At 45.5% G+C, this 72,089-nt stretch overlaps 1 protein-coding gene across 4 annotated transcripts; it reads right to left on the bottom strand.

Annotated features, from left to right (window-relative positions):
- Positions 1 to 47,208: 47,208 nt before the first annotated feature.
- On the bottom strand, positions 47,209 to 64,235 carry THNSL2 (threonine synthase like 2). 4 transcript variants are annotated; one of them, XM_084872665.1, is made up of 9 exons: positions 64,149 to 64,235; positions 60,928 to 61,162; positions 59,611 to 59,805; positions 58,855 to 59,005; positions 55,884 to 56,116; positions 52,099 to 52,247; positions 51,872 to 51,997; positions 49,258 to 49,409; positions 47,209 to 48,845 (listed from the first exon to the last, which is right to left on the bottom strand). In XM_084872665.1, exons 2-9 carry the CDS (start codon positions 61,148 to 61,150, stop codon positions 48,635 to 48,637), a joined length of 1,440 nt encoding a protein of 479 aa, XP_084728791.1. In that variant the 5' UTR covers positions 61,151 to 61,162; positions 64,149 to 64,235; the 3' UTR covers positions 47,209 to 48,634. The 4 variants fall into 4 exon arrangements, with proteins under 4 accessions (XP_084728791.1, XP_084728792.1, XP_084728790.1 ...); XM_084872666.1 differs by lacking the exon at positions 64,149 to 64,235 and adding an exon at positions 62,905 to 64,142; XM_084872664.1 differs by lacking the exon at positions 64,149 to 64,235 and having other exon boundaries at positions 60,928 to 62,853.
- Between the last annotated feature and the right edge of the window lie 7,854 nt (positions 64,236 to 72,089).

The following is a 72,089-nucleotide window of genomic DNA, read 5'->3' as shown; positions in this document are numbered from 1 at the left end:
GGCATACCTGTGTAGGGCACTTACCATGAAAGTAGCTTGCAGGAGTGGCAGTTGCTCTGGGTGAGTCAGTGAGTGAATGGTGAGTGAGTGTGACAGCCTAGGACATACAGCCTAGGACATAATGGTGAGTGAGTGTGACAGTCTAAATTCCTGTAGACTTTATAAACACTGTACATCAGCATCACCACAAACATGTGTGCTGTACAATGTCAGAGAGGCTACATCACTAGGCAACAGGAATTTTTAATCTTATGAGACCACAATTATACTAGTGTATGTGGTCTGTGTTGACTGAAACATGATTATGCAGTGTATGACTGTGTTATCATCATCACCAAAAGCTTCCTCACCATCATATTTATCAACATCATCATCTTGTATCATTATCATCATTATTGCATTATACATTTTAATTAATACTAGAATTTATCATATATTTCCATAAGCGTGTCCAGTGAATCCTTCAACAATTTAATAAACTAAATATTACCATTACTTTACTGATGAAACTGAATCAGAGATTTTCTCGGGCTCACACAGCTAGAATCATCAAAATAGGGACCTAACTTAGTTCTTATGCCAGATCTTAGGATAATTCTTTGATGGCATTATTATTCTTAGGAAATGTATCACACAGCTAGTTCAGATTACACATGAGATGAGGCAGGAACCTCCAAGTGTTTTTCAGTGAGGTTTGATATTTTCCAAGATGTTCTTTGCAACTGACTTCTCAGACTTAAAAGGAAGGTTTTATATGTGTGAGTGTTGAGAGAGAGAGAGAGAGAGAGAGAGAGAGAGAGAGAGAGAGAGAGAGAAAATACATACACATCCCTGGACACCTCAGGGGCTCTCTACTTGCCAAATAAACTTGAGATTCAGCCCACACCTGCAAGATTTGGACGTCTTTTGTCCCTGAGTCTCACTCTGCCTCGCTAATCCAGGCACAACTTCCTGCTGCCTCCTTCTAGGACACAGTGCAGACCAGAATATTAATGGAGATTACAGTAAAGAGAAAAATAAATTTGGGGGAGGGAGGGATCTTCCTGGCAGGGAAGCTTAACATCCAGCTGGGGGCCTTCCATGGATGCACTAGGCATTTCCAGGGGTGCTCATCTATAAAATATACTCTGTCCCTAGGTTATTATTATGACAATTTGCCCACACCTTTGTTTTTCCAGGTAACTGACATGCATACATAGTTTTCCCCCTGCATATCAAGCTCTGCCCACTGCAGCCCAATTTGACTGGAACAGTCAGGCTTACATCAGATGTCCTGACACCCCATCCAGTTTACTATTTGTCATCATCAAAAGTGTCCCTGTTTGTATATTAACCATAAAACATTATTTCAAGAATAAGCATCAAAAAAGGCAGGAAACGAGAGCTACCAAATGAGGGTTTTTCTATGTTGCTTGTGGGAAGAAAGAACATTAGACTCTAGCAGGAAACTAAGTTTAAGTCTTAGCTATATCACTTTCTACTTAGATAGGACTCAGTTACCACATTTGTAAAATGGGCATAATTATACTCACTTCACAGTGTTGTCAAAGGTGAATGACCTCAGGAGGTTACCTTCCCTGCAGCTATCACCTTGAATGATCTTTTATACCTTTATGTTTTCAGTTAAAACTGAGCCAATCTGGTAAACATAGAATCAGTGGGGGCTTTGGACCAGAGTCAAGGGCTCACCACCTACGGGGTCCATTCAGCTGTAAGAATCCTATCTAATGAAAGACTAATAAACAAATGGACTGTACCTCGGCCACACCCACAAGCCATGCCCACCAGCCAATCAGGAGTGATTATGCAAATAAACCCAACCAAGATGGCTGCGGCCACAGAGAGCAGGAAGGGGTCTTGGGTTTCCCTGGAAATGGAGGAAGCCAAGTTTTCTGCCTGCCCTTGAGGGCCTAAGCCTCCACTCAAGGCTGCTCAATGGCTTGGCTCCATTCCAGGCTACAAAGATTCAACTGTAGAAGATAAATAAATCCCAGATACCAAGGCCTCCACTTGGGTCACTAAGGGGATTGCTGGCCTGAAAATCACCACAGGCCCCTCACCCAGGACCTCCCATACTCCAAAGGAACCCCCACCCTGATCTGGCACACCCTTCAGGACAAACCAGCTGGCCCCACACAGGCACCAAGCCTCTATCCTATCTAATAAAATAATAATATGTAGATTGACCATCACTCCAACACACAAGATGGCTGTCCTTATGTGGTCAAAGATTCTGCCCCAATGTGGGCACAAGATGGGGGTGACTGGGCCTGTAGGGAAGGGCAGTTTGGGGGGGACCCAGGCCTGCAGTGGAGAGCAGTTGGGGGCGGGAACTAGGCCTGCAGGGTAGGGCAGTTAGGGGTGACCAGAACTTCAGGGGAAAGCAGTTAGGGGCAAACAGGCTGGCAGTGGAGCAGTTAGGCATCAATCAGGCTGGCAGGGGAGTAATTAGGGGGTGATCAGGCTGGTAGGCAGAAGCGGCAAACAGGAAGGCAGGCAGGAGAACAGTTGGAAACCAGTAGTCCTGGATTGTGAGAGGGATGTCAGGCCTAAATGGGCAGTCGGACATCCCTCAAGGGATTCCAGATTAGAGAGAGTCCAGGCTGGGCTGAGGGACAACTCCCTCCGTGCACGAATTTCCTGCACCGGGCTTCTAGTCCTATCTAATAAAAGAGAAACATGCAAATTAACTGTACTTCCACTATGCCCACAAACCATACCCACCAACCAATCAGGAGTGAGTATGCAAATCAACCCAACCAAGATGGTGGTTAATTTTCATATCCAGGCACTGAGCAAAGACTGAAGACAGCGTAGAAGGAAGCCAAGCACTGCAGAAGCAAGTGAAGCTGTGGAGAAGCAGGCATGGCGGTGGAGAAGGGAGGGAAGCAGGTGGGGTAGCAGAGATGGCCACAGGAAGCCCTCTTCTTGCAGGAATTCACTTGGGGTGGGGAGAACGGCTTGTGAAGAAGAGGAAACAATCATAACAAGGCCTGGCAGTGTCATTGGCATTTGGACATACTGTGTGGCTCTTAGTAGTTAAGGTCTCAGTTATAACTAAAAAAATCCAACCCATCTCTTGGTACTATGCCAGTTGTAGCAGTCATATCCTAGGAACTGCTAAAATGATAGGTGGATTTGGAAAATCTAAAAGATTATAAATGGCATTTACTTGTTATAATTTAGGAAATTAGAGCCAAAAAGCAAAAAGCAGTATTGGGAGGTAGATTAACTAAAATAAGGACTGAATTTGTATAGGGGAGGAAGGGATTGGAATCAGCCCCACAATGTAATTCCCCTGGAGCGCCGGCCCAAAATATTCTCTTTAGACTGGTTATTGAGCCAGCACCATTTACCAAGCCCAATGTGAGTTCCACGTGCCACTCTGCCCTTTCTTCAGCTTATGGTCAACAGGGACTCCCGTCACACACACACCTGGCCCACTGACCACACTGGCTCCTTTTCCAGCCACATGCCAGCTATGTTCCTGAGAGCTTAACTACTAAGAGCCACACAGTATGACACTGCCAGGCCTTGTTCAGGTTGTTTCCTCTTCTTCACAAGCCCTGTTCTCCCCACCCCAAGTGAATGCAGCCACCTTTCAACACCCCAAAAAGACTGTTGACTTTCAAACCTATTCTTGACTCTGTCTTCCAGGCAGTGTGAACTGCTCCCTCCTCACCACTTCTAAGTGAGCTTAGCTCTTCTTGTAAACATAGCCAGATGTCTCTGTGTCTGTATGCCTCCATCCACACTGAGCTTGAAGAGGGCAGGCACTGTCCCCACCCAGCTCTGTAACCCCAATGCCTCACACAGTAACCTTGGTCAAGTTAACCTCTGAATATAATCTGAATATAAGGTGTTTTGACCCCTGTGTTTGTCAGGGGTCTTCAGAGAAACACATGCACTGAACTCCAGCTCTTACTTCATCATATTGACATGAAGGTGTTTGAATTCTGGATTTCTAAATATAAAATTTTAAAAACAGAATTATACCAATATTAATACATTTTTTACCCCTAACGGTTGAATGGTTGCTTAGGCTTTTATATATACAGATATCCTTTGTCAAAACTGGTAATTTAGTGAGGAAACTGTTTTTTCTGAGTTCTGTAAGCTTTTCCCAGAGAGGGAGTCATGGGAACCTCTGATTTATAGCCAGGTTTGACAGATTGTGGATAACCTGGGAACCCATCACTAACAATTGTTGTCTGCAGTCTTTTTGTTTGTTTGTTTGTTTGTGAGGTTTTTTGTTGTTGTTGTTAATCCTCACCCGAGGATATTTTCCCATTGATTTTTAGGGAGAGTAGAAGGGAGATGGAAAGAAAGAGAAACATCAATATGAGAGAAACACATTGATTGGTTGCCTGCTGCATGAGCCCTGACCAGGGCTCAGGTTTGGGAGGAGCCTGCAAACAAGATTCATGCCCTTGACTAGAATCAAACTTGGGACCATGTGTTCTGCAGGCCAAAGTTCTATCCCTGAGCCAAACTAAGCTGGGAGAGGGCAGTTGTATGGGACTGGTTAGTATCAATATTATGTCAAATTGAAGTACACCCAGCTGGAGCTGTGGAACTGCTTGGTGTAGAAGACCCACATATTTGATGATTAGAGGTGGGGTGTTCTATAAACAGAGTGTTGTAGTAGGGAAAAACAGAGCTTTACCTTCTATTGTAACTTTTCAGTTTTCAGATTTCACTTTGCACTCTTAGTTTGTGTCAGATTAGATTTCTTTCTTGGTTATTCTATTTTCTTTTCTTTTTTTCAAATTAGAAGAGAAAGCTTATTTAGAAAGTTACAGAGAGAATAGAAGTGAACCAGCTGGGCTGTGTACCAGTAGGCTCAGGAAGGCAGAAGAACTTTGAGAAAGAAAGGAGCTTTGAGAAAGAAAGGCAAAGGTAATTCATGTGAGTGGAGGTGGCGGAAGACTCAGGCACACTCTGAGAGGAAGAGCAGGCCATGGTTATTATTTCTATTAATGACTACTGTAAATGAATTGCACAAAGACTGATTCTTTGCCTTGCATTTTAAATGAATCAAAGAGCATCAGATGTATGTGCACAGTAAGCTCATTACATTTTTTATCTTTAATATCATGGGCTAAAAAAATCCTACTTATTTGGAAGATTAAATTAAACATGCATGCATCAAATGTTTAGCATGATGTCTGGAGCATAAAGTCCTCAATCATGATTGGTCATTATTATATTAACTTTAAATATTTGTGAGTTAAATTGAACTTTGAACCCTCTGAAATGATTACTATTATTATATGATCTCTATGCAGTTAATTTGCATATATTTCCATGAGGAAACTGAGTGGATTGATGCCTGGCCCATGTTAATCTAGGACATGGACCTTGCTTTCTGATGCTGGCTGCCAAATGCTTTCTCATCCTATCCAGCTCTTGTTGGAAAAGAATGATTATATTCTGGGAGGAGACAGCTCAGTTCTTGCTGTGCCAAGTGGACACAGGTGCAACATACATGCCAGGTTATTGCAGAAAGTCCACCTAAACATTACCAAGGACAGGCCAGGATGGGAAACAGGGCAAATGGGAACAAAATGCCAAACAAACTGCAGCCAGTTTGGGCACCAGGCAAAACTCACCATACCAGGACATTACTGATTGTAAGGAGGCCAACAACAAGTCAGCAGCCCCAAAAGCTTTGGGCAAAGGGGGCCATGAAAGATTTGAAGGCATTAGAGATACTGAGACCTCAGTGGTTCCTGACTCAGTGCTCACTCTGCCTATCAGGGCTCAAGAAAAGTAGGGAAGCAAGTGGAAACAACAGCTCACTCTGAACATTGAGGTGGAGTTGGGCCAGACCAAGGCTATGTATTAGTTCCCTATTGCTGCTATAACAAGCTGCCATACACTTAATGTCTTAAAAGTACAAATACATTACCTTACGATTCTGGGGGCCAGAAGTCCAAAATGAGTCTTCATAGGCTAAAATCAAGTTTCATCTGGGCTGTGTTCCTTTTGGAGGCTCTACGGGAGAATCCATTTCCTTGCCTGTATCTATACGTCATTCACATTCCTTAGCCATGTTCAATAATGCCAGGGCAAGTCCTTCTCACACTACCATCCCTCCAGTTCTCTCTTCCAATTCCTTCTTCCACTTAAAAAAAAAATTGTGATTGCACTGGGCCCACTTGGATTATTTTAAAATCAGATGATTAGCAACCTTAATTCCATCTGCAACCCTAATTCCATCCCCTTTGCTATCTAACCCACCATATTTACCAGTTCTGTGGATTAGTACATAGGCATCCTTAGGGCCAATTTTCTGTCCACTTTAGGCTGATAGAAGTAAACTGGGACAACAGTGAGTGCATGGGAGGAGCAATCATTGTGGAATATAGGTCAGCTGCTGCTTTTCATTCTAGCTGTTGGGAAAATTCCTGGGAGATGGTTCGATATAACTTTGGGGTCAGGCAAATCTGGATTAGAAGCCTGGCCTTACCAAGTACAGTAAATCCTTGATTTTATGGACTTCAATTTAACAGACTTCGGATTTAAGGGACAAAGCTTCCAGTCCATATGTCATATGTGAAAATTAATATCCTGTTAATTTTAAAGTGCTTTTAACAAAGATCTTACCTAATAAAAGAGTAATATGCAAATTGACCATACCCCTGCTACACCCACAAGCCATGCCCACCATCCACACCCACCAGCCAATCAGAACTAGTATGCAAATAAACACAACCAAGATGACTACAGCCACAGAGAGCAGGAGGGAGGCTTGGGTTTCCCAGGCAATGGAAGAAGACAAGCTTTCCACCTGCTCTTGCTGGCCTAAGCCTCCACTCAAGGCTACAAAGTTTCAATTATAGAAGATACATAAACTCCAAAAGAAATGGCTGCTGGCCACAGAGCAAGCATGAGACTTGGCTCTGCTCCAGGCTACAAAGTTTCAATTGTAGATACCAGATACCAGGGTCTCTACTTGGATCTCCAGGGGGCGTGCCTGGCCTGCAAACCACCACAGGCCCCTCACTCAGGCCACCCCACACCCCAAGGGAACCTTTACCCTGATCAGGGACATCTTTCAGGGCAAACCAGCTGGCCCCCACCTGTGCAACAGGGCTCTAGCCTATCTAATAAAAGAGTAATAAGCAGATTGACCACCACTGAAATGCACAATATGGCTGCCCCCATGTGATCAAAGATCCTACCCCCATGTGGACACAAGATGGCCAGCAGGGGAGGATAGTTGGGAGGCACCAGGCCTGCAAGGGAGGACAGTTGGAGGTGATCATCCTGCAGGGGAGAGCAGTTAGGGGTGACCAGGCCAGCAGAGGAGGGAAGTTGGGGACAAACAGACTGGCAGGGGAACAGTTAGACATCAATCAGACTGGCATGTGAGTGGTTAGGGAGTGATCAGTCTGGCAGGAAGAAGCGGTTGGGGGCAATCAGGAAGGCAGGCAGGCAAGCAGTTAGGAGCCAGAAGTCTTGGATTGTGAGTTGAATGTCCGACTGCCTGTTTAGGCCCAATCCCGATGGCATCAGGCCTAAATGGGCAGTCGGACATTCCTCGAGGGGTCCCAGATTAGAGAGGGTGCAGGCTGGGCTGAAGGACACCTCCTCCATGCACGAATTTTGTGTACGGGGCCTCCAGTTTGATTATAATTAAATTAACAATTTATCTTTTATTATTAATTCACTGTAATTTTATTATATATGTTTTTAATATTTATTTATGAGAGTATTATAGATGTCCCCCTTTTTTCCCCCACATTACCCCCCTCCACCCAGATCCCACCCTGCCCCAGGCCTTTACCACCCTGTTGTTTGTGTCCATGGGTAATATATATGGAAGATCTTTCTTTAACTGATTTCTTCCTGCATGCCCCCCACTCCTCCCATTCCTCTAAGATTTGTCATTCTGTTCCATGTGTCTGGTTCTATTTTACTCATCAGTTTATTTTGTTCATTATATTACTTCTTTGTTTATTTTGATTTTTAGATTCAATTGTTGATAGATATGTATTTATTGCCATTTTATTGTTTATATTTCTTCTTCTCTTTCTTCCCTTTCCTCTTTCCCTTCCCCTTCCCCTCCCCCCTGTCCCTTTCTCCTTCCCCTTTCCTTTCTAGTTCTCCTTCTCATTCTTGTTCTCCTTCTCGTTCTCATTTTCCTTCTCCTCTTCCTTCTCCTTCTCCTTTCTCTTCTTAAAGAACACCCTTCAATTTTTCATGTAATACTGGTTTGGTGGCAATGAACTTCTTTAGTTTTTTCTTGTCTGTGAAGTTCTTTATCTGTCCTTCAGATCTAATTAATAGCTTTTCTGGGTAGAAGAATCTTGGTTGTAGGTCCTTGCTATTCATCACTGAGTATTTCTAGCCACTCCCTTTTGTCCTGCAAAGTTTCTGTTGAGAATCAACTGACAGTTGTATGGGTGGTCCTTGTAGATAACTAACTGTACTTCTCTTGCTGCTTTTAAGATTCTCTCTTTGTCTGTAATCTTTGGCATTTTAATTATGATGTGTCTTGGTGTGGGCCTCTTTGAGTTCCTCTTTTTTGTACTCTCTGTGTTTCCTGGACTTGTAAATCCATTACTTTCAACGGGTAGGGAAAGTTTTCGGTCATTATATCTTCAAATAGGTTTTCAATATCTTGCTATTTCTCTCTTCTCTTTCTGGTACCCCCAAAATGTGAATATTGGTATGCTTGAAGTTGTTTCATAGTGTCCTTACACTATCTTCATAATTTTGAATTCTTTTTTCTTTTTGCTGTTCTGATTGTGTGTTTTTTGCTGCCTCATTTTCCAAATCACTGATTTGATTTTCTGCATCCTCTACTGTTGAATCTCTGTAAATTATTATTATTACTAGAGGCCCGGTGCATGAAATTTGTGCACTGGGGGGGGGGGGGGTGTCTCTCAGCCAAGCCTGCCCCCCCTCTCACAGACTGGGAACCCTCAGGAAATGCCCTACTAATGTCCTAAGCCGCAGAATGCCCTTCCTCTGCAAGAGGTGACTAGGCTAATCAGGGGAAGGGGCCAGCCCCATCACCCCACTGCTGCTGCCACTGTCACAGCTGCCAAGGTGTATTCATCAACACGGACTCCAGTCCCTTCACCATGAAAATATGACAACTTTCTTAGACACTTTCAAGATGTGTCTTTCATAGGATATGACATTTCTTTTCTTTCTTTTTTATCTTTATCTGAGGATATGTTTCCATTGCTTTTTAGAGAGCTTGAAAGAGAGGTAAAGACAGAGAAACATCCATGTGAGAGAGACAGTTTGATTGGTTGCCTCCTGTATGAGCCCTGGCCAGAGAGGAGCCTGCAACCTACGTACATGACCTTGATTAGAATTGAACCCAGACCCTACGATCAGCAGGCAAGGCAGAGGCTCTATCCACTGAACCAAACTGGATAGGATATGACATTTCTTAGCCCCTTCAGCAGCAGACCTTAGTTTTTCCTCCAGGAGTGAGGTGGAAAAACCCTAGATCACCTTCTTGCATTCTTATTACTCAAGTTACCAAGAACACTGTGAGAGGCCGCTTACAGGGAGCTTAGCCAATGAGCCTTCAGAATAGGTGTTTCCTCTGCAGCTCATGCACAGAAGATCCCCTGCATTGTGTCCGCAGGGCTTCTGTCCACTGGGTTGGGCTTCTCGGGGGCATGCCTCCAGCCCAGCAGCCCTGTTTTTTGTCGGCTGGGCTTCTGTCTGCTGGGCCAGGGGTGTGTCCCAAGCCACGTGGTCGCGGCTCTGAGCACGCCTCCAGCCCAGTGTCTGTTCACTTAGGGTGTCCCAAGTTGCGCTGAGGCAGCTCAGAGCTCACCCCCAGCCCAGAACCCACTTTCTGTGAGTTGGGCTTCTGTCCGCTGGGCTGGGGACATGTCCCAAGCCCCACAGTGGCTGCTCTGAGCAAGCCCCCAGGCCCAACGATGCCAGCACCCCTCCCTGGTATAGGCTCCACCATCTGTGTAGCGGAGTGATGGTTAATTTGCATATTACTCTTTTTCTTAAATAGGATATATTTTATATATATAATGTTTTCTTATCCATTCTGCTACCTTTTGCCTTTGATTGGAGCATTTAATCCATTTATGTTTAATGTTATTATTAAAACATACTTGTTTCTTGCCATTTTTATTCTTTATGACTATGCTCCTTACTCTTTCTATTTCTTCTTTATAGTAGTCCCTTTAGAATTTCTTGCATTTATGGGTAGTTGGTAATAAACTATCATAGTCTTTTCTTGTTGTTAAGCCCCTTATTTCACTTTTAATTTTTAATGATAGCTTTGCTGAGTATAGTATTCTTGGATTCAGTCCTTTCTTTACATCACTTTGCATACTTCATTCCATTCCTTTCTGGCTTGACGTGTTTCTGTTGAGAAATCAGTTTATAGTCTAATGAGAGATCCCTTGTAGGTAACTTTATGTCTCTCTCTTACAAATTTTAAGATTCTTTCTTTGTTCTTTATGTTTGCCAATTTAATTACAGTGTGTCTTGGTGTGGGTCTTTTTGGGTTTGTCTTGCGTGGGACTCTCTGTGCTTATTGGATTTGTGTGACTTTTTTCTTCCCCAAGTCTGGGAAGTTTTCTGTCATTCTTTCTTTCTTTTTTTAAAAATATATTTTATTGATATTTTACAGAGAGGAGGAAGGGAGAGAGATAGAGAGCTAGAAATGTTGATGAGAGAGAAACATCAACCAGCTGCCTCTTTCACACCCCCCACAGGGGATGTGCCCGCAACCAATGTACATGCCCTTGACTGGAATCGAACCTGAGACCTCTCAATCCACAGACCAATGCTCTACCACTGAGCCAAACTGGTTTCAGCTGTCATTATTTCTTCAAACAGGTTTTCTATTCCTTGCTCAGCTTCCTCTCCTTCTAACACCCATTTTATGTGAATGTTGTTTTGTTTCATGTTTTTTCAAATTCCTTTAGACTAGGGGTGTCGAACTCAATCAGAGAAGGGGCCAAAATCTAAAATCCAGCCTAAATCGCGGGCCGAATGGTTTACTGAACAGTCATAAACTGACAATGTCATAAACTGACAGCGGAGTGCAGTGATGACAGCACGGTGCGGGCCACATTGCAAGGCCTGGCGGGCTGGATTTGGCCCGCGGGCCTTGTGTTTGACACATGTGCTTTAGACTATCCTCCTGTTTTTATTTTTTTTTCCTGTTCTACTCTGATTGTTTCTTTTGTTTTTGTTTTTTTGTGGTTTTTTTTTTTGGGGGGGGGGGGATTGTTTTTTTTTTTTTTTTACACTTTGTCTTCTAACTCACTGATTTGGTCTGAAAGTGTTCTTTACTTCAGTATGCTTAATTTCTGACTTGTCCTTTTTCCTATCTTTGAAATTCTCCCAACGATCCTTGAGCATTCTTATAACCATTGTTTTGAACTCTGTGTGTAGTAGTTTGCTTGCTTCCATTTCATTTAGTTCTTTTTCTGAAGATTTCTTTTGTCCTTTCATTTGTGACATGTTTCTTTGTCTCCACATTTTGACTGCTTCTCAGTGTTTGTTTCTATGTATTATGTAGAGCTGCTATGTCTCCTATAATTGGTAGAGTGGCCTTGTGTAGTAGGTGTCATGTAGGGCCCAGTGGCTCAGCTTTCCCAGTTATCTGAGCTGTGCACTCCAGGTGTGCCCATATGTGGGCTGTGTGCACTGTCCTGTTGTAGTTGAGCCTTTGTTGCTATTGATGTCACTGAGAGGAATTGACCTCAAGGCCAATTGGCTGTGAAGACCAGCTGCTACTATAGCTGAAGACCTGCTGTGCAGGAAAAATTTCTATAGAGTAGGACTTGCTTCAGTGGAGCCTTGGTGCCCGCTGAGTCTGCCCCTTGAGTGTGTTGCTTGTGAATGTATAGAGTTGTAATCTGGTGTAATCTAAATCTGTTTGCTAGGTGGACTGGCTCTGGGGCCTCCCAAGAAATGCAAAATCAGCCACTGCCTGGGGCCACCCAGCAGGAGCTACAGAGAAATCTGCAGATGGCTGTTACTTGTGTTGGTCTAGGCATTGCCCAGGCAAGGCCAAGCTGTGAAGCAAGGCAGGCTGCTACTAGTGCCAGGTCTTGAGCTTCTTATTGGTAGGTATGGGCCATGCTGATGCCAGTTGCTGCTTATTTGAGAGATTTTAGGAAAGTCTGTAGCCTAAGCCAGGATAGGCCATTCAAATGGAAAAGCCACTGCAAACAACTTGGGTAGGGGTATAAATTATATGGGCCAGGATCTCAGGAAATCACTAAAGTGGAACAAACAGTGTGAGACAGGTTGATGGAGACTCAGCTATGGCTCCTGCCAGTCATCTCTGTGAACAGGGAAGTCTCAACATAGGAACCCTATGAGCACCCCTTTCCAGGAGAAAGCTACCCCTGAGTTTTTGTCCCAATGCCAAACAATCCAGTTTCTCCTGGTATGTCCCTGGATCCCTCCAAGCCACTAACCTAGTGCTAGAGCTTAGAAGGAGGAAGTCTGAGTAAGTCTGTTTGCCTGCCCTTTAAGAGGAACTGCCTGGATCTCTAGCAGCCTCATGTCACTCAGCCACAATCCAACCCTGGTTTTTAGAGCTGGAAGTTATAGGAATTCTCTTCCCATCTCTGGAACTCTGGGCTGGGAGTCTGGTGTGGGGCTGAGAAACCTTGCTCCTCATAGAGGCCTCTGCAGCCAAGTTATCCCTCCTGATTAAAAGAACATCATGTGTCAGTGTAGGACCAGCTTGTTCTTTTTCTCTGCCCTCTTACTAGTCTGGATGGAGTTTCTTCTTTACTTCTCTAATTGTAGGACTTCCATTCAGCCAATTTTCAGATAGTTCTAAATGATTATTGTTCTGTATTTTCATTGTAATTTGATGTGGTTGTGGGAGGCAGCAAGTACCAGCAAGTACCTACACCACCAGCAATCCTATTTACCATTATACCAAGAAAATTAAAATATCTAGGAATAAACTTAACTAAGGAGGTAAAGGACCTATACCCGTAAAATTACAGGACACTGAAAAAAGAGATAGAGGAAGACATAAACAGATGGAAGAATATACCATGTTCATGGATTGCTAGAATCAACATCATTAAAATGTCCATACTACCCAAAGCAATCTATAGATTCAATGCACTCCCCGTTAAATTACCAATGACATATTTCACTGACCTAGAAAGAACTCTCCAAAAATTCATCTGAAATAAAAAAAGACCCTGAATAGCCACAGCAATCCTGAGAAAGAAGAATAAAGTAGGAGGGATCTAAATACCGGATTTCAAGCTGTATTACAAAGCCACTGTTCTAAAAACTGACCAATGGAATAGAATAGAGAACCCAGATATCGACTCAAACCACTATGCTCAATTAATATTTGACAAAGGAGGCATGAACATACAATGGAGTCAAGACAGTCTCTTCAATAAATAGTGGGGTAAATTGGACAGTTACATGCAAAAAAAATGAAACTAGACCACCAATTTACAAGATACAGAAAAATAAACTCAAAATGGATAAAGGACTTAAACATAAGGTGGAAAACCATAGAAATACTAGAGGAATCCACAGGCAGAGAAATCTCAGACATATACAGAAGCAATTTCTTCACAGATACCGCTCCTAGGGCAATGGAAGCTAAAGAGAAAATAAATAAATGGGACTATATCAAAAATAAAAAGCTTTTGCATAGCAAAAGAAACCATCAACAAAACAACAAGAAAGCTCACTGTATGGGAGAACATATTTGCAAATGTTATCACTATAAAGGTTTAATCTCCAACATTTACAGGGAACTCATAAAACTTAATAAAAGGAAGATAAATGATCCAATAAAAAAAAATGGACAACAGCTGAAACCGGTTTGGCTCAGTGGATAGAGCCTTGGCCTACGAACTGAAAGGTTCCAGGTTCGATTCAGGTCAAGGGCATGTACATTGGTTGTGGGCACATCCCCGGTGTGTGTGTGTGGGGGTGCAAGAGGCAGCTGATCGATGTTTTTCTCTCATCTATGTTTCTAGCTCTCTATCCCTCTCCCTTCCTCTCTGTGAAAAATCAATAAAATATATTAAAAAAAGAAAAAAAGAAAAAATGGGCAAAGGACCTAAATAGAAACTTTTCTAAAGAAGACAGAAGCCTAGAGACACATGAAAACATGCTCAAAGTCACTAATTACCCAAGAGATGCAAATCAAACGACAATGTGGTACCATCTCACACCAGCCAGAATGGCTATCAACAAATCAACAAATGACAAGTGTTGGTGAAGATGCGGAGAAAAAGAAACACTCGTGCACTGCTGGTGTGAATGCAGACTGGTGCAGTCACTGTGGAGAAAAGTATGGATTTTCCGCAAAAAACTGAAAATGGAACTCCCATTTGACCCAGTAATCCCACTTCTAGGACTATATCCCAAAACACTAGCAACACCAATCAGAAAGGATATATGCACCCCCATGTTCAAAGTAGCACAATTCACCATAGCTAAGATTTGAAACAGACTAAATGCCCATCAGCAGATGAGTGGATTAGAAAACTGTGGTTCATCTACACAATGGAATACTATCCTCTCTAATTAATGAGAAACATGCAAATTGATTGAACCTTCACTATGCTCACAAGCCAATCAGGAGCAAATTAACCCAACCAAGATGGTGGTTAATTTGCAAATTCAGGTAGGGAGTGAAGACTGAAGACAGAAGACAGAGTAGAAGGAAGCCAAGTGCTGTATAAGGGGTCGAAGCCGTGGAGAAGCAAGCAAGCGGCAGAGAAGGGAGGGAAGCAGGCACAGTGGGGAAGAAGGGAGGGAAGCAGGTGGAGACTGCCATAGGAAGCTCTATTGCAGGAATCTTCCTGCAATGGGCCTCTAGGACTTCTATAAAAAAGAAGGCATTCTTACCATTTGCAGCAGCGTGGATGGACCTGGAGAGCATTATGTTAAGTGAAATAAGCCAGGCAATGAAAGAAAAATACCACATGTTCTCACTCATTTGTGGAAAATAAAGAACATTATAACCTGATGAACAAAAAGATAGATACAGAGGCAGTAAAGCATGGAACAGACTCTCAAATTACAGCTGGAAGGCTGGGAAGTGTTGGGGAGGGAGGGAAATAGATCAACCAAAGGACTTGGATGAATGCATATAAGTGTAAGATGAAATAGAGTGAGCCGGAGACCGGGATGCCAGGATACAGGCTTTATTGAAGAGAAGAGTACTACTGCCAGCTGCCTTCTGGAGAAAGAGAGGAGGAGAGCCAGGGCTGGGGTTCATGCACTTTTTAAGGGGAGGAGAGAAAGGGGATGGGGCTTAGGGCCCTCAGCACACGTTGATTGGTGGTTTCATGTAAGGCCTATGATTAGGGACCTAGGGACTTAGGAATTGGGGGCTTAGGGTATTTGGCAGGTGCTGATTGGTTGTTCATTGCTCAGGAATGTCTGGCTGCAGGTGGAGTTTACGCCATTTTCCATCCATCAGTTGGAGGACTGGGAGGATCTATCAATAAGTGCAACCAATGGACACAAGACACTAGGGGTGCAAATTCAGGTAGGGAATTAACCCAACCGCCATCTTGGTTGGGTTAATTCCATAGGGGTAGGGGAGGCTGGGGGAAGGTCAATGGGGGAAAAAAGGAGATATATGTACTATTACATGTAATACTTTAAAGGATAAAAAATTAATTAATTAATTTCTAAAAGATCAAAGACAAAGAAGGTGGAAAAGAGGCCTGTGGCTAGACCTCTGAGAATGAGCACCAAGTGTGAGACTCTTCATATTGACCTATTAATTCCATCAGAGAACATCTGCAGAAAAGGGAACACCTGAGGGTTTAGGATGACCCACCTCTGTACACAGCACCCTGGTGTTTGCTGATAGCTCCTGAACAGAGTAACCCTGGGTGGCAGAGCTTGAGGTCAGGCATAGACTCAATCACACCAGGGCTATTTTTCACTTTCCATAAATAGCTAGGTGACCTACATCTGATCAAGCCTTTAGATCCAAATACTAATTTACATGACACATAGAAGAGATAGGAGAGAAGAAAAGGTCGTCACGCCAGAGCAATGCAATCAGCAAAGCCCCAACCATGAGGATCTCTACTTACATGCCTGAATGTCCTCAATAAATAAGCTGCAAGATGATAGTATTGATTGAAAGAGTATTCTAAGACTTAACAAATTGCAGTGTGGTCTTTACTTGGATCATAATATTTTTAATGGAGGGAAAAAATTCATCAAACAATTGGAAGTGTGAATGCCAAATAGATATGTCATGATATTAAATATATTCATGTTTTTGGATATGATGATGGTATTGTGGTTATGCTTTTAAAAGGGAGGTGGGGGGGAAGAATCCTAATCTGTAAAATACATATATACCTAAATACTTATGGATGAAATGATATGATGGTGTTTGTTTCAAATAAAACCAGAGGAGATCTGAATGAGATAGGTTGATTGGCTGATGGTTATTGGGGTTGGATAATAGATACTTGGAGGTTTATTGTCTCCTGTTTACTTTTATATACTAGAAATTCTCCACTTTAAAAAAAAAAAAAGTTGTCTGATCTAGACCTGTTTTCTTACTTATAAAATAGGATAAAAGACACCTCCTGCAACTTACCTCAGGGAATGTTGAGAGAGTAAACTAAAATAACTGGTATGGAAGAAGCATTGAAAAGTTAAAATTACTAAGAATTTAAAATTAAATAATATCATAGATAAATCTCTAAAGAGGGCTTGATTTGAGCCAGTGCTAAAGGCAGGAAGAATTTTCCCTAATCCCAAAACCAGAAGGACTCTGGGTTTCCAGGCTGGCTCCTGGACTCTCCTATCCTGCAGAAGCCTGGGAGGAGAGGGGTGCTGTTGGGAGGAGGCTCCTGGCTCTTGCTCCTGCTGTCTATAAAGCAACTCTGCTTTGATCTCTTTGTTTCAATGTGCTCAGGACCAGATGAAGGCTTTAAAGGCCTGAATATTGAGGAGATTATAATGCCTCCATCCTTACATAAGCCTTGTTTGTAATTACTGTCATATAAGTAGCTCATTTTTAGCATTGCTAATAATAGAAAAATAGTAGCTGTGTTCATTTAAGTGGAACTTTTGTCTCTCCCTTTTCGTACTTTACTGGTGTTCAGAGCATGTATGCCTTTTGGGTAATCACAGCATTGACTGGGGTTCACAGAACATTTCATTTGAAAAGGAAGTTTCATTGTTTAACTTTTGATCAAATCTAATGTCCCTTAAATCCTCTCTCCATTAGCTCATCAAGTATTTCTCCAACTTTGGCTTAAACACCTCCCATTCCAGAGATTCACCACCTGCTGAATAATTAGTGACTTTAAGCATGTTTTCGTATGTCTCTAGGCTTATCTTCTGTCTTCTTTTGAAAAGTTTCTTCTGTGTTCTTTCGAAAAGTGGTCCTGTTAATATCAGAAAATCTTACATGGAGGCCAACCATGTCACCTTCTAACCTCCACCTGGTTCTTTCACTGTCCTCAGTGCTACACTGAACACTTTTAATCCCCTCCCACTGTCTGCCTGGGGCCTTTGGTGGAATTCACCGGGTCAGCCAGTCCTCTTCTTCTCTCTAATCCTGACTCCTCAAATAGTCTCCCCAATAGTGACAATAATCACTGCCACAAGTCAAGGAACTCACCACGTGCCAGATGCCACAGTCACACAGCTGGAGAATTTTAGAGCCAAATGCTGATTTGTCTGATTCTGGGGTCTAGGTATTTAGTTTCTACTTTTTGATTACCCTCCCATCTGGTATGAAACAACCTCAAAGACAAAAGTCTCTTCAGAAGGTTTAGGAACAACTAGTATAGAGAAAATATTTAAGTACCCCCAGACTTTGACAATGAAGTATCATCTGGAATTTGAAGTATTCAGTCAAGGAGTCTTCACTTGCCAGCCAAAGGCCTTGGCCCTAAGTTGGATATACTCTCCTTTAAAGAGACATCTCTGAGGTGCAGGGGCAGGACACCAGAGCAGCTTGCTATGTCCTTGGGTGACAGAGCAGAGTCCTTGGGTCTGCTGATTGCCTGGGGGTCATCACTGGTATCTGCTCCTACCTCCCATCTACCTGGGTGAGATTTGCCTGACTGGAATTTCCTGATGGAGGTATGGGATGGTGTCATTGGCACCTCATTAAAGCCAAAGGAGGTAGGGACTTCTGGTTGGCTAGCTTTGGTGCCACATCAGTGTTCTGATAGTAAGGAAGGTGATTGGGGGTTGGGGGAGGTGGAGAAAGGGGATGCAGTTCATGAGTTGCTGCTTTCTTAGGGTGGTGTGGACTTTTCTCACTAAAAGATGGGGAGTTTATCCAATTAGAATGAGAGATTAAATGCAATGCACTGAAAAGTGTCCATGCCTCCATAGTTATGAAATTCCCCAGTTCTTTTCATTTATTGGATCAACACTCATTTATCAAGTCTAAGGTCACTATAAGGCACAGTCAATGGAAAATGACATCACATTTAGTTTAAACTAAGATCTTCAGCCCTGGCCCATTAGCCCAGTTGGTTAGAGCATTGTCCCAATAAGCCAAAATTGTGGGTTTGATCTCCAGTCAGGGCACACACAAGAGAAAAGCAATGAATGCATAGATAAGTAGAACAAATTGATATTTTTCTCTCTCCTTCCCTCTCTCTTCCTCTCTCTTTCTCTCTCTCAAATCAATTTAAAAAAGAACATACTCAGATCTCCAAAGAGATCAAGGTCTTTTGGTTCTTGCATACACCAAGCCTTAACTGGGCTCTTTATTAAAAGACTGGAAACCTGGTGCACGAAATTCATGCATGGGGGTGGGTGGGTGGGTGTGTTCCTTAGCCCAGCCTGCATCCTTTCCAATCTGGGACCCCTAGAGGTATACTCAACTGCCCTCTCATAATCCAGGACTGCTGGCTCCCAACTGCTTGCCTGCCTACTTGCGTTTTTGCCCCTAACTGCTTCTGCCTGCCAGCTTGATCACCCCCTAACCACTCCCCTGCCAGCCTGATTAATACCTAACTGCTCCTTGCCAACCTGATTGCCCCTAACTCTCCTCCCCTAGCTGCCTAGTCACCCCTACCTGCCCTCCACTGCCAACCTGGTCACCCCTAACTGTCCTACCCTATAGGCCTGGTCACCCCCAACTGCCCTCACCTACAGATCTGGGTCCCTTCCAACCATCCTCCCCTGTAGGCCTGATCACCCCCAACTGCCCTCCCCTGCAGGCCTGCTCCCCCCTCAACTGCCCTCTCCTGCAGGCCTGGTCCTCCCAACTTCCCTTCTCTGCAGGCCTTGTCTCCCCAACTGACCTTCTGCCCCCCCCCCCCCACCCCCCAGCCCGCACTGGCCTGATCACCTACAACTGCCCTTCCCTGATGACCATCTTGTAGTGGCCATCTTGTATCCACATGGGGGCAGCCATCTTTGAGCACATGGGGACAACCATCTTATGTGTTGCACTCCGATGGTCAATTTGCATATTACTCTTTTATTAGATAGGACTAGAGGTCAAACTGGGGAGTAAGGAAGGATTAAAGTGACTTACCTTAGCCTTTCAGATTCAGAATGCTCAGCCTAAATTCCCAAACTCTCCTCCTACCGTCAGGGCTTACCCAGGGCTATCAAGGTGATATTCCTAAAACATGTGCAAAATTGTCACCTTCACAGCTCAGAAGTCATTAATTACTCTTTATTACTCAGAGACTAACCCATTCATTCACTCATTCATTCACTCACTCACTCAAGTGTATTAGTGCCTCTTATGTGGTAGGTACAGTGCTATCCACTTGAACTATAATGATGAAAGCCATGGGCCCAGCCCCTGAGAACTCAGGTTGTAGCCAAAGGAGAAGGGCACGAGCATGCTTACATCTGAAAGGTGAGAGTGCATGCAGCTCTGTCTCCATGGGGTCTTTTGCTAAAATGTCCTACCCTGCACAGCAGCCCCACCCCACCCCACACCTGTACCCTGTAACTCCTTTGCCTCCTTCAAATCTAATCTAGACTCCTCCCTGGGAGACCTTAGGTGCTTCTCTGTGTATTCGGAAAGCTGCAATATCCTGGAGAGCTGTAAGAGGAGAAGGTGGGAGCCATGGTGTTTTCACTGTGTGTTCTGCAATGCCCAGAACACATTCTTAGTGTCTAACAGAATGACTCCTCTGACTCGTCTTCCAAAAATTCAAGGTACATTTGATGATGGCTTTCAGGAAAATGAAAGCACATTTTCATTCTTCGGTACCAGAAGTGAAGGATGGCTCTCCGGAGTTACATTCACCATGGGCCCTGCTCCCTGTGGGCACTCTGTAGACTCTGTGAGGACCATCTGTGGGGTTTTCACAGAGGCTCAGCTCTGTCCCATTTAGGCCTGTGCAGGGTGGGGCTCCTCATGTGGGGGCTCTTATGACAGCTGGGTGTTGGGAGCCAGCAGAGTTGAGGCAAGCAACTCAGTCTTAAGGAAATAGAATTAAGTTCCTTCTAGCAGAAGTTATGTGGTGCCCTGAGGGCTTGGCCAGAAGATAAGATAACCTGCAGCTTAGCATCTCCTGTCTTCCTGCCTCTTCCTCTTCCTGATCCTCCCCCCTAGATGGCCCAGCCTTGGAATGTTGCACCTTGGAATGTCACACTGCCCCCTGGCAGTTAGCCAATCCTGTGTTGCCAGGTACCAAAGACCCCTCTGCATGGGCGGCCCTGCCCCCCTTTGTTTCTGCTGTATAAATACAGCCATTTCAGAGAATAAAAATCGGAGCTTGATCAGAACCTTGTCTTGCTCCCATTCTTTCGCGTTCCTTGTTTGCCTCATTCTCTTAGGTGGTTCCTGCGGGCCCCCGTTGTTGTCCCGCAGGCCGGGACAGCTGGGGCTCAGGGAGAGCTTTTCTGCTTGGAGGGCACTCCACCGCCATCAGTTCTAAGTGAGGAATGTGGGCCCAGAAGATAAAATGTTCCCTGCCTGATGGAACTTGCTGTTTCTCAGATTGGCCAGTGAGCTTTGGTTTCTGGCCAAGTCCATGGTGGGCTTCCCTGCTTTGATGTGGTTTTGCAAGGAAAACATCTGCAAATGAGCAACAACCAACAGTCTTTTTTCTCTCTTAGTCCACCTGAATTTATTCAAGCTGTGTTAATTAGTCTTTGGGAGTTGGTTGGGGCTGGGAGGCCATCGTTCCTCTGGAGGAGAGAATAGGTACAGGCTTCAGAGTCTAAGTATCAGCATAGATTTAGATTAAGTTAGGCTTTCCAGTCGCTCAAACAAATGTCGGAGGAAAGAGGGAAGAGGGAAAATTAGAGTTAGAGACCCAGGTATTAAATCACTCATATTCTACCTCTAAGTTAAGGTTGTGTAATTTTTATACCTGAGCCTTGGCTTTCTCACTGATAAAATGGAGATACCAACCAAACCAATGCCTGAGTGCCAAGATCTCCAATGACTGATGCCCGTGAAAGGCCCATATGGTCCGTGAAGCAGTCTCCACACTCAGGGTTAATCAGGGAGAAACACCAATCCTAGAATAAGGCAAAAGAATCCTTTATTGATGTGAGAAGCAAACATGTTGCACAATTATTTTTGGAAAAGGCTATTAGTTGAATTCAATATGCTTTATATCACATGGCAATAACAATAGAAATAGATTTAATATTACAGTCTTTTGACTTGTTTTTTTCTAATGGTGCAGAACAGTTTCTTAACTTTTCATTTTAAAACAATCATAGATTCAGAGGAAGATGCAGAAAAAAAATGTGCAGGAAGGTCTGTGCACTTTCCCGCAGCCTCCCTCCCATGACTGCAGCACACCGTCTAACCAGAAACCTATTCACACGTAACCAGCCTGTATGTGTGTATAGTCCTGCGATATTTTATCATACATGCAGTTTTGTGTAACCGTGTCCACAATCAAAACCTGGAACTGCCCTGTCACCACAGAGCTCCCTCCTGCTGCTCCTTTATAGACGCATATGCTCTCCTTCCACTCAACCCAACCCCTGGCAACCACTAATCTTCATGAATGTTACATAAGTGGAATCAAAGAGTATATGGCCTTTTGAAAGTGGCTTTTTCCATTTACTTACTTGCCCTGAGGTCCACGCAGGTTGCTGCACTGTCGATAGTTCGTATCTTTTCTTTTCTGAGGAGTATTGACAGTGTGACTGTACCATGATTTGTTTCACCACTCACCTGACATTTGGGTTGAATTATTCTTTATTTTTTTTTATAATAAAAAGAAGCATTTATTGGTCCATTCAATAAATATTTATGGAGCTGCCTCATTCACCTGGTTCTAAGTAAGTATTTGGTGATGTAGCAATAAAGGAGAGAAAGACAATAACCCTGTGGGTGATTTCAGGAGTGATAGGGATCTGAAGAAAATAAATAGTCTGGCACAGTGGACTGCATGGGACTTCTCCAGACTAATGTGGTGGGAACCCTGGAGGAGGCAACATTTAATGAGGACCTGAATGAGGAGGACTCAGCTCTTCAAAGGCCCAGAGAAAAACCTACTGGGCAGAGGAACCGCAAATGCAGATGCCCTGAGATGAGCATGTGCCTTGTTGTTGAGGGAACAAAGGTGCCTCCAGCAAAAGGAGGCAGGGGGAGGAGTGGTCCGAGAAGCAGCAGGACCACATCAGGCAGGGCCTGGGAGATGCAAGAAGGAATTGGATTTTATTGTGAAGATACTAAGCAGGGGGAGCATGATGTCATTAACATTTTAGAAGATCACTCCAGAGTCTAGGGCCAAACTCTATTTTAAACCTCTGGGTATAATTTCACTTTTTATTCACAAGTCCATAAATGAGAATTGAATGCTAATCGCGTTTGTTGCCTTCTGCTGTCAAATGGGCGTCCATGGAAAATATATGCATCAAACATTTTTTGCAGCTTCAAAGCCAGTGGCTCAGCAAAGTATTTCAACAGAAGAAGAATCCACAAACACTTTCTTTAAAGATACCTTATTGGACTTCACGTGGACTCCATGAGGACTTGCTGTCCTCCTCCCCATCTCACTGTGCACCCTCCCTATCAGTGGCAGGGGTGAGAGGAGGAGGAGGACTGAACAGATGGAAGAGAGGGGGTACTCTACCAGGCCTCAGGAAGCTCATGTCTGTTGGAGGGATTGGAGTGGGTTAGGCAGGGAGGGAAAGAGACCACTGTGAACTGATGTGGGCGACAGGAAGATGATGGACTGGAAGGCAAGAAATGGAGACCCATCAGAGCTGTGGAAGAGAGCAGCAACTCTGTCCCCCAGGACTTGGATGTCCTTGTTTGTGGCCCAGTGTTCTGGTCAGAGGGTGCTTTCTAGTCCCAGAACAATCAGTTCAGGACAAGTGTGCATTCCTCCTGCCTGACCCACCAAAAGGGAATTGAGAAGGGAACTGAGGTTCACAGGTTTGGGACAGAGTATCTAACTAAACAGACTTAAAATGCTACCGCTGAAATTTACTCCAATCAGAAAGGCTGCCCTGAGGCCTCCAACTTGGGAATTACTCACACTAAGAAAACTTGATATGCAAAAATTTAATTTAAATTGGAGCAGGGGTGGCAAACTATGGCCCAGAGGCCAAATCTGGCGTACAGCCTAGTCTGATTTGCATGACATGCAAGCTAAAAATAGATTTTTACATTTTAAATAGTTGGGGAAATCAAAAGATAAACAGTACATGAAAAACTTATATGAACTCAGATTTTAGTGTCCATCAATGAAGCTCTAATGTCCGCCGCTGGCTCTACACTCCTATGTCACAGATGAGTAGTGTGACAAAAGCCAGCTTTATTGCAAGCCTAAAATGTACACTTGTGAAAGTGTGCAATTTCTGTGAAAGAAATTTGCTGACCTCTGTGGCCGACAGACACTAAATGGTCCCATGAGTCACACTGGTTTTCATGCCTTTATGGATTCCCTCCCTTGAGTGAGTGACTTGCTTTTCTTTGTGCTAGTGTTCTAATATGTAGCTGTTAATAAAACCTTGACCCAAATGCCAGCAACTTCAGAAAAGAATTTGCATAGGGGGAAGAAGTAAGTTATTTCATTTAACAAAAAACAACCATTCCCTTTTCCCCATTTTTCAACAATCTTATTATTGAGATTATTACAGATGCCCCACTCCCCCAACACCCCACTCAATTGCCTTCTTCCACCCAGATCCTGCCCCACCCAGGCCTTCACCACCCTATTGTCTGTATCCATGGGTAATGCATATAAGTTCTTTCTTTATTTTCATTTTTTTAATTAAGGCATTATATGTGTACATATCTTACCATTGCCCCCCCCCCATTCCACTCCTATACATGCCCTCACCCCCCAGAGTTTTGCGTCCATTGGTTATGCTTATATGCATGCATACAAGTCCTTCAGTGGATCTCTTATCCCCCCCATCTCTCCCTAACCTTCCCTCTGTAATTTGACAGTCTGTTTGATGCTTTACTGTCTCTATATCTATCTTTTGGTTCATCAGTTTATAATGATCTTTATTATCCACAAATGAGTGAGGTCATGTGGTGTTTCTCTTTCATTGATTGGCTTATTTCACTCAGCATGATGTTCTCCAATTCCATCCAGGTTGCTGCAAATAAGAATTCCTTCTTTTTATGGCAGCATAGTATTCCATTGTGTAGATGGACCATAGTTTTCTGATCCAGTCATCTGCTGATGGGCACCTAGGCTATTTCCAAATCTTAGCTATTGTAAATTGTGCTGCTATGAACATAGGGGTGCATATATATCCTCTCTGATTGGCGTTGCTAGTGTTTTGGGATATAGTCCTAGAAGTGGGATTACTAGGTCAAATGTGAGTTCCATTTTCAGTTTTTTTAGGAAATTCCATACTGTTTTCCACAGTGGCTGCACCAGTCTGCATTCACACCAGCAGTGCACGAGTGTTTCTTTTTCTCCGCATCTTCACCAACACTTGTCATTTGTTGATTTTTGATAGCCATTCTGGCTGGTGTGAGATGGTACCACATTGTCGTTTTGATTTGCATCTCTTGGGTAATTAGTGACTTTGAGCATGTTTTCATGTGTCTCTTGGCTTTCCTTCTGTCTTCTTTTGAAAAGATTCTATTTAGGTCCTTTGCCCATTTTTTTTATTGGATCATTTATCTTCCTTTTATTAAGTTGTATAAGCTGCCTGTAGATGTTGGAAATTAAACTTTTATCAGTGATAACATTTGCAAATATGTTCTCCCATACAGTGGGCTTTCAGTCTAGTTGTAGGGCTTCTTTCAGCCAGCTTTCCCTTGGGTTTAGGGTGATAGACATTTTATTTTACAGTTGTATTTATGAAATTGTTGTGCACGGCAGCAGATTAGGTGTGTTTACCTATGCCACCATCTTAGTTCCTCTACAAATTGAGAGATAAAAATCACATAGTCATATCAATTGATGCAGAAAAAACATTTGGCAAAATCCAACACCCTTTCTTGATAAAAACTCTCAGCAAGGTGGGAATAGAAGGATCATACCTCAACATAATAAAAGCCATCCTATCTAATAAAAAGGTAATATACAAATTGACAATCATTCCAACACACAGGATGGCTGCCTCCATGTAGTCAAAAATAGTTGCCCCCATGTGGACACAAGATGGCCACCACAAGATAGCCAGCAGGAAAAGGCAGTTGGGAGAAACCAGGCCTATAAGGGAGGGTAGTTATGGGTGACCAGGCTGGCAGGGGAATGGTTAGGGGGTGGTCAGGCTGGTAGGCAGAAGGGGCAATCAGGAAGGCAGGCAGGTGAGCAGTTGGGAGCCAGCAGTCCTGGATTGTGAGAGGGATGTCCAATTGGGCCTAATTGGGCAGTTGGACATCCCTTGAGGTGTCCCAGATTAGAGAGAGTGCAGGCTGGGCTAAGGGACACCCTACCCTATGCACAAATTTCATGCACCAGGCCTCTAGTATATGATAAACCCACAGCCAACATCATATTCAATGGGCAAAAACTAAAACCATTTCCCTTAAGAACAGGAATAATACAGGATGCCCACTCTCACTACTCCTGTTTGACATAGTGCTGGAAGTATTAGCCACTGCAATTAGACAACAAAAAGAAATAAAAGGCATCCAAATTGGAAAAGAAGAAGTAAAATTGTCCTTATTTTCAAATGACATATATTGTACATAAAAAACCCAAAAGATTCCATCAAAAAACTAATAGACTTAATAAATGATTTTGGCAATGTAGCAGGATACAAAATTAACGCCAGGAAATCTATGGCCTTTCTATACACCAATTGCGAACTTACAGAAAGAGAGACTGAAAAAGCAATTCCATTTACCATCACACCAAAAAAATTAAGATACCTAGGAATAAACTTAACTAAGGAGGTAAAGGACCTATACCCGTAAAATTACAGGACACTGAAAAAAGAGATAGAGGAAGACATAAACAGATGGAAGAATATACCATGTTTATGGATTGGTAGAATCAACATCATTAAAATGTCCATACTACCCAAAGCAATCTATAGATTCAATGCACTCCCCATTAAAATACCAATGACATATTTCACAGACCTAGAAAGAACTCTCCAAAAATTCATCTGGAATAAAAAAAGACCTCAAATAGCCACAGCAATCCTGAGAAAGAAGAATAAAGTAGGAGGGATCTAAATACCAAATTTCAAGCTGTATTACAAAGCCACTGTTCTCAAAACAGCATGGTACTGGCACAAGAACAGACATATAGATCAATGGAATAGAATAAAGAACCCAGATATTGACCCAAACCACTATGCTCAATTAATATTTAACAAAGAAGGCATGAACATACAATGGAGTCAAGACAGTCTCTTCAATAAATGGTGTTGTGGAAATTGGACAGATACATGCAAAAAAAATAAAACTAGACCACTAACTCAGCGTTTTTCAACCACTGTTCTGCGGCACACTAGTGTGCCGTGAGATGTTGCCTGGTGTGCCGTAGGTGCAGACAAGACAAGAATTTTATAATTTTTCACTATTTTGTTTACTTAATATTTCATAATAAAGTAATTATAAAATACTTTATTTGTGTTTATTTGATTCCTATTCAAGAGAATTACTTTATATATAGTCAATGTAGGCACAGAGTTAAATTTTTTAACATTTTCTAATGGTGGTGTGCCTCGTGATTTTTTTCATGAAACAAGTGTGCCTTTGCCCAAAAAAGGTTGAAAAACACTGCACTAACTTACAAAATACACAAAAATAAACTCAAAATGAATAAAGGACTTAAACATAAGATGGGAAACCATAGAAATACTAGAGGAATCCACAGGCAGCAAAATCTCAGACATATGCAGAAAGAACTTCTTCAATGATACTGCCCCTAGGGCAATGGAAGCTAAAGAGAAAATAAACAAATGGGACTACATCAAAATAAAAAGCTTTTTCACAGCAAAATAAACTATCAACAAAACAATAAGAAATCCCACTGTATGGGAGAACATATTTGCAAATGTTATCACTGATAAAAGTTTAATTTCCAACATCTACAGGCAGCTTATAAAACTTAATAAAAGGAAGATAAATGATCCAATAAAAAAAAATGGGCAAAGGACCTAAATAGAATCTTTTCAAAAGAAGACAGAAGGAAGGCCAAGAGGCACATGAAAACATGCTCTAAGTCACTAATTATCCAAGAGATGCAAATCAAAACGACAATGTGGTACCATCTCACACCGGCCAGAATAGCTATCAACAAATCAACAAATGACAAGTGACACATTCAGGAGATGGACTCTGATCAACAAAGCCTCACTGAAACAAAGCGTGTCTCCAGCACAGCAGTTCTTTCTTTATAGACACATCAGGTCCTCACAGACAATTGGCCTGGAGTCAATTCCTCCCAGTATACCAGCAACAATCAAGGCTTTGCACTCAGCCCACAAAGGGATATACCAAAAGCAACCACTTCAGGTGATTGGGGAAGCTGAGCTACTGCCCCCTATAGGTCACCGACCACACAAAGCCACTCCATCAACACAGGGAGGCAACCAAAATGAAGAGACACAGAAGCATGTAGTGAATGGGAGAGATGGAGGAAAGTATCTCTCAATTTGTTTATGTGATGTATTGCAGATATTGTACCATCCTTGCACTTCTGGGATAAATCCTACTTGGTCATGGTGTATGATCTTTCTGATGTACTGCTGGAGCCAATTTGCTAGAATTTTGTTGAGGATTAAGCATCTAGGTTCATGAGGGATATTAACCTGTAGTTCTCTTTCATTGTGTTGTCTTTATCTGTTTTTGGTATTAGGGTGATGCTGGCTCCATAGAATGAGCTTGGAAGTGGTGCTACCTCTTGAATTTTCTTGAATAGTCTGAGGAGGATAGGTTTTAGTTCTTTCTTGAATGTTTGGTAAAACCATCTTAGGGCTTTTGTTTGCTGGAAGCTTTTTGATGACTGCTTTAATATCTTCCATAGTTATTGGGCTATTGAGATGTTTATATTTTTCCTGATTGAGTCTTGGAAAATTATATTTTTTCTAGAAATATGTCCATTTCCTCCAGGTTGTCAATTTGTTGTAATAGGGTTGTTCATAGTATTTTTTTTTTTTTTAACAATCCTTTGTATTTCAGTTGGGTCTGTTGTTATTTCTCCTCTTTTGTTTCGGATTTTGTTTATTTAGGTCCTCTCTCTGTGCTTCTTGGTGAGCCTCCCTAGAGGTTCATCAATCTTGTTTATCCTTTCAAAGAACCAGCTCTTATTTGTTTTGTTTTTTTCTTCTATGTTGTTTATCTTTCGCTCTGATCTTTATTATTTCATTCTGCTTACACTGGGCTTTTCTTGTTGATCTTTTTCTAACTCTTTTAGTTTTCGGGCTAGCTAATTTATTACCATTGTTTCTTATTTTTTGCAGTAGGCTTGTAGAGCTATGAACTTCCCTCTCAAGACTGCTTTCACTGTGTCCCATAGATTTTAGATTGTTGTGTTTTCATTGTTGTTTGTTCCCATGAGGTTTTTTTATTTTTATTTTTTTCTTCCTTGATTTATCTGGTAACCCAGTCATTGTTTAATAGCATGCTATTTAGTCTCCATGTGTTTGATTTTTTGGATTGTTTTTATTGTAGTTGATTTCCAGTTTTATGCCATTATGATCTGAGAAGATGCTTGATATGATTTCTATCTTCTTAAATTTGAAGAGATTTTGCCTGTGACCCAATATATGATCAATATTTGAAAATGACCCATGTACACTTGAGAAGAATGTATATTCTGTGGGTTTGGGGAGAAATGTTCTGAAAATGTCAATTAATTCCATCTGGTCTAGTGAGTCATTTAGGATTGATGTTTCTTTGCTGATGTTTTGTTTAGAGGATTTGTCCAATGATGATAGTGAGGTATTAAAGTCCCCTGCTATGATTGTACTGCTGTCAATCTCCCTTGATATCCTCCATGAGTTTTTTTTTTTTTTTTATGTATTTATGTGCTGCTGTATTGGGTGTGTATATGTTTACCAGATTTATTTCTTCTTGTTGGATTGCTCCCTTTAATATTATAAGTGGCATTCCTTATCTCTTGGTATGTCCTTCACTTTGAGATCTAATTTGTCAGATAAAAGAATTGCTACCCCAGCTTTTTTTTTTTTTTTTTTTTTTTTTTTTTTTTTCATTTCCATTCACCTGAAACACCCTTTTCCATCCCTTCACCCTCAGTCTGTGTGTGTCTTATTTTTATGAGGTGGGTTTCTTATAGACAGTAGATATATGGGTCATGTTTTCTTACCCAATCAGTTATCCTATGTCTTTTGATTGGGGCATTTAATCCATTTACATTTAAAGTTATTATTGATAGGTATTTGTCTCCATTTTTATTTCTACCCATGTGTTTCCTCTCCTTTTGGCATCCCTATTATATGGATGTTATTTTGTTTCATGTTGTCCCAAAGTTTCCTTAGGCTCTCCTGCTTTTTAATATTTTTTTCTAGAAGCTGCTCTGCTTGGTTTTTTTTTTTTTTTTTCTCTGTCTTGTCTTCTAGCTCACTGACGCAGTTCTCTACTTCTTCTAGTCTACTGTTGATGCTTTCTATTGAATTCTTTATAGCAGTGATGTCATTTTTCATTTCTTTTGGTTCTTCTTCATTTCCTCTTTGTTCTTACACTATTGTTGAATTTGTCTTCCATTCTTTTCATCCACCTTATGAACATTTCTCTGAATTCTTTCTCTGACAGGTTGCTTGCTTCCATTTTGTTTACTTCCTTTTCTGGTGATGCCTGGTTTTCTTTAATGTGGGGGCTGTTTCTTTGTTTTCTCATGATCTTTGGGTGTCTAGTAATGTAGTTCTCTCTCTCCCGTGTTGATTTAGAGGCACAAAATACAACACAACAAGGCACAATGCACAAGGCACAGAACAGAAATGTACTTACAATATTAATAACTCCAAATAAAGGTGACCACTAGAGAAAGGAAAATTAGAGGATAAGAAAGGAAGAAGAAGAGGTAAAAGAAGGAGTACAAAAATAAAATTGGAAAAAGGAAAAAAAGTAAGAGAGAAAAGAAAGAATAAGAAAGAAGAGGGGGAAAAACTATTTTTATGGGGAGAAAACTTCAATAGAACATCCCAGCAATCCCAGCAAATGCCAGCTAGAGATGAATGCAAACTACAAACAACAACTAATAACAAGTGAGGTGATGGAAAACAGAAGCAAAAAAACAAAGAATAACAAAACAAAGAAAAGAAAAGAAAAACAAGCTCACAAACAAGCATTTAAAAACCAATATAGTCATGGGGGGAGGCAATGTTAAAAATATACACAGATAATAATTTAATTAAAAAATGTAAAAATAAAATTAAATTAAATAAAAACCAATATAATCAACAATCAAGCAAACAACAACAAAAGGACAGAGAGAGAAAAAAATTTTGGATAGTGAAGAAAAAAAAGAGAGAAGTGTATGTGGACTTAGATTGGTGGATTGGAAGTTATATATATAAGTAGGGTGAAATTTTAACGGGGGGTAAAAAGAAGGAATAGGGAAAATCTAAAGCAGGAATAGAGTAAGAGAAACAGGACAACAAAAGGTGAAAGTGAGGAAGAGATTGTTGGCATAAAGGTAAAATTGAGATCGAGTAAAATGATGCTTAAAGGAAAGATAAAAATAGAATGTAGAACACTAATCCCAAAGTAAAATAAAGAGAAAGTAAAATGACATTTAAAAAAAGGTAAAATAGTAGTAGTAGTAGTAGTAGTAATATTGATTGAAAATAAAAATGTAATAATTAGAAAGGTAAAATAAAGTAAGGAAAAAAGAAAAAAATAGTTTCTTAAATAAAAGATGAAAAAATAAATAAAAATGTACAGTAGTGAATGTCATTCACTTCCTCTCCTTTCCCCTAAGGTCCAAGCAGCCAGCGCACCCCCAAAATCTCTAGGCTTTCCTTCTGCACCCAGTTCAGCTAGGGGTTGCTTTTCAGAGTTCCTTTCTGTTAGCAGCTCTGCCAACTCCCTTCCACATTCACAGATTATGCCAATGGCTGTAGATTTTTCTGGCCTCAGATTTCCCCAGGTCCTCCAGCTCCCACCGTGCTGTCCCTCAACTCACTAACAAACATTCCCCATGTGACTATACACTCTCCTTTTGTTCTCTCACTCACACAGTGTCTTGTAGTCTGCCTTCCTGTTGGCAGCCATCTTCTCTTCTCCTATCTTTGATCTTCTAATTTTGTTCCTTTCAAGCCCCCGACACATCAGCCTTTCAGGCCCTTGACAAATCAACTAAGCCATTTGTCACTGCTCACCATTCTATGTTGTCTCTTTCCTCACACAACTTCTCTGTCTACACAAAGAGGATGTCTCCTTCCTGCTGCCTTTTAGAGCCACCCCTGGGTGAGGCTGTGCCATAGCAGCAGTCCACTTTGAGCTGCACTTGCCACTTAGCTGGCTCATCTATGAACCATACTCTTTCCCTGCTATGCTAGAGGGACACAGGGAGCACTCCTCCCCCGCATAAGCAGAGCTGAGGGAGCTGTGTTAGAACAATAGTGGTAAGTGCTATGGATGTCTGGACCACCTATCTGTGCAGCTCATGTGTTCCCCTGGAACTGTCTAAGCCAAGTTCCTAATACATCACTTCCATTTTATTATAGACTAGAGGCCCAGTGCATTAAATTTGTGCATGGGGGATGAGTCCCTCAGCCCCTGGGGGGTTGGGCCTAAACTGGCTGTCAGACATCCCTCTTGCAATCCAGGACTGCTGGCTCCTAACCACTCATCTGCCTGACTGCCTATTGCCCCTAACCACTCACCTACTTGCCTGGTCTCTCCTAACCACTCTGCCTGATCACCCCGAATTGCCTCTGGCTGGCCCCTGCTGCTATGGCTTCATCTGAAAGATCGTCCTGAAGGATGTCCGGAATGATGTCTAGAGGTCATTTGGCTATCTGGTCTAATTAGCATATTAAGTTTTTATTATTATAGATTCTGTGGCTCCCTCTCCAGTCTATGACTGGTGACTCCCTCTCCAGTCTATGACTGGTGACTCAGTATCCTTATGGCTTCCTGCATTGCCACCACCACCTGCCACCAGAGCCGCCTGCTGCTGCTGCGCACCCCGGCCCACCTCACCCATTGCCGCTGCCTCCAGGGCTGTGCGTCCCACCTGGCCCACTGGACCCATAGCCCGCCGCCCCCGCTGCCTCCCATAGCTGCCACTGCGCACCTCGCCTCCCCCCCCCCCGCCCCCCCCCCTGCAGGCGCTACCAGTGCTTTCCCTCCAGCAACTGCAGCCACCTTGCTTTCCATTTTCACTCCCTCTTCCTTCTATGCTATCTTCAAGTCTTCACTCCTCCCTCCCTCCACATATGCAAATTAGTCACCATCTTTTTTTTTAAAATATATATTTTATTGATTTTACACAGAGAGGAATTGAGAGGGACAGAGAGTTAGAAATGTCGATGAGAGAGACCACCGACCAGCTGCCTCTTGCACACCCCCCACTGGGGATGTGCCCGCAACCAAGGTACATGCCCTTGACCGGAATCGAACCTGGGACCTTTCAGTCCGCAGGCCGATGCTCTATCCACTGAGCCAAACCAGTCCTGGCTAGCCACCATCTTTGTTGGGTTAATTTGCATAGTCACTATGATTGGTTGATGGGTGTGGCTTGTGGGAGTAGCGGATTTATGGTTAATTTGCATATTACTCTATTCTTAGGTAGAATGCTAATAATAGCCTAGAACCATCACAACCTAAATGAGGAGACAGACGACCAGTCACTAGGAAGTGCATGGAGCACATCTTGGTCCCTCCCCTGCAGCCTTCAGGCTCCTATCACAGCAAGGCTGGAGGCAGGCGGGTGGGTGAACTGGTGGGGAGGGGGAGGGTCAGGGCGAGGTGGATGGGACAAGCTCATTAGCCTAGAGAGAGACCTAGAGAGAGGCAGGGCCTGATCTACAGCCATTCCAGCTGCTGGTAAGGCTCAGAGAGAGAGACAGGCAGGGCCTCATCTGCAGCAGGGCCATTCTAAATTTCCTAGAAAAGCCAATGGCTGCCTAGGAGGCGGACTTTTGATACTGACTGACTTAGAAACTGACCAATCAGAACCAAATCTGGGTAAACTGCAAAGGTAGAACCTAAGGTGGGGGCTGAGGAAGGGTATTAAGGGCAACATCTGTTTGGTGTAAGCTGTAAGAAAGTGGTTCAAGTTTTTAATGATCAGTTTGGCCGCATAGTGCATATGGCTGGCTATCAGTCCAGATATAGAGATTATGTATTTTTGTCTGCAAAGAGCATTTCCTCTTGCTGAAAATGGCTTTTCCTCCCCCTACCCCACCCATTTAAGAAATTCTATCCTATATAATCTATCTATACTATTAAAAGGGTAATATGCTAATTAGACAGGGCTGATTGGCCATCTTCTGGATGTCTGACTTCCTTCCCGACAAAGCCATGGTGGTGGGGGCCAAGGCAGAGGTTAGGGGAGACTAGGCTTGCAGGGGAGGACAGTTGGGGGTGAGATCAGGTGGCAGGGGAGGGAAGTTTGGGGTGAGATCAGGCCTGCAGGGGAGGGTCATTGGGGGCAACCAGGCTGGCAGGGGAGCAGTTAGGGGTGATCAGGCAGGCAGGCAGAGAGGTTAGGGATGAGAAGTCAGGCAGGCAGGTGAGTGATTAAAAACCAGTGGTCCCAGATTGCGAGAGGGATGCCCGACTGCCAGTTTAGGCCTGATCCCTAAACCGGAGTTGGACATCCTTCAAGGAGTCCCCAGTTGGAGAGAGTGCAGTCTGGCCATGTATGAATTTCATGCACCAGGCCTCTATTAAAAATATAAAATAGCCCTAACTAGTTTGGCTCAGTGAATAGAGCATCTGCCTGTGGAATAAAGAGTCCCAGGTTGACTCAGGTCAATGGCATATACCTTGGTTGTTGGCTTGATTCCCCAGTAGGGGGCATGCAGGAGACAGCTGATAGATGTTTCTCTGTAATCAAATGTTTCTAACTCTCTATCCCTGTTCCTTCCTCTCTGTAAAATCAATAAAAATATATATTTAAAAATATATATTTAAAATCTTGATCTATTTAATTATTAACAAAATAAAGATGGCTTAAGTTCTAGAATTTGCTATTTCTATTTTAAATTAAAAATATAAATCTCCTTTTGGTATTTTCTTGCTACAGTTAGTTAGTATGTTCTACTGTCTGATGTGACCCAAGCGCCTTAGTTCCTTTTTATTACCCTGATGTCCACTCAGTTATTATTCTTCAAAAAGCCTTTGTGATGATGGGAGTGAAGAAGCAGGGTCTCAGGAGCTGGTGGGTGTGAGTAGGACACTTGGGTTGGAACCTTTTTATCATTTTCTCCCAGTGAGTCTGGGCAAGTTCCCCAACCTCCCTTAGTGTACACTTTCTAGGTTTAGTACAGGGCAGAGCCCCAGTTTCTTGGGGGATGAGGCAGCCATGCTAAATTAATGGGAACCATTCATGCCTGCTAGGTATCTGCCAAGCCTGTGAGAGGAGAGACCCTGCCCAGGGGTGGAGCCCCGGCCTCTGCTCCCCCGGAACATCTTGCTCTGGACTCCATCCTCACTCTGCCTGAGAGTGCTTCGTTTCTCCTGCCCCACATGGCTCGATTATGCCATGACTGTGTTGCTATCTCCATGAGCATCAGGACAGCCAGCTATTGCCTCTTCCCTGTGTTTGTCTTCATAGCTGCACCTTCAAACTGCCTGGCAAGCACTCAAGTGTCTCCAGAGCAGCTGCCTTTACTGGTTTTAGATTTCTGCCTCAGTGATTGCCAGCAAACCTCTCTCTCTATTTCTCTCCCCCCCCCCCCCCCCCCGCCGTAGCCTCCCACCCCCCAGAACTGAAGGGCATATACACACACACACACACACACACACACACACACACTGCTGCAGGCGGCCCTGAGCCCTAGCCCTATGTGGACATTTTCTCAGCTGAGGAGTCACCTCATGCCAGGCCCGGTGGTCTTGGGCTAGACTGCATCCAATGACTGGTTGGTGTACGAGGAAGGCCATGCTAGAATTACTCTTCTCTGTTACCTTTCTCACCCCACTCCCTCCCTAACCAGGGTTTCCCTACTCTGAGCCCCTTTTATGAAGCTGCCCTGCCAGCATCATTTTTGAAAAAGCTTTTGGGCCAAAATCTCTGTTCCTGATCTTCAGATGTCAAAGCTCCATCTCACCTGTTGTTTTCTGTGGGGAAGGAAAGGGCGAGAGCCAGAGACTCCCAAAGAGAAGAGGGAAATGGAAGGGTAGGGAGCAGGAGAAGAATCAACCTGTGGCTTGCAAAGCCCATCCCTGTCTCAGGAGGGAATGTGTTCCCAGCTTCAGGTGGGGGATCCAGGTCAGCTTTGTTCGCTTAATTTCTTTCCTATGTTTTTAGGATGTTTTTTTCTGCAACAGAGCTAAGGAAGTAGAGGAGGCAGACCCAGGGCTGGCAGGCTGATCTCCTCTCCCACAGTCCGAGGGTGGCTGTGGGCAGAGGAAGTGAGACCAAACCTTGCAGAGGAGCTCAAAGCCAGGATTTCTGGCAGAGCAGATTCCCCTATTCTTTGCTTCCAGCCCCAAATCCCACGCTTACTCACTTCACAGCACCTACTTTTAACCTGCCAAATGCCACTAAACCTGCAAATTAAACCTCTGATTACAGATTTCCTTTTGATGTAAAAAAATGTGGGGATTTTTAAAATGTAATTATTCATACACTAAGATTTTAATTGTGCTGCTTTTCTCCCCCTCACCGTTGGTTTTTTGTTGGTTCTCCCCCCCCTTCCAGACCCCCTCCCCAGGGCAGGGTGATTCCCCCATGCGGGCCTGCCCAGGCAGTGCCTGGCAGCCTGGAGGGCGGGGCTCAGAGAGGACCCAGCAAGAGCTGTCTGCAAATCTGGATGCTGGGAGAGGCTGCTAGGGTCTGGGCAGCAGCTGACCCTGAGCCTCCACCTGCAGCTTCCCCACCCCAGCAACAAAATGACAACCAAATGCCAGGCCACAGTTTGATTTCCCAAGTCATGGCCTCTGCGCTGGATGCCCATGGCGCTGGGACTCGTAAAGTTCTCTGGGTGGAAGGTCCGAAACAAAGGGCTCAAGGGACCTGGGCTGCCCACTCTCTTCTAGCTGCTCCAGCCTTCCCTCCTGAACTACAATGAGACTGACCTTTAAAAAAAAAATACAATTTTAAACATCTTTAAGGCCATAATTCAGTGGCCTTAAGTACATTCACAATGTTGTGCAACCTCATCACTATCCATTTTCAGAATTTTCCATAATCTCAAACTAAAATCCTGGACCCATTAAACACTAACTTCCCATTCTCTCCTCCCATGAATCCCCCCTCCCCCCAAACACTCCCCGAAGGCAACCACTACTGTCTTTTTGTCTCTGTGATCTATTGTATGTACCTCATTAAAGTAGAATCATATGACATTTGTCCTTTGGTGTCTACTCTGTCACTGGGCGTAATGGCTTGCCCAATGTTCTGATGTCTATTAAGATCTCCTTCCTTTTCAGGCTGGTTAATATTCCATTGTATGGATATACCACATCTTGTTTATCTATTCATCTGTCCACAGATGCTTGGGTAACTTCCTCCTTGTGGCTACTATGAATAATGCTGTTATGAACATGGGTGTGCAAATAGCTGTTCAAGTTTCTGCTTTTAACTGTTTGGGGTATGTACTTAGAAGTGAAATTGCTGGATCACACAGTACAGACTAATCTTTTAAACATGCAAACTAAACAATTTGTTCCAAGCTTCTCTTGGGGCCCCCAAGGGTCTGCATGATGGGGTTCCTGCCACACTTAGGTTATTCATCTCACCACTCGTTCCCCTTGCACACCTACCTCCACCACATTTACCTCCTCAGGGTTCTCAAACATCCAAGCACATCCCACCCCTAAACTTCTGCTCTGCCTTGTGACTTCCCCCTGGAGTGCTCTTGAGCTTGGGTATTCTTGTGGTTGCAGCTCCTCAGAGAGCCTTCCCTGACCACCCCACCTGTGGCTGGTCCTGCCCCGCCAGTCTCCACCCCCTCTTCACCCTTTGCTTATTTTCCTCCACAGCCTATCACAGCCTGGAATTATCTTGCTTATTTATTTCTCTACTAGGAGCCCAGAGCGCGAATTCGCGAGGCACCGCCTACCCACCTGCAGCCTGCCTTGAAATCCAAACCTGTCCACGCAGAGCTCCAGCGCGCCTGGCCCCAGCCCCGACCCCTCTGGCCTTCTCTGGCCGCTCCAAGCCCCGCCCTCAGTCCTCGAGTGGCCTTGGGCTGGTCCCGCCTTCTCTGGGCGCCTCCCCACTTGCTTCCATCCGGTCTCAGGACCAACGAGGTCACCGCGAAGCCTCCTGCCTGCGGCCCTGTGCAGGTGGGCCGCAGGGCACTCAGAGTGGGAGCGGTGGGTGGCGAAGGACTGGAAAGGGGGGCGCTGTGGGCTCTCACCCCTACATGGGATGATCCCTGATTCCTCCCCGCTTCCGCCCCGTCTCCGGAGCAATGTCCCAGTTAATATGCTAATTACCTGGTCTTTACCCATTACTGCCTATCGACCATTACATATTAGCTCTTCGTTAGTATAGATTGCCTGTCCCTGCCTTCCCCAAAATGAAAGCTCCAGAGACCCAGGTACTTTATATGTTATCTCTCTGAGCCTAAAACCAAACCTGACGTATAGCCTGTGATCCTTAAAAGAGTGTTGAATGAGTGGAACCAAATCCATGCCTTTCCACGTTTGTGGAGTGGGCTGCACGTGGACTTTGGGTCTTAGACTAAGCATGGGTGTTTTCCAGGAGCATAACATTATTTGAAGACTGAGGGGAAATGTTATGTTTATATTTTGTAAGACAAAAAAGGTAGTTTAAGGAATATATTAATTTCATGGAGCTGCCATAACTATCACTAACTGTGTGGCCCAAACAACAGAAATGCACTATCTTCCAGTTCTGGAGGCTGGAAGTCTGAGATCACAGTGAGCAGGGGCGGGGCAGTTTCCTCCCTGTGTCCTCACATGGCCTCCCACTGTACTTTGGCTGTGTCCTAATCTCTTCTCATAAGCACACCCTCAGATTGGATTAGGGTCCACCCTGATTACCCATTTTTTTAAAATTTTAATTACCTTTTAAAAGACCTTATCTCCAAATCAGTTACGTCTCAGGTGTTAGGGTTTTGAACTTTAACATGGTATAGTTGGAAGGAGAACAACCTATTTGGTCCATAACAGCTGAGAAGTATTCTCTTAGCCAACTACCCTTTGGCAATGTACTTGAGTCACGGCCTCTAGGAAGCCTTTATTATCTGCCCCATACGGCACCAGTGACTCTTCTTCCCAACCACCAAGAAAATTACATGGTATTTCCACCAATTCATGTGTGCGTGTGTGCGTGCGTGCATGTGTGTGTATACAGGTCTTCTGGCAACTACTGGGGAACAGGGCTACCTTCTTCAGCAGGACACCTGGCATAGTACCTGGAACATGGTAGGGGCTTTATAAATACTAAATACCATAGTACCTGGTCATTGACACCAAACCTGAGGCTGAGAACAAAATGCTTTGCTGAAGGACCAGTGCCTGTGCAGAATGCAGCCCAACATACCCTCCCCTGATAGAGTTGTCAGAACCCCCGGTGTGAGGACCGGGAAGGTCACAGAGAACGTAGGCTAACCCTACAAGGCACAGATCAGGGCCCTGCAAGGAGGGGGCATGGTATGTCTGAGGGCGCCAGTGAGAGAGCAGCAGGAGCAGAAATGGGGCCTTCAGACACACAGGCCATGCCTCTGCTCCAAGCACTGGCCTCAAGACCCAGAGCCATCTGCTCTTTCCCTGGGGCTGATTGCAACCCAGTCCCACACATCAGCTTGCTTAGGGGCATGCTGGCTCCCTGAGAGAATCCCCTACATCATAGAAAGGTGATCAATTCTCAAAGAATTTCTAGTAGGAGGGAAGATTCCTGGTCCTAACTGGCCAGAGGCTGGCCCATCCTTTCCTGGGTGGAGCTGGCAGGCGATTGGTGCTGGCAGGGCTTGTGGTCGCCAAGGTGAGCATCGTCCCCACAGCCTGTCCTCAGGGAAGCCCAGGAGGTTGTATGCACTCAGATGTTTCCCCTGAAAGTGGAGCCGTACAATAAACATTGAACTTCAATATGCTTGCACATTCCATTTCTCTTTTCATCAAGCTGAGACTAGACTCAGGCTCCATCCAATTTGCTTATTTACAATCGTAGAGGCCCAGTGCACAAAATTTGTTCATGGGGATGTGTGTCCCTCAGCCCAGCCTGTGCCCTCTCACAATCTGGGACCCCTTGGGTAGGGTCCCTAGGGTTGGCTGACGATCAGGGGATCAGGGCCTATCGGGGCTTTCCTTTCTCTGGCTGCCAGCAGCTGCCCCCAACCCTGCCGCTGCCACTGCTTGCCATCTGTGTGGCGCTGCCTCCCTCTTCCCCCACCACCAGCACCTCCATCTGCGATACAGGCATGGGGTGTGATCACTGGCCGGCCCTGCACACCACCACAGCTTCTCTGACCAGTGGCCTGGGTCTTCCTAATTGTGGGGCCCCCAGATCAATCGCCACCTAGAGGGAGGCCCCAACCCACCCACCCTAGTGCTGTTGACCAGGTAGCCTGGGCCTCCCTCTTTAGGGCGATCTCGGAGGCCCCCCCAATGATCGTCCCACAGAAGGTGGCCTGGGCCAATTGCATTGCACCAGCCTTGGCTGGCCTGGCACCAGTGTATGTCATAGCGTGGTCCTTCTGCTGTTCAGTTGTTTGGTCGATTTGCATATTACACTTTTATTATTATAGATTTGTATTGCCTTACCATTTTATTTATTAACCACTTGCCCTGTCCCATTCTCCACACTGCCACCAAAGTATTCTAGAGAATTAGCCTGTCACTTCAGTCCCTTTTCCCATCATTCAACCTCTCGCCCCACCAACCACACCACCAGCTAGGGATAAACCACAGACTCCCTAGAAGAACAGCGAGGCAGTCCTGCCTGACTTGGCCTGCTTTCCTCCTCACACATACTCTCTCACGAGGACACCTCTATCTTAGGTACAGAAAATTCAACTAACAGGTGTTTAGATAGAACTCTCCCGTTGTCCTGGAGGGAGCTCAGTGCTACTCAGGTCAGAGGGTCACAGTATCACTGAGTCCCAGGGCCTTGCTCATGCTCTACTCTGCTATCCTCCTGGGAACAAGATGCCTGCAGTGGATCCAGGTGGATTTGCTTCCCACGCCAATGTCAAGAGGCAAAACCAATCCTGAGTAAGCTTTCCCTTGAGCTTCATGGGCCAGGAGCAGGTGACAGCCCCTTTCGGAGACTGGCATGAGGAATGGAGAACCAGGATTGGTTTACACCAGCCTGCACTGCCCTGCAGCCCAGGGCTCATCCTTGGAAACATTCCCCAACACCAATAGGGCTTCATGATTGCTTCTCATCTAGTCACTCAGCATCATTCATTGAGCATTTGGAGTAGAGCATGAGCATAGGAGACATTGCAGTAAACAAACAGACACTGTGCTGCTTTACTTCTGTTCTGTTTCTGCAATAGTACTGCACATATTCAGTATATTTTGTGGAGTATATGACACTAGGTACCTCTCTGAGCCTCAGTTTCTTCATGTATAAAAGGGGTAATAATGCCCAATTTATTGTTTCAAAATGAAGATAGTGAGCATACAGCACCCAGGATGTGCCCAGTTGATGCCCAAGAAATGGTAGCTCTTAAAATATTTGTTTTTCCTATTTGAGGGATTACTTTCTTGTGCTGTGAACTACTTTGACAATCTGGAGTGTTTTCAAATGCATTAAATAAAAAACATGGGATAAGAAAGGAAACCAATTATATCAAAAGACTATTGTCTAAATAGTTAAAATATTTATAATACAGAAGTATGTTCCTTATTGATAAATAACAACATAGTGTCAGATCTAATATTATTTCAAAGGCATGATAGTGGAGACCTGTGGCTGCTACAGCTCCAGGGGCAGCGCCTGCCTCCGCACTGCTTACCACGTCCCGGACTGCTGGGCAAGTTGTTTGTCACCAACACTCATATTTTAAGCAAGTGCTTACTTTCAGATACAGGCTAGGAAGGTCTCAGCCCCACCCCCACTCCCATTCTTTCCGTGGACCCTTTGGGAGCTAAGGGACCTCAAATGAAAAACCTGCCCTGGAGTTGGGGGCAGAGATGGCCTATTTTCCCCAGGCCCTAAAAAGAGCATCCAATAAGATCTCCATGCCCGAAAGACCTAAGAAGTGAGTGTGTGTTCTCATTTCCAGATACATATTGGAAACCGTGTACACACACAGAGAGGTGCAGGCTGGACCTTCTTTTCAGAACACAGAGTCTGGCCGGGCTTCAGACAAGTTCTCCCCGTCAGTGGCATTGGCTGTGTACATCCAGTCTCTCTCCTGGCCCAGGCTGAGAGGCTACTTGGAATCTGCAGGAAGCTCTACTCAGATGGCAGTGGCTCATCCCTAAGAGAACCCAGGATGCCTTTCCTTGGGCCAGGCCTCAGGGCTGCCTGCGGCTGTTGACAGGAGGCAGTGCCCAGCAAAGTGAGAGTCCAGAGTTCTCAAACTACACCACCAGATTAGCTGTGTGACCTTGGCTAGGCAGACCTTGCTCTCTGAGTTTGTTTGCACATCTATAAAAGGCAAGGGTTGTGGGAAATATTTGTCAGATTGGGCTCCAGACATGCATTCTTGGTGTTTAAGAATTTTCAACTAATGGCATGCTTCTCTTTCTGTGTGTGATTTCATCTGGATAATTTTTAAAAGACATTTTCTGGACACCTTACAACTAAGTCTTATATATCTCAGCATCTGAATTTGCATTGATATTTATGATTGTAGGCAACAATACTATCTCAATTGTCACAAGTCGGGCAGGCAGGTATGGCACACATATGATGAGCTGGTTCCAAATAAGGGCCACATAACATCACAGTGTGCTGTGCCTGGGATGTTCCCCTGTGGTTAGAATACAAAGAGTGATGGGAGAGCAGTTATTCCACAGGTAGAAAACAAATACACTCAATGAGCAATGACTTGGGATGAAGTGCCCCAGTTCTATGTGCAGGAGATTTGTGTGGCCACACGATGTATCACATATATTAACGAGATCACTTTGAATTGTATTGATTTTGTTTGTTGACTAGTTCTCACTTAATTTGAATTTTTATTTCTGTTTATTCTTGTATGGCAGTTTTCAGTATAAGGAGCTTATAGTATAGTTTTATGTTTGCATGTTTAAGTAACATTACCACAAGACAGAAAAGCTACTTAAAATAACATTGGATATATTCCTAGAAGTGGAATTACTGGTTCAAATGGCAGATCAATTTTTAATTTTTTGAGACAACGCCATACTGTCTTCCACAGTGGCTGCACCAGTCTGCATTCCCACCACCAGCACACAGGGTTCCCTTTTCTCCACACTCTTGCCAGCACTTATTTGTTGATGGTAGGCAATCTGGCAGAGAGTTTTTCAAACTCTCTTTTTAAAAAGAGAGTTCCCAATGTTACATTTGAGAAGCAATGAACTAATAAACATATTTGAAGCTTGTCCCCACCTCTGACCTTCAGGGACTCAAATTCCCGAGAACAAAGTCAGCCCCAAGTGCTTTCAAGGTATGGGAGGGAGAGGAACTTTGGGTGTGCTCTGCTGCCCTCTGCTGGCAATGTGGATCATTGGCTGGGCTCTGAGAATTCGGAGGTATGCATTTATTTTACCACAGGTGATGGGGACAGAAGGCAGGTGGGGTGATTACAGCTTCAAATAACCTTATTTAGCTGGGCCCCGACTCTTCTCAACCCTTAAGATCTAAATTGAATAAATTTCACAAGCAAGTATTTTTCCTGCTTGTGGCTGAGGCCTGGGTGAGGCATGGTGGAAAGAAGCGAGTGATGAAAGGGAGGACCCAGAGGTGACACTCCTGTGTCCCCCTAGCGGCCAATCGTGGGGAGGTTCCAGGGGTTGAGATTCGGGGGGTTGAGATTTGGAACACTGCCTCAGGCCTGGGTTCTGTACCTGTTACAGGGCCTTGTCCAGAGTTTCCACTCAGAGCTGAGGAACCTGGCCCTATGTGCACGCTATTCTGTTCCAGGAGGTCTAGCCTCCTCCAGGGCACTGGCTTATGAGAGACCTTTGTGATGACCAGACCATCGGGAAACAGTGCTGAACCTGGGGCCCAGGCACCCAGCGGACTCTTGAACACCCAGTCTGGCCTTCTTCCCCCACCACCTCCCTCTCGCCCAGTTAGCTTTCCTCCTGGCAGCTCCTTCGTCAGCTCCATCCCAGTCAACCATTCTCAAGCGCCACACTCACCGAAGGCTGGGTTTCCTGGCTAGATGCTGGGATGGGGGTATTCGACAGCAGACTTTAAGGAATGTGTAAGGCAGGGGTCTGCAACCTTTAAGACATAAAGAGCCACTTGGACCCGTTTCCGAAGGAAAAAAAAAACCTGGGAGCCGCAAAACCATTGCGACATTTAAAACAAATATAACATTGCATATATTGTTTCTTACCTTAATGCTATATACCGGATCCTGCAGTTAGCTGTCAATCTGAAGAAAAAAAGGACTTTTTCACTTAACAATGTAAAATATATTTTTGCAAATTAATAGCTAATTAAAATATTTAATTTACCTGGTTAATGGGATTTTTGCTCCTGAACCTCAGTGCACAGTGTCAGCACATCAGGGCTGTAAGACATTACCTTCATTTTCACACAGGCTTGCAAGTTGTCGGAGCCGCGGTAAAGCTTCAAAAGAGCCGCATGAGGCTCTGGAGCCGTAGGTTGCCGACACCTGATGTAAGGGATGGGAAAGCAGACCCTAAACCAAACACTAGGACTCTGTGGGTCAGTGCTGAAGTGGGGCGGAGACGAGGGGCCAAAGGAGGCCTTACTGGGCTCTTGCATTCAAAAATCAATTGCTTAGAGTCCTGGAGCAGCACCAGGGTGTTGTCTGAGACACGTACCATCTCATCAACTCTAGCCACATCTTCCCCCACTTTTTTGTCTATCCCTTGGTATCCAATGTAGTGTCCCCAGCACTTGGTGGGAAGTCACCACACTGCTTCTTGCCCAGGCCCTGGCACCCAGGAGGCACCCAGGTTGTGGAATCGATGGCCTGAAAGGCAAGATCATGGAAGATGCTCTTTTGGGCAAAGGCAGCAGGAAGGACAGCAAAAGGTCCTCTTCTCTTTCCAGGAGGCTAATGGCCCAGCCTTGTCTGTGTTGCTCGCCCTTTGTTTATTCAGGGACACAGAAGTTTTCCTGGCTCATCCAGCTGCTTTCTGAGTCTTCCTAGTGGGGCCGACTGGGCTTACCCCCCTTGCCAGCAGCTGGAATCCCACAGAACAGCTCTAAATCTGCTCCGTACTCTAACTCCCACTCCATGCAGCAGACACTTGTGCCCAGCCAGCCCCAGTGAGGAACCCAGCTCCAAGGGAGAGCCCCCGCCAGAGAAAAGCTCCCTGCAAAGGTACCAGCCTGTGCCCCTACACAGAGCAGCAGGTCCACCTCCTAATGTTGGGCCCTCTTCTCCGCACTTCAGACGTGGCCAGCTCCCTGCCTCACCTGCAGACTCTGATCGGAAGGCTTGGAGACCATCTGAACCAAAGCACCTCTCCTGGTCTAGAACATGATTAAGCTCAGAGACCTACACCCAGCCTCATGTATCTCCTCAGTCACTTACCAGCTGAGTGGTCTTGGGCACGTTCCTTAACGTCTCTGACTTCCTTTCCTTGTCTCTAAATGGGGATTCTAGTCATGTTTTTCATACAGTCCTCATGGGGATTGAGAGTCTATGTCAGGAGAGTGCTTTAACGGGCTCAGCATACTAGTGCTCAGGAAAGGGAACCGTTCCGCCATCATCGTTGCAATTGACAAGGCCTGTTACCTCCGGCAGAACCACCACTGCCTAACCTGTGGCCCTCACCCCCAGCAGCCCTCGCAGAGCTTGTTGCCAGGCACGAGGCCCCCGTGATGGCCACGCCAGCCCTGCGTCAGGCTGTGCTGGCACTCTGAGACCACACACAATTCTGTCTTCTGGGAAGTGGCAATCTCACTGGCAAGATAAAACTAATTCTTGAAGCAATTAGCAAAATATACAAGATAGCTTAAAAGTATTAAACTGATGGGTGCAGACTATAATTGTGCTAATAATCAGAACCATTTGTATGGCATTTTAGCATTTAGCCAGCACTTGGGAATGCATTACCTTATGTAATTCTCAGAACAAACCAGCAAGGTTAAGTATTGTACTGTAATTAGTAGGCGGGGAAACTGAGGCTCATGGAGGTGAATGCTAGTAATGGCATCAGCAGTGAGTAAATGAGAGGACAACTTCAACCTGGTTCTGACTTCAGTTATATGAGGCTTCTGCCTTCTTCAGTTGAGTGGGACGTGTGTGTGTGCCTGGGTGTATGTTTGCATGGATGGGTACTTCTGCAGATTTCATCACTCCTGTCCTTCTTCCACATTTGGCTCCAAGACCGCTATGGCCAGAATATCCTATAGTTCACATTTCATGTCTATTTGTGCTGTGTCCAAAGGCTCTGTTCTGGCCCCCTTTCACAGGTGTGGTGGCCTCTCAGAGATGCTAGGTCTCTGAACTACAAAGCGGACAGGGGATTTGGTAACCCCTGTGGCCCTCACACTGACCTGAGGCCCTCAGAAAATGGAGCAAAGGAGCGGGTAGCTTGGGTGCAGGTCACAGAGCCCTGGAAGGCAGGGCTGCAGCAGCCCCTGGTGGGGCTCCCGGAGAAGCACCGCCATGCTCCCGGGTCCACCCACAGAAAGGGCCATGGCCTGGGGAAGGATGCAGAGAGCAGACTGCAGCAGAAGGCGGCCAGCTCCCTGTGACATGGTGTGATGAAAACTACACATTGGGTTTGAAGTCATATGCCTGGCTCAAGTCCAACCTTTGCTCCCTGGTGGTGCCACCCTGGCCAGGCCCCTTACCTCAGCTCCTCAGTCTCCTTTCTAAAATGTAAACGATAGTAACGCCTACTCCACAGGTTGCTGTCAGTATTAAAATAAATTTTGTCAAGTATTGCTTGTCAGATAGTAGGTGCTCTCAGTGCCACATCATTCCATCTGTGGGCCATAGGCACGTCTGCTTTTCCTTTGAAAGCAATGAAAGCACTTTTATGCCCTCTAAATGCATCGTGACACAAAGCTCCAGACCTCTTGTGCTGATGGATTCATCATGCATGCTGTTGGGGATGTTCAAGTGTCTTGGGGACTAACAGTGCTGTGCTATAGGGTCAGTCATCCTTCAGGGATGCTTCCCATCCTCCCGTGTATCCAGCATGGTTGTACTGAATGCCATGCTGTGATGCCAAATTTCCCAGCACAAGGGTAGCCTCTGGCTTCTCCCTTCCATCCCTGGGCACATGGGGATGCAGGTGGCTTGTTCGATGTGGGGACGGCATGCAGAGATTAGCCTGAGTGACTGATTCATTTAGACCCAGTGGAGGCCAGATACCCACTGGGTCCTTTCACAGCGACCCTCAGAGTGGTACCAACAGCGGCCTCTCTTAGCACCTCCACACGGTGCCTGCCTCACCTGCCTCTCAGGGTGCCCCCACAGTCCAGGGCATGACTGAGGCTTGGGCTGACATTTATGTATTTGTGTTTGCATAAACCCCCCTCAATCAACACAGGATTTGAATCCAGTAATAGAACTAAACCCTAACTATGTGTGATGTGTTCATGTGTGCACAAAGCCAAGGCTGAGCTCCAGATCACTGCTCATAAGTACAGGGTGAGCCACAGGTGAGCCACACGTATAACTTCAAATGACATTATAAGTGAAACCCGATGAAATTGATTTAATGTTTTATTTAAATCAAAACATCAAAATATTATCAACATGTAATCAATATAAAATTATTAATGAAAATTTTTTGATATTTTTCATTCCAAGTATTGAAGTTCCATATGTATTCTCCAAATAATTTCATTGGAAATACCATCTGCACTTTATGGACTTCATAAAATTTACAGCTGAAAAGCAGATTCACATACCAGCATTTCCCAACCACACTGCCAAGTTTTCCAATAACTGATACAAATAATAGTGTTTAAATGCAAATTAAACATTAAATAAAATTTAAAATTTAATTCCTTAGTTATACTTATTCCTATTTCAAGTACTCAACAGCCACATGTGACCAGTGGTTACCGAACTGGACAATGCAGGGCCAGATGGTAAAACAGCAGAGGGATCAGGCACGCCTTTGTGAGAGGGAGCACTCTGCCAGTGGGAGAACACCATTTGTAAGCAAAGTCCTTGCTGACAGGTACAGGAGTCAACATTTCCAGTTGGGCTGATGATGGACAGGACACAGGACCAACCCTCCAGCAGCCCGTGGAGTTTCTGTGGCCTCATCCGAGGACAGGCCAGTGCAGTGTGAGAGGCATGGGCAGGGGAGAGCAAAGTCATGTGCTCAGAGGAGGATCTGACTTCTTTGGGGTGCCCCATGGAAATGCAGGCGTCTGGACTTTACTCAGTGCTCAGTGAGGGATCCCTGCTTCTTGCTGCTCTGGCACCTGCCCTGGGCTAATAAAGCAGGTGAACCAGTACTTGTACCGGTTCGCAGTCTGTACCTGAGGAGCGCTTTCCCACATGGCTTCCACCTGGTGATCCCACATTTCAACCTTCCCGCCATCTGTGCCACCTGCCAATGACTGCTTTGCTACCCCTCAACGCTGGGCCAATGAAAAGCACCACTACCACCCCTGGCAGCCACGTCCTCGGCCACAGGCCAGCACAGTGACCATCACACTGGACATGCACTTGTATTCTCGGGATTCCGATACTTCAGCAGGGTGGGAAGGCCAGCCGGTATCTCTAGATAAACAGGTGCAGACAGCGGAGCCCCTGCACCTGTTTGTGCTAATGGAGTGGGCAGCCCTGCCTGCACAGGCCTAGGGTCTGGGGTCCCAGACCCTGGGCTAAGGTCAGCTCTGTGCCTAGGATCTTCATCTGCAGGCCCTGTGCTGTCCCAGTGGGGGGTGCACCTCCAGCAACCATGTGCAGCCCTATGAGGACCACCCCACCATGGCGAGAGCACAGAGCAGCTGTGGGAATGAGCAAAGCCAGCTGGCTCCAGACCCCACTGAGCAGCCTCCTGAGAACCTTCCACATCAACTCAACAGGGAGAAGGAAGCTCCGAGGGAACCCCCGCCCCACCCTGGGGTCTGAAGCCCAAAGGAAGCCAGCTGCAGCCGCTCTTTGGGAGCACTCAGGACGTGGCCCTCCACTGCCGGCCCATGTCCTCAATCGTGTCCCGGAGCATCACCGTCCAGTCGTCACTCTTCCGCATCGGGGTGCAGCGCGTCTCCTTTAACTCCAGGGCTAGGATCTCCGCCGGAGTTTCTGGGCTCAGTCCAGCAGCCACGACAGCTTCTGGAAACTTGGTTGCAGAGGCAGGGGCCAGACAACACCGGGGAGGGCTACAGGGGTAGGGCGGGTGGAAACAAATATGTGGGAGACAACAGATAGAGGGACAGGTACGATAAGGGGAGGGGAAGGGGAAGGAACAGAGATGGTTAGGAGGAGGAGTGTGGGACACAGAGGAAAAAGAGAGACAGACTTTAAACTTGTCTCTACAATGACTGCTGAGCAAATTGCTTTTTCCTGTGGAAGGCCCAGCTCACCCACCAGCTCTCATGTGGGCTGTCCTGGACACCTATCATGTTCCCTCTTCTAAGACCACGGTTCTCAAGGCCCAGTTCCACAGAGCACCCATTATGCTCATTCAAGCCATTTGTTCACATTCCCATGTTCCCTGCTTGGGGAAGAAGAGGGTCCCTGAAAGCCAAAGCTTCCCCCGCTTGCTCAGTGACCCGGTGCCCACGGCCGTACCTGGGGGTCCGCCTGAGCATCTGCTGGTAATGGTAGCTCACGGCCACGGCCGTGTGAGGGCACAGCAAGGACTGGTTCTCTTCCCAGCAGCGGGCCATGGTCTGCAGGATGGTCTCATCTGACACTGACTCAGATGTCACTGCCACTGAAAGCTGATGGTCCCAGGGGCGTGGTAATCAAGGTTAGGGAAAGCAGGAAGAAAGGTGACAAAAAAAAAAAAAAAAAAAAAAAAAAAAAACCACACTAGCCGAAACCGGTTTGGCTCAATGGATAGAGCTTGGGGACTGAAGGGTCCCGGGTTCGATTCCGGTCAAGGGCATGTACCTTGGTTGCAGGCATATCCCCAGTGGGGGGTGTGCGAGAGGCAGCTGATCGATGACTCTCTCATCGATCTTTCTAACTCTCTATCTCTCTCACTTCCTCTCTGTACAAAATCAATAAAATATATTTCAAAAAAAAACAACAACAAAAACACACACTAAATGACAAGAGTTTCAGTCCAGATGGAATGGCTTAGATTCAGCTCAGAGGAAAATCCGTTTTCCCACATCTCCCAGTTGTAAGCTGACTCACTCAACTTGAAGAAAGGATGCATTTGACTTCCAGGCCAATAAACTTAGGATTTGGCTTATGAATCAGCAAATATAGAGTCTGGTTCAATAACCTTAAGCACACAGAACTTAAGGGCATCCAAACACTCTGTGTTGTGTGGTTGGTGCCCTGGCCCTGTGGGCACAAGACCCCTTCCTGTATGTTTCCACCTGGCTCAGCAGCAGCTCCTCTGGGAAACCTCCCCACCACCCCAGGCAGAGAACAACCCCCTTCTTGGTGTCCCCTGGTGGATGGCTTATTTGATCTTTCTCTGAAAAGTTATTGCAGGCCTACGATGTGCCAAACATCCTGTATACACTCGATGGCAACAGAAACCAAAGGGTGTTATAAACTTCTCCCATTAGGGCTCATGGAAGACAATGAGTGCATTTTATTTGTATTGTTATCTCCAGCACCACGCACAGCTCTGGCTCATAATATATATGGAATGAATGAATGAATGCTATTCTAGCAATGAAGTGTCTTCTGCATGCATAGACAGGGAGAGAACAAAGAACTGGTGGATACTGTGTCTGTGCTCCTGCAGCACCTCATTCACATGAGGAGAAGGAAAGTGGAGGTCAAAACCAGCCATTAACCTAACAAGCTGATCTGTGCTTGTGTTACGGTCTGAATGTGTGCCATACCAATTTCATATGCTAAAAATGTGATGGCATTAGGGGTGGGCTTTTGGGAGGTATTTAGGTCATGAGGTTAAAGTCCCCAGGAATGGAATTAGTGCCTTGATAAAAAGAGGGCAGAGATCTGGCTAAGTCTCTTTTCTCCTGTGTGAGGGTACAAGGCACCACATGCAACCTTGCAGAAGGCTCAGCAGAACCCATCTATGCTGACCTCAGACTTTCAGCCTCTCCCCATAACTGTGAGAAATGAATTCGCTTTGTTTATAAGCCACACAGTCCATGGCACTTTGATATAGCAGCTCAAACTGATTAAGACAGGTTACATCGAACGCAGCACAGATTCCGAAGAAGGAAATTCCACATGGGTGGCTAAGCCCAGAGAACTGTTTCTAGTTCTGGGACCAACCCTTTAAGATGGACAGTGACCACTCAAAACTATGTCTACATAAGACATAGCTTCCACTCAACACGAACTGTGCAATGCTTGAACTGGTATGAGGTGGTGAGGCCCTGGTCCCTGGGGACAGAGTGCAGATGACCACTTGGTGGGAATGTGGTAGAGAAAACTAAACGCAGCTTCAACATACAAAATCTTATTTTTTTATATTAAATAAGTGAACATCACCAAGGTGGCATTAAAATGAAAGCAATCACTCCCAACTAGATTCCTTTCACTCTGAGGAGATAAAATTGCACCTCCTTTTAAAATAAAGTGAACATGCTCTAACTGGTTTGGCCCAGTGGATAGTGTTGGCCTGTGGGCTGAAGGGTTCCACATTCGATTCTGGTCAAGGGCATGTATCTTGGTTGTGGGCACATCCCCAGTGGGGAATCGATGTTTCTCTCATATCGATTTCTCTCTATCCCTTTCCCAATCCCTTCCTCTCTGTAAAAAATCAATAAAATATATTTTTAAAATAAATAAAATAAAATAAAGCTAACAGGACAGTGGTCTCTGCTCATACTAGATGGACAAAGTGACTTCCAGTTGAGACTACTGGAAATTATCAATAAAAATTAAAATAGTAACAATTAATATATCAAGCCCTATATTGCCTAGCAGTATTCAAAATATTTCATATTATTTGTCTTAAATCTTTAAGGCTGTAGCATAGGCATTCTTATCATCCCCAATATGCAGGTAAGAAAATGGAGGCACTGAGTTTGAAAAACTGAGTCCTGTCTGACTCTAAGCCAGCACTCTCCACTGCCTCTCCACATTCAATAAACACATCCATATAAAGTGCCTGCAAAGTGCCAGGCTCAGAGCAGGTGTTCAAGAAACAGGTCTCCATCCCTTGAACAGATTTTCAAACCCCAAGTTTTAGTTGTGTCTTGGGGCTGCACCCTTTCCTTTCTCTGTGGTGTGGGTAGTTCCTGACCTTGCTTTGCAGTTCCTCAGGCAGCCTCACATTCTGGGTCCTTTCAAACTGCTCCATGAGGCCTCTTGTCATCTGGCAGTCAGAACCAGAGAGCAGCCAGAAAATCCGCTCCATGTTGTAGGGCACCTGCACAGAAGGAGGAGCCGGGGGCGGGGGATTACTCTGACCTCAGCCCTGTCCAGCCCACCAGCCCAACACCTGACTGCATGCTTCCCCACAGGCCCCACCTGGATGTCCATAGCTGATGCAAAGGTTGGCTTGACAGCCTCAGACAGAGAGAAGTCTCCTTGCTGAACAGCCCTATGAATGATATCATTGCAGTTCACTGCTGCGACCAGGTGGATGGGCAGACCCATCTTCTGAGCGATGCACCCAGCTTAAGACAAGAGAGGAGAACAACCACGGCTTCTCAGACACAACTTCAAGAGCACACACAAAACAAAAAATTGTAAATTGTACTTTATCAAAATTATGAAACTTCTGGGGGTTTTTTGTTGAAGTTTTTATGCTTCAAAGGACACTATTAAGAAAATGAAAAGACAACCCTGAATGGAAAAGCTATTTGCAAATCATACATCTTATAAGAGACTTATGTCCAGAACGTATAAACACTTACAACCCAACAATAAAAATAAAAATGATTCAATTTAAGAATGAGAAAAGGACTTAAATAGACATTTCTCCAAAGATATATAAAAGTCGCTCAATATCACATCATCAGGAAAAGTGCAAAACAACACTAAAATGACATACTACTTCATACCACTAGGATGGCTAGAATAGAACAAAACAGATAATTCCATGTCTTACTCAGGACGTGAATTAACTGGAACCCTCATATACTGCTAGTGAGAGTGTGAAATGGTGTAGCCACTCTGGAAAACAGTCTCAAAAAACTAAGCATAGAGTTACCACATGACCCAAAAATTCACTCCTAGGTATAATACTCAAGATAAATGAACACAAATTTACACAAAAACTTTTACATAACTGTTCATAGGAGCATTATTCATAATAGCTAAAAAAATAAATAAAACAACCCAAAAGTCCAATTGATAAATGAATAAACAAAATTGTGATCTATCCATACAGTGGGGTATTATCCTATATAATAAAAGCCTAATATGCAAATTGTCCCCTTGACTGGGAGTTCGATTGTGAGTTCCAACGTTCACTATGACGTGCACTGACTACCAGGGGGTGGCATGGAACATGGTGGGCATCGGCGATGCAGCATTGGCATCAGGCAGCACTGGAGGCGATGCTGGCCCTGACGAGAGCCGGACCACAGCGAGATGGTGAAGCAGGTGAGTGGGCGGCTCCAGGCCAAGGGGGATGTAAGCGAGGCCCGATCACCCCACTGATTGCTCCACAGATTGCAACCAGCAGCCAGCAGACCCTAATCATCCAATCAGGGCTGGGCCCTGGGCTGGGACAGGGAACTGGGGGTGTGTGGCAGCGACCAACCTCCCAAGATGCCTGGCTGGGGAGGGGGAGGGCTGTGACCTCTCGCCAGCTACCTGGAGGTGGAATGATGGGGACAGAGGTGCAGTGAGAATGTGGGGTGTCCGCCAAGCTCACTCTCCCCCAGGACACTAGGGCTTGCACACTGTGGAAGCCCCCAGGCCCAGGTGTCGGGCACTTGCCAGGAGCCCACCCCGCACCCGTGCAGCCTCTTCCAGGTAAGCTGGGCTGCACTCACCGCATCTCTGCATGGGAACTCAGGTGCCGTGACGCAGGCTGGGGGAGCAGGGCTGGGGGCCCAGAGGTCAGCTTGGACCTGCCCTTCCCCACAGATGCTCACATTTCGATCACCAACCAGATCTAGGGACCACACTGTGCATGAATTTCATGCACCAGGCCTCTAGTTTAGACATAAAAAGAAATGAAGTACTGATTGATGTATCAACACAGAGGAACCTTGGAGACATTATACTAAGTAAAAGAAGACAGACACCAAAGGCCACATATTGTGTAACTTCACTTATATAAAATTTGAAGAATAGGCCAATAGAGATGAATAGACCAACAGTTGCTAGAGCTGGGAGAAAAGGGGCTAGGGAGTGACTATTTATAGGACAGGGTTTCCTTTTAGGGTGATGAAATGTTCTAAAATTGATACTGTAATACTAATGGTTGTATAAATCTTTAAATATACTAAAAGCTATTGAATAATATACTTTAAATCAGTGAGTTGTACGGTACCAGTATGTGACTCACACAGCAATAAGATGTTACCAAAAAAAAAGAGAAGGGAAGAGAAAGAGGAGAATGCCCTGCCCCCCAACCCTCCGCCCCGCACACACACCCCAGGCACTGACACCCTCACTACCATTTGCAGAAAAGAAAATGGAGGTTCTGGGAGCCTCCAAAACCTGCTGAGTGGCAGAGTGAAGATTCAAACTAGGCCTAAGCCAGACCCATGTGCTTGTGCTCAGACATCCTCCTAGAGCAGCGCCTCCAGGTGCAGGGAGCAACAGCGCCCTGGGCCCCCTCACAGCAGTCCTGTCTCCAAGAGACAGACAGGGGATTCCTCACCCTGAGAGACAGTGAGCCCCCATAGCAGCGTAGCTTAGGAAGGTTCTATTCAGGAGGGGAAAAGTAGGTTTACAGTTGTGAATATGCGAAACAGATTTTACTCTTGTATTATCTATTACTTATTGTATTATTTGTATTACAGCTGTTCACCTACTTTTGCCCACCCCTGTATACATCTGCAAATGGTTTGTCTCTGGTGAGTAGTTAAGAAGTTAGGGTAGCTACCCACCTCAATGTCAATGTCATTCTTAATTATGCAAAGTGTTTTCACATTCTTATTTAATTTGCTACTCATGAAAATGCCATGATATACTTCCGTGAAAGAAGGGAAACGGAAGATCAGGAGGGTCGAGCAGCTTAAGGTAAAGCTGGTTCCTAATGGGTAAGGGGGAGAGAGAAGCACCCTCTGCTAATGTTTATTTTGTGCCAGGCACTGTGGTAGGCACTGGGCACCAGCAGGCTGTGACTGCAGGTGGCTCCATTCGCTGGGGTGAGCGGAAGGGAAGAAGCATGCCGAGCTTCGGCCCATGGGTGGTGAAGAAGGCTGAGGCATCCTTGCCTAACCACTAAGATGCCTGCAGGGTCACCTAAGCCACCCATTGGCACCCGACAGAACCACCAGAGACTGTGATGCCCACAGGAAGTAGCCCAGCAAGCAGGCGAGGACATGAGCACTGGAACAGCCTGGCCCCAGCACTGACACTGCCACGGACCCATGTGGAAGCAGGGACGAGCCAACTAACCTCTGTGCCTGGTGTCAACACAAAACAGAAGTAACAGTATCATCCTTCTCATGGGCACACGTGGATATTAAATGAGTTAATACTTAAAAGGCACTTACAGCAATGCCTGCTAAAAAAGCTGGTGCCTAATGTTAATTATTATTGAAAATGATTTTAGTATCATGCAGCTGTACAAAGGTCATGTGCACACAAACCAATCTCACCATCCTCACAGCTGTCCTGAAACATGAGTGACCTGTTGTCCCTTTCATATCTGAGAAGCCAGGTCTGAGAGGCCACCCATGGCTGTTCAACTAGCAAAGGACTGATCAACCAGAACCCAAGTCTGGAACTCCCCTGACCCTCCCAGCAGTGTTTTCAGAGGGGCAGCCCAGTGCCAGTGCCCTCCAGCAGGCAACACCGAGGCAGGAGGAAAGCCCACATTTCTGGAAGAGGACACCACGAGCCAGTATGCTGGCTGAACCTTGACTTCATCTCCCCACACTGCCAAGTTTGGGCATCAGATCAGGTGACCAGAGGATGTCAGGGTCAACCTTTCACTCTTCCTCTGCAGCAAGTGCTGAGGTCCCTCAGGGCGTTGGGGGAAGTGTTTTGGAAGCTCCTTCTGCAGTTTCCCATCCCCTTCAGAGCCAGGACTCAATCTTTCTTAGGGCTGCAGGCAAAGGGCACTTGAAAGGGGTGGGGCCACAGATGATTTCTGCAAAGCCCATTTGTGCCCAGGGTCTCCTTACCAGCAAGGTTACCAGCAGCCCCTGTAGGCACAACCACCTCCACAGTGGGGAGCGGGTGCATATCTAAGGATGGCACGCACTGGAAGTAAGCAAAGAAGTGGTGAGCCATTTGCACGAGGACCCGGGACCAGTTGATTGAATTCAGACTCATCAGATTGTGCTTCTTGACAAAAGCCACATCAGCAAACACAGCCTTGATAGGTTCATCAAGCTCATCGCTGTTTCCCTCCACTGTTGGGAGAGAGGAGAGAGTAACTGTCAGGAGCGCAGAGCACCCCAGGTAATCAGCACTGCCCACAGGCTGAGGCTACCAGCTGGAACTTTGGCTCGGTCTTGGTTTCTCTACTCTAATGTGCCTTGGTCTGGCTTTCTACACTCAAAATTAAGCTCCTCGAGGCTAGAAATCATGTCTCATGTTCATGTGGTCATAGTTTTGATTCTACCATTATATAAACTGAGATATAAAATACCAACCTCTGGAATACTGGGGAAAAAAATTCCCATTGGTATTCGTGCCCACCTCCCCTAGGAGAAGAAGGAATGGCTTATCAGATAGTGAGATAGGGACAGGCTGATCCTTTACAGTTCAAAGGGGAAGAGTCACCTTTCCTCCCTCCCTCGTCCAGATCACAGGTGGGTGGTCTGCTCTCTGCTCCTACTTGGTAGGTAAGCTGGCATGGGCAGGACTCCTCCCTGAGATGGGTATGTACAGAGGTTAATTTATGGATGACTTATTGGGTGAATATATGAATGAACTGGCTACTAGTCTAACTTGCTTTCTCCAACCCAATAAGGCCAATATTGATCTCATACCTGAAACCTGGGTCTATTTCTCCATTGGATCCTAACTTAAAGGACATTTGGAGAAGTGTCATGGCTTGCACTGAGGTTATTATCAGTCCTACCTCCATCATTGCACCACAGCAGTGAGGTCTGGGGATGACCTAACTAGGTGCAAGGGGAATCTTGCTTCGATTTCAGGAAAAGATCCACTGCTTTTAAAAGCAAGTCACGGGAAGAGAAAGACTTGCTTACCTCACATAGTCATCAAAGGACACAAGAATGTGCCTTAAGATTGGGGAAAGCAGAACAGAGAATGCAAAGAACCTGCATCCCTGAAGAAACTGCTGAGTCATTGAACCAACCAATCAGGAGACTACCCCACCTCTGGACTTCCAGTTACATAAGCTGGAAAACCTTGTTCAAGCTGGTCTGAGTTATATTTCCTATTGCTTTCCACCAAAACATCCCAAATAATATATAACTAGCTCATGCTGATTACTCTGTGCTTAAGAAGAACCATATAAATTAATTACAAGTGTCCAACACATAACAACTTAGGTGACCCACCCCTACTGCCTGAGCTCACCTCTCTAAGATAAAATAAATATTTACTGCTCCCGAACTACACATATTCTCCTGGAAACCAAATCGGCAGACTCTAGAAAGAAAAGAACTTGAACTGTGGTGTCTAGAAACAAAAACTAATTTAAATTCTGCTGCCTTACATCATTAAAGCTCAGAGCATGTACACACAGAAATGCCCCTTTGGCTCCAGCAGTGACACTTTCTGCCTCTCTTCTGCAAGGGGCACCTTCTCCAACTCACACCAGGAATGAGCTTCCATGCACATCCTCAGGGAAAAGCCTTCCAGCATCTGTACAAAGTGAGGGGAAGCAGATGACAGGACAGGGGTTCAAAAAGCTCTTCTCCTCTTTGCTTTGATTCTAGGAAAAGATGGTCCTAGTTCTACAACTAGCAATTTTGGTACTTGGGGTACAACAGGGACCCTTGAGAATCTGGATTTTGTGCACTAAAATCTTGCAATGACTGCAGGAAAAATGCAGCTAAATATGGGCAATCACCAAAACTAATGTGTAAGATTTTGCCAATATCTGCATTAGCTGAACCATGAACTTCTCACTGACTGTGGATGCCCTTGTTAAAAAGAGAGTGCACCAGGGCTTTTTCCTGGATCTTGAACAAATAGACAGAGGATAGTCATGCTACTCCCATGGGTAAGGTTTGTTTTGCTTTTTAAAATCTTGGTGTTATATAAAAACATCCTTTATGGGATTATGCCAGGAGACCAGGCCAGCTAGAAAAGGAATGTCTTCTTCCACATTTGCTGCTCTGCCAGAGAAGTGACCAAACCAAGCCAGGATGCCGAGGCCGTAATACACAAAACCTAACTGAGACCCCCACGACGGGGCTACCTGGAATCTTGTGGGGTTTGAGATGAAAATAAAAGCTCACCCCCTCTTACTCCACAAAGATCAAACCTATTGGGATTACAAGGCCTGATATTAGAGGAGATGGATTTGTGTCTTTTTCAAAATGCTAGTTTGTGAAGGGAAAAAAGAAGAAGAAAAAAAACACACCAAAATGCTAGTTTGTGATGTGGCTTCAGGACATCATCTACTGAACGTCCTGAATGCATGCAGAAGAGTGGCTGCCTGCTTTAAATCTCAGGCCTGCTAACCAAGTGCATGGCTTACGAGTAGTTATTTCCATACTATAAGGAGGACATAAGTAATCCACAAGTAATAGCGCTTTCTTTTAAAATAATTATTTAACACAGTTTTGTCCTCTAAACTTCAGTGTCCTGGGGAGAGGAAGACCCCCGGCCACCAGCTCGGGGTTGGCTCTGGGTTGCTGCACACACACGGCCGGGTGGCACTGGCAGGCTGCACGGAGGTGGTACTCTTGAGGGTGTGATTTTAAACCTGCGCTTCAGAGCCTGACTGTGAATGTGGCCTTATGCACCTGTCACCTCCAACAGTTTATGAAACTGTAGCCAAGAGCCTGCCCAGAGCTAAGCCAAATCATAGTACTAACCTCAAAAGATAACTGATCCAGGAAGGAAGGGAGGGAGGCAGAGGAAGGATGGTCTGCTAGTGAACAACCAGCTTTGGTCCAGCCCATCTTCCCAAACAGGCCACGGCCCTGGAGCCCGCCCCAGCACTCCCCTCCAAACACATGGACGTTCTCCTCCAGCACGGTGGTCATCTGCCGCTCCTGGATCTTTGTGCAGTGACCCTGGGGCAGGAGAACAATAATGCCCACGTTCTTTGCTTCTCGAACACTCTCAATGGCAGCACTCCCCGTGTCTCCAGAAGTTCCTGGATGGGAAGGGAAAGAACCCCCTTTAGAATAAGGGAGATAAAAGAGGGGGAAATGCCCCTAATGAGACAACATCCAGCATCCATATCAAAGGGTAGCAAACCATGAACCACCAAGAGACCCATGGAGAGAATTCAAAGCATCTGTGGACTTAAACCATATAATCTTATGAAGTCTATATCTTTATTTTTATTTTTTTTAAATATATTTTATTGATTTTTTACAGAGAGGAGGAGAGAGGGATAGAGAGCTAGAAACGTCGATGAGAGAGAAACATCGACCAGCTGCCTCTTGCACACCCCCTACCGGGGATGTGCCCACAACCAATGTACATGCCCTTGACCGGAATCGAACCTGGGACCTTTCAGTCCGCAGACCGACACTCTACCACTGAGCCAAACCGGTTTCGGCAAAAGAAGTCTATATCTTTAAAAACATCCTTTTGAGAAGATTCCATAGCCTCCACCAGACCGTGAAAGGGGAGGTTGAGAACCCTGCTTTAGAAGACCCGTGACACACACCCTGAGAGACAGCACGGACACGTGGTGGGTGGATACCGGTAAGCTGGGGCACTCGGGGCTGCAGGGCTCACACGGACACGCACCTACAACCACAGTGACGTGCTTCCCCCTCTTCTGCAGGAAGTACTGCAGGAACTGTGCCGTGCAGCTCAGGGACAGGTCCTTAAACGCATACGTGGCTCCATGCCACAGCTCCAGCACGTTCAGCCCATCCCGCAGCCTGGACAGATGGACCACGTCTCTGTGGCGGAAGCTGCGGAAGGCCCGCTGGATCAGACCTGCAGGCACAGCAGGCACAGAGCATTGTTATGCCTTCCCTCCAGTCTCTCTCAGTCTCTTCACACTTTTAATTTGAAGTTTTTATCTCCGCTACAAGATAAAAAGAGCAGAAATTTTTATCCTAAACAACACCACACATGAATATAATTGTGTATTCTAAAGAAAGTCTGGAAAGGCAGGCACCACACTGCTGACAGAGCCCCTGTAGGATCCCCCAGAGAGCAGAGATGGTAGTGCAAGACTTTCATTTTCTATTTTATAAACATCTTCACCATTTGGATTTCTTGTGAATGTATTCCGATAGAACATTCAATTAAAGTTATGTGACAAACAAATCAATGTCTCATCTCTTTCCATTTTTCTTCCTAAAGAAAGCACTCTGTTTGCTGCATTATTAAACCACACTGGGAAGCCAGAACTTTGGGAGGCTGTTCATACAAGCCCACCTGAGGCAAGGCAGTCTGAACACATCCGAGTTTCACTGGCAAACCGATCACCTGGGATCTTAAAATGCAGACTCTGGTTCGGCAGGTCTGAGGGAATCTGAGAATTCTAATAAGTGCCCGGGCAATGTTATCGGTGCTGGTTGTCGAACCACCTTCTGAGTGGCCCTCTTCTCCTAAACTCTCAGCATGAGATATGGCTGTCGCACTCCTGGTCCACGGAACAGCAGCACTGGCATTACCTGGACACTGGATAGGAAGGCTCACCCAGACCTCCTGAACCAGAATGTGCATCTCAATGAGCCTGAGGGGAATCCACAGCACTTTACAGTTTGAGACCAGCTGGTCCAAGACACACTGAGTCCCTTCTGGAAATAAAACAGCAAGCTGAGGGTCTGTGTGCCTTATGTACAGGAAAGGAAAATCTCAACATTCAAGCTGTTAGTCTTCAAAAGGTGTTTTAAAAATAATCTAAAGGGAAAGAAATCTCTCTGCAGATTATTTTGGCTGATGGGGAGAGCTGGATATTTCCAATTCTGAAATTCCAAAGTTTGAAAGAAACACGAAATTTGGGGAAATGTGACTAAAGATCTCCTAGGGATGAAGTGATAGATTTTCAACCCCTCGGGGGCCTGGGCTGGCAGAGGTAGGGGAGTGGAAGTGGGATGGGGTGCTCACCATTTAAGTCATCTCTTGGGATGAGCTCCGGGCCAATGAAAAGAGCACACAGCTCCGCGACCAGGCTTGGGTAGGAGAGCGCACTCCACTGACGCAGGGTCTCCCTGCCCAGCTGCGGGAGCTCCTCAGGCATGAAGAGGCCCCCATTGGGCGCATAGCCAGAGAAGAGGGCACCCTCAAAGTCGACGCGGGGGGCCATCCCCCTGGTGCTGACGTACCACATGACCCTGAAGGCCTGCAGAGGAGATAGTCCAGGGGCACATGGTCTCATTCCAGCAACCCATGGGCAAAGCTAAGATGGACACTGTTCCCTCAGCTAGCACCTGGGTCACTACTCATTGGATAAAAATACTGGAGCCCTGCCCCAAGTCTCATGCCAGCTTCATCTGGCACTAAGCAAATCATGAACCCTCCAATCAAAATGAGGAAATTCCATGACTTACTAAGAGGATACCAGAGCATAATGGGAAAGATGGCATGGTCCTCACTGGTGAAGAAGAAAGCAGTGGGTGGGGAAAGATAATAGTAAGAAGAGAGACTGCCATTTGACATCCCTTTTGATAAGGAGAGGACCACCACACTCGGTCACACACCCTTTCGAGAGATGTTTGTGCCCACTTCTGCTCAAAAATAACCACAGTCAACGGTCATGTTACCTATAACCTAGTGGTTCTCAACTCTGATAGTTTGTTACAATCAACTTAGAAGTTAAAAAATATATGTTGACATGAAGCCCTACCTGGGTCAATTCAACTAGAATCTTCAAATGAGAGGCTCCTTATATGAGGCTCCAATGCAGCCAGAGTTAAGAGGAAGGTGACTAACTCACCTAGTCTTCCTGGGACTTTTCTAACTTTAAAACTGAAAGTCCTACATCCCAGGTAACCCCTCAGTACCAGGCAAACGAGGACAGCTGGTCGCCCTTGTTGAAACCAGTGCTCCACCTCTCAGCCTAATCCGAGAAGAGTAGCAGAAGTGCTGTCAGGCTGCCCTTAATACCCTGGCCACAGCCGACGGGCCCGGGGTGGAATCAGAGGTCTCGGACTGCTGGGTGGGTGTCCAAGAGCACCTCAGGCCTCATTTTGGTCACACTGCCACATCAATTGGATTCCCAGATGCCAGGACCAGAGGGGAACCCCTGCCCTCAAAGGGCAAAGCCACCTAAAGCTTCCCATCTAGAAGAAACGGTACAAGCTAGCGTTGGCCCGGGAGGAACTTCGGTTTTCTAGATTGTGGATATGATACCTCTGAGCTCTGGGTGCATCCTATAAGGGCTGCTGTGTGCCACCCCCTTGACATGGCACCCTCTCCAGGGAATCCAACTGATGTGGCAGTATGACCAAAGTGAGGCTGGAGGTATCCTTGGACACCCTCCCAGCCACCCCAAGCAGAGACCTCTGAGTCTGTACAGGGACAGCTAGCCATGCCAAAGTATTAAGGGCAACCCATCAGCACTTCCAACTACCCTTCTCGGATTAGGCTGAGAGGTGGGGCACTGGTTTCAAATACAGACAGAGACAAGTTCAGTTATCCATATCATGAATCTTTGGAAAGTGAAAGTGGATACTGCTAATAGTTATGCCAGGGCAATGGGTATAAGAACTACAGTCTCAGGCAAACTGCAGCTTATGGTATAGGGAGGCATGTCAAAGATATGAAATCAGGGTAACTCCAAAAGTCAACTGCAGCAGGGAAGCAAAGCAAGCCCCATGTTTTACAAAAAGAACCAGGGAAGGGACCCGGGACTAGCAGTGCCTTCAATAAGGGGAGGAGTTTCTGCATCTGTGGCAATGGTTAGTTATGCAAACTGCCCAGGACCCTCCCAGGACCCTGGAATAAGGAGGGAGATCCTGCCTGACCATTTCACAGGACAGACTGAAGGGCGCTGCCAAAGAAGCTGCCGCAGGCAGAGCTGTGTGTGTGTGGGGGGGGGGGGGGGGGGGTAGGGGGGGGGGTAGGGTTGTAGGATTCACGTACATGCACATCCAGAGCTATAAGGACAGGCTACATCATGTCTGGCCACTGGCTCTGCATTTTCTGTTCTTTTCTTTTTTTAAATATATTTTTGATTTCAGAGAGGAAGGGAGATGGAGAGATAGAAACATCAATGATGAGAATCATTGATCAGCTGCCCCTTTCATGCGCCACACTGGGATCAACCCTGCAACCAGGTACATGCAGTGACTGTTCCCAGACCAGGAATTGAACCGTGACCTCCCGGTTCATAGGTCGACACTCAAACCACCGAGCCACACAGGCCAGGCTGGGTTTTGCATTTTCTCAAGGATGTGGACAAATGCAAAGGAACAAAGGAGAGGGCCTGACAGCAGGCTCAGCACATGTCAGTGTTGGGAGCTGGGCTGACCAGCCTGGGGCAGACTATTCTGTCCTATGACCCCAAGGGTAGCACTCTCAGACCACCCGGAGAAAACACATCATTAGGTTCAACGTCTTATAAACCAAACAGAGAAGCCCAGAAGTCGAAGGAGCTGCCACAGGGAGTGATGAAGTTGAGGAAGAAAACCAAGCAAGTCTGTCCCACTGGTGTGTGGGCGCTCCAAGCACAGAGGCAGGACTGGGCTAAGGGGCCTCTGAAGCACAAGATGTTATCCTTGATCCTTGTGACTGATCCTATTCCAGAGTGGAGATGGGCCAGATGAATACAAGGGAAACAGGCTGCCCTGGCTGGGGGGCATTTGTGAAGGGCTCCTCTGAGAGGTGGAGAGGTTTTTCGGAGAAGGGCTGGGGCAGGGCAGAGTGGACCCCAGCAGCAGAACAGGGGCAGATGGCAGGCTGTGTCCCTGGGGTGGAGGCCTCTGCGGGTCACTGGCCTCCAGCTAGCCAGGCCCTGGGCCAGGAAGGCTCTGAAAGGCCTGGGACGGCTCTCTGCCAGCTCGGAGCCACCGCAGACACCCTGCAGGGGGCGCGCGGCTGGAAACCCCAACCTCCCAGGTTCCAGCGGCAGCGCCGGAGCCGGAGGTTGGTTACCGGAGGAGGCGCGCGCGCCGCCGCCCGCGTAAGCTGGGGTGAAAGAAACCTCAAGCAGTTCATTCAAAAGCCCAGAAATACCCATAAACCGACATTCGGGGGAAGGGAGGAGAGGAGGGACAAGGCCGCGGGTGCCGGCCGCTGGCGGGGTGTTAGGGCACCGCCCCGGCGAGAGGGAGCCCCGACGCCCGGGTCGCGGGGCGGCTGGGCCGCCGGCGGCCGCGAGTGGTTACCGGTCCCGGCGGGAGGCTCCGGGCTCCGCTCCGACCCGCACCGCCCGGCGGCCGTGGCCTCGGCTTCGGCTTCCGGAGAAGGACAGAAGGGGACGGAGGCGGGGCGGAGGGCGGAGGGCGGAGGGCGGAGGGCGGAGGAGGGGGAGAGGGGAGGAGGGAAGAGGGGAAGGAGGGAGAGGGCGGGAGGGAGGGCGGAGGGGCGGGGAGAGGGAGAGGGCGACCGGGAATGGTAATGAGTACAGCCATTCCTCACAGGGAAAGTCTATAAGGCACTTTGCTAAGTGCTTTGTTCAGTTTCTTAATCTTCATCGCAGCCTCAGAGATACCACACAATCTCGTTTTTCAGATTAGAAAACTGAGGGCAAGGTGGAAAGGAGAAAGGCCCTTGTCTTGGCTTCATCCTCTCACCTGTGGAATCAGACGCCTGACAGATTCCTTTTTCTCACAGTGGGGCTAGTAAATCAGGAATCCAGAATCCAAGGGGATACGGACACGGTTTTAGCTCGAAAATTCTTTGTCGGAAAACACTTTTTTATTAAGCATAAATCTATTCTAAGGTAAAATGCCTCCGCAATTATTTTTTTTAAAGGCAAAATGCCTTAAAAATGTCCCCCAGACATGCCCAAGTGCCCCTGGATCCTGGGGTACTCCTGGGTCCTGCCCCCTAAGGTAGCAAAGGGAGGAGCTGCATAGGACAGATGTCCTTTATGGCTCATCCCACACCTGGGCTGGTCCTGGTCTCTGCAGCAGGCCCAGCCGGGCACATGGGGAAGGTGGGATGGACATTGCCCTTTGCTTATTTTCCTTTCTTTCTTCTTCTGACTTTCCCTTACACCCAAGGTTTCTGCTCACTCAGGTTACCTGCTCTCCAAACCGTGGCCCACACACAGTGGCCATTTGACATATCCACACAAGGCCATGCACCTGGCATTGAGTGACAGCAATTTGGGTAGGTCTCCCGATTCCAGAAAAAAAAGGTCTGACTGGTCACTGCTCAGCTAATGGATTGTGAGCATGGGAGACACACAGAAGCCAGACAGATGTCCATTCCCAGAGGGGGATATAGTCCAGCCAGGGACTCCCAGATGGTTTTCATCCCTGCATCAGGTGTTACTTAATCACTCAAAGGCCAGGGAAACTGAGGTCATAGGGGGCAGCAGTGCTTTTACGGTGCTCATAACCAACCAGGATGGAGTCTCAGAAACCATCGGGAAACCTGTGCCTTCAACAGAGCTCACCCACCAGCCCCCTGCCAGTTCCAGAGACCTGCAGAACTTCTTCAGGATTCTGAGAGCAGGAAGTTCATCTGCGAATTGTACTGTGACTCCCTGAGAAAGGACAGTAGCAAAAGGCTCTGTACAAGAGGTTTAATTTGCTAGGAAGCCCTGCCCAGGACACTTGGAACACTGCAGCTACAGAAAGTAAACTGCGTGGCCCGTGAGTCCCAAGCAGCAGTGGGAATGTGGAGTTCTCTGACATTCCTACATGGATCAACATTTCTTTTTTATACAATTAAAAACTGCTGTGATCTATTTATTTTGCCTTTTGCCCTTCTGGATTAGAGTGCTTAACTGTCTGTGACTTAGAAGCCAGCAATCTTTGAATCAGAGCCAGGGTCCTTGCAATGCTGTTTCTTCCAAGTGTCCCTACAAAGCTCTCTGACAGGAGGGGAGGCTTCTGCTGGAGTGTGTGCACAGAGGATTTACAGGGTCTCTGAGCACTGGGATGCAGGACTTAGGGACCAGAGCCCTCTCAAGATTTGAGAGCACGTGGGGCCTGGACTGCTGGAGAAGAAAGTGACCTGCCGGAAGTCCTCCAGCCATTTCACAGGCCCCAGGCCCGGACTCAGGCTTCTGCAAGAGTCCAAGCTGGTAAGGACAGCAAGGCAGAGGGAAATGAAGATGACAGTCGAGTCAGGACATTCCTGGTCTCTCTGAGCATTTTGACCTCCTAAATTGATTACCCTTACTGTGCCTGGTGGTTGTTTGAAGAGATGAGGTAATATTTAAGCTTAAGTACTCTCTGATTCACCCTCATATCACTGAGTTCCTAACTCTGTAACCAAGGGCTCCTAATAAATAGTTGTAATTATTAAGCAAAAGCTGACTGGCATATGTCACTGCCTTTTTTTTTTTTTTTTTTTTTTTAGTTTTATTCTTCTTTTTTATAGAAACAGCCAAGTTGATCCTAAAGTTTATATAGAAATGCAAGGGACTCAGAATAGCCAAAGCAATCTTGAAAAAGAAGAATAAAGTTGGAAGACTTATACTTCCTGGGTTTAAGACCTAGTACAAAGCTACTGTAATCAAGACAGTGTGATACTTGTGTAAGAATAGACATATAGACATACAGACTAATGGAATAGAATGGAGAGTTCAGAAAGTCAACTAATTTTTAACAAGTGTGCCCAGGCCATTTTATGGGAAAAGAATAGGTTTTCAATAAATGATGGTGAGACAACTGGACATACACATGTATGACTGAATTTGGATCGCTACCCCACACCATATGCAAAAATTAGATTAAGATGGATCAAAGACCTAAATGTAAAAACTAAAACACTTGAAGAAAATATAGGTATAAATCTTCATGAGCTTAGTAGGCTACAGTTTCATAGATATGACAACAAAATCACATGCAACGAAAGAAAAAATAGATTATTTGTATTTCATAAAATTTAAAAACTTTTTACTAGATGAAAGAAGTAAAAACATATATGCATAACCCATGGACGCAGACAACAGTGTGGTGATGGCCAGAGAGAAGTGAGGGTGGGCGCGGGGTCTGAGTGGGGGCTGGCAAAGGGGAAGGGGAAAATGGGGATAGCTATATTAGTCAACAATAAAATAAAGTTAAAATATTAACAACTTTTGTACACTGAAGTACACTATAAAGAAAGCAAAAAGACAACCTAAAAATGGGAGAAAATATTTGCAAATCACATATCTGATAAAAGTCAAGTATCCAGAATATATAAAAAACTCTTACAACTCAGTAATAAAAAGACAACGTAATTTTTGTTGTTGTTGTTAATCCTCACCCAAGGGTATTCTTTCTTTCTTTCTTTCTTTCTTTCTTTCTTTTTTTTTTTTTTTAAAGAGAAAGTAGAAAGGAGAGAGGATGAAAGAGAAAAGAGAGAGAGAGAGATCAATGTGAGAGAGATACATCAATTGGTTGCCTCTCCTGTGTGTCCCTACAGGGACCAGGGGTTGAACATGCCTTTGACTGGAATTGAACCCACAACCTTTCAGTAAGGGGGCCAATGCTCTAACGATTGGGAAACACAGGCCAAGGTGACAACTTTATTTAAAAGTGGACAAAGGATTAAATAGACATCTCCAAACAAGATGTGCAAGTGGCCAATAAGCACTTTAAAAAAGGCTTAACATCCTTAGTCATTAGGGAAATGCAAATTGAAATTGTAAGATACCCCTTCACACTCACTAGGATGGCTAGAATAAAAAAGACACATAACAAGTGTTGGTGAGGATGTTCAGTAATGGAACCCTCACACATACACTGAGACTCATTGAGATTGGGAATGTAAACTAGTCAGCCACGTTGGAAGACACTTTATCAGTTCCCCAGATGCTAAACAGTTTTACTGATAACACAACAATTCTTTTCCTAGGTGTGTACCCAAAAGAACTGAAAATATATCTTTAAATGAAACCTTGTATACAAATGTTCATAGCAGCGTATTCATAATTGCCAAAAAGTGAGAAAAAAACAAATGTCCATCAACTAACGAATGGATACACAAAATCCAGTAGACTCATACAATGGAATATTATTCAGCCATAAAAGGAACACTGGAGCATGGGTGAACAGATTATGACATGGATAAACATACTAGTACTATGACATGGATGAACTTTGAAAACATTATGCTGAGTGAAAGAAAGCAAAAACAAAAGCCCACATATCATTTTATTCTACTTACACAAAATATAGAGAATAGGCAAATCTGTAGTGACGGAAAGTAGATTAGTGTTTGCAAGGAACCAGATGAAAGGGAAATGAGAAGTCTTCTAAGGAGGATGGGATTTCTCTTATGGATAATTAAAATGTTCTAGGATTGGTGCTGGTGGTTGCACAGATTTGTAATATACTAAAAATACTGAATTGTACACTTTAAAGGTGATTTTTATGTTCATTGAATTAATAAAAAAATTGCAACAACAAAAAAATAGAACAAATGATTGGCCAGGAGCCAGGGCACATTATCCAAACAGCTGCCCAGAGAGGAAAGCTCTGATGGCCTGAAGGGCAGACTGAATCCTGGGAAGGAGCAGGTGCTACCACTGGAGGCACAAAGCAATCAGATAATGGTTTTAATTCAGACACAATCCAATTCATCAGTAAACAACTTTAGAAATAATGTATAACATTTCAGGAAAGAACAATCAAGCATTTCATTGCTGGAAGCTTCTTTATATGTATTAATTATGCACTCTTTATTTGGAATAGCAGTGAATGGTACATAATTAATACAAATCAATGATACCTTTTAACATTCTGATATCTGGTTTGCTCAATAAGTTTTGAGAAAGCTGCAGTATACATTTGAGAAGGGTACAAATAGTTCTGTAGATATTGGGACTTCAGTCCCATCTGAGCAGAGCATGGGAAGAAGCTTGTGGTAAGGATTGGATGCTGATTCTCAGTCATGTTTTCCCTTCTCCTGCCCATGCTGAGTGTTGCGCTGTATGCATGAAAGCCTCTGTGCCAAGTTGAAAGGTGCTTTTGTTTATGCAAATAGGAAAATATGCAACCCAATTATTTCCACTAAAGCTGCCATAAGGGAAAGGCCAGACTCATGTTCCACTGTCTTGAGGCCATGCTTCAGACTGACCCTCTGTGTTCTGCATATTTCTCCGGAGTGGAGTGGTAATAACTGGCCGCTGCTTGTGTGGTTCAGAAGTCCTGGGTGTCATTGCCTGTCAGGATATTCGGTCTTGGGCTGACCTTGTGTGAACTTGGACATGGTACATCCCTGGAGCAGACTCTCACTTGTTCTGAAAGATGACCTGGCTCCATACTGCCAACAAGTGCTGGACTTTCCCTTCACTTCCACCCTCTCAGGGGATTCATATTTACTACAAATCTTCACACGTATTGACACACTTTTTTTCCTCCTAGTAACCACATCAGGAATCTTTTTAATCATCATTTTCAATTTTCAAGAGATGAGACTAAGCAAGATCATGACCTTCCTAAGGGCACACCATTACTAAACAGCACAGCTAGGATTCAAACCCAGGCCTACCAATTCCCTACCAATAATTGTAAGTTGTTTGAAACTTGGAAAAATATTTCCATTGATTTTGTGAAAAGCTGGAAAACGTGGCAATGGAACAGCTGGGTTACAAACACCCTGTGACAGGTGCTGTTAGCTGCATTACTGACACCCACTCCCACCTTATCCCCTGGTATCAGACTCTAAGGTAGTCTGGGGTGGCAAGGCATGCAGCTAGAAATCTCACATGAACCTTCAAACTTCTTTGCTTTGAGGAGTGCTAAGTAGCCAAGTTCTGGCCAATTGTATAAGGTAAAGATTCTAAGATTGCTTTTACAAGGAACAGCCTCAGCCTGTGCAGCTGAGACAAATTTGTTGTCAGAAACTGAAGAGTCTCAGAGGTTGCCTTGCTTGCAATCTAACAAGTTAGCCTTTCATAGTTTATAGACTGTATATATACTGCCAGGAGGCAGGAGGCGCTCTGAGTCAGAGAACGCAGGTTCCTCTATCCCAGGTGGAGGACACAGTGAGAACCAGATGCTACCTGCCCATTGGGTTTGCATCACAGTAAAGCAATCCCAAAATTAGGAGGCTCATAAGCTATTTGCCCCTTGAGATTACTCATTACTCAAGTCTCCTTCAGGAAAGAGAGGGAAGGCATCATTATATTATAAACTTGGAGAGTAAGAAATGTCTCCAGGATGGAGAAGGAGAGTGTTCTAACTCTTCAAATCCCCCTGGAGGTTCTCTACTTTTAGGGAGATACTCTCTCAGTTTCCAAAGATTTTCTATTGAAATGTGCCTTTTCTCAGAAAGACTGATCCACGCAAAAATGAAATATTCTCGGAGAATTTTCTTTCAACACCAAGGGCTCAGCAGCCCATCTCACACAGCAAAGAAAGCCCCAGACTGAGGCTGGAGGAACAAAAACAGAAAGGGCCTAGGACCTTGAAAAGCTGAACTGGTCTGGCTCCTTGTTCATACCTTGCTTCCCCTGGGCTCCCTTGCTAGGATCCAGACAATATTCTAATGGCAAAGAGAAGGGGAAAAAAAGTGGGTTGGGGAGAGACAATCATTAAAAAAAAAAACAGAGTATGGCAAGAAGTGCCTATTTCATTTTCAATGCAACATGCCCTCCTCTGGCTCCTCATTTTCTCCCACTCTCCCTGGCTCAGTAAACAGCTCCTCTATCAGCTCATTGCTCATGCTTCCAAGTTGGCATTTTTTATTTTTCCCCTCTCTCCATACTCAGTTCTTCAGCAAGCCATGAATTGTACCCCAAAAGTATATCTCCTTCCCACCATGTGACCTTCCCATAAACCTCACCTCCTCCCTATCACTCTCCCTACTGCACATGTGCCAAACACAAGGCCCGCGGGCCAAATCCAGCCCGCCAGGCCTTGCTATGTGGCCCGCACCGCGCTGTCATCACTGCACTCCGCTGTCAGTTTATGACATTGTCAGTTTATGACTGTTCAGTAAACCATTCGGCCCGCGATTTAGGCTGGATTTTAGATTTTGGCCCCTTCTCTGATTGAGTTCGACACCCCTACCCTACTGCCCACCACCCACCACCATCCTCCCATTTTCCAGTTCAAGAGCAGAGGTTCTCTCATTGAGACACCTGGTCCTTTTGACAGCTGGAGAAGGATGGGGCACTACAGGACAGTACTTCCCTACAAGGAGGAACTAGCTCCAGGTAGGGGGCGTGCCCTTCACCCCTTTGAGCTGTGTGGGTGGTTGGGAACATCCCTAGCCTTTCTGCCTGGAGGGAACAGGCGCTAGAAGCAGGTGGGCAGAATGCATACTGCACATGCCTGTGCTTCTGCAGGCCAGTCTAACCTGCACCAGGAACAAGAAGCAGGTGTGGAAGAGGCTGAAGGTCCCAGGTGCTGGCTCTTCTATTACGAGGCAGATGCCTAATTAAAAACACCAGCCTATTCAAATTCAGGCATTTTTCTAAAGGCTGGGCTGGAAAAAGACAGATATTTTGCAATGCCAGAGTGGGGCCAGTCGGCTTGATGGCTCCATTCCTGATAAGAAACACCTTCGTGATGGTCAGTGGCAGCACATGTAGATGGGGACTATCACCAGTGAGGGGGGCTCCACCACCTCTGAAGGCTGTTCAGGTAGTTGGGACCACAGTGAGATATCCTGGCCACGAGGGCAACATCTGCCAGTGGTCAGCTGATGGGGTGCTTGCAGTGCATGTGCCTTTCACATGCCAAGTGGACCCAGTAACAAGAGACAGGTGTCTGGAGAGTCTAGAGGTCTTAGGCGCTCGCTCATGGAGCACAAGGCAGATAAAAGCCCTAACTTACTCAATTCACATATTTCCTTCAAGGGCTCTGCTGGAAAAAGCTAAACTGCCCTGCCTTGCCAGGGTGGGGCCCGTTAGGCTGGCCAGACATGGTTCCCTGGAATAAGACACCTGGATATGTTGACAGTGGAGAAGCCCAGGACACCACTGGGCAGAAGGCCCAAGTGCGGACAGACTATTGCCAGGATGGGGTGGGATTCCTCAACACCTGGAAGCTATGCAGGTAGTTAGGGACAGCTCCCAGATCCCCTGCCTCAAACACACAGCCTGCCAGAGGTTGGTCACGAGGTGCCAACGCCCATGCATGTATGGAGCTGATAAGAGTAGCCAGCATTCTGAAAATGGAAGAGCCAGGAGAGGTCAAGTCACAGGATGAGTCTTT

The sequence above is a fragment of the Pipistrellus hanaki genome (assembly GCF_964339955.1).
Source record: "Pipistrellus hanaki genome assembly, chromosome: 2".
Taxonomy (NCBI): domain Eukaryota; kingdom Metazoa; phylum Chordata; class Mammalia; order Chiroptera; family Vespertilionidae; genus Pipistrellus; species Pipistrellus hanaki.
Note: the sequence above shows the minus strand (reverse complement) of the source record. Positions and strands in the feature narration are given on the sequence as shown.

What these genes read in the sequence shown, in the direction of transcription:
- THNSL2 (XM_084872664.1), bottom strand. Translation starts at nt 61,198, where the DNA reads ATGAGACCATGTGCCCCTGGACTATCTCCTCTGCAGGCCTTCAGGGTC. An exon ending in GAGAACGTCCATGTGTTTGG is followed by an intron (nt 56,117 to 58,854) that starts AGGGGAGTGCTG and finishes CTCTCTCCCAAC; the next exon opens with AGTGGAGGGAAACAGCGATG. An exon ending in CTGAGGAACTGCAAAGCAAG is followed by an intron (nt 49,410 to 51,871) that starts GTCAGGAACTAC and finishes TGGGACCATCAG; the next exon opens with CTTTCAGTGGCAGTGACATC.